Below are 72,089 nucleotides of genomic sequence, written 5' to 3'. Positions count from 1 at the left end.
AAAATTCTCACTGAGGATTTGTCCCCAAAGTAATCAAGAAAAATAATGTACAAAAACAAACAACTACAAACTGAATTCTAATTAAAATGTATATCTAGCACAGGGAGGATTTCTATGTGAAATAGTTTTCCTTTTGCAAATATGAGTAACTTGATTGTGTAGTACCTGGTGACTGGGTGGAGAAGGTGCGGTATGCACATGAATGTGCTTGACAAGGAGAAGGAGGGAGGGAGGGAGCAAAAGCAGAGAGAGCCCAAGAGATGCGATTTGAAGCCTGGTTCTGACACAAATACAATAGCTATTCCAGTGATGCACAAGTGAAACCTCAGCCTTGCTGCTTGATTTGTGTTTCTGATCATTCTGTTGATGGGCTGGCTTTACAGAGTGTGCCCTGGTTAATAATCATCATGACTGATTTTACAATCTGACCTCAGTCCCAGCACACTGATGGCAGTGAAAATGAACAGTATTTCGGAGACCAGCCAAAGTATCTACACTGCACCTATGAAAAATGGAACCCCAAATGCCCTGATATCCATTATAATTTGCCTGGTTTACCTGGTGTTAATTGTTTCCTGGCCTTATCCCTTCGATGGGACCTTGATATTTTATATCCTGCTCACTTGGAAGTTCAGTGTTTTAACCCTTTCCACAGTACGGAAGCGGATGCGTGCTCATTATCTTTTTTTTTGGCTTTCCTAAAGACAGTTCAATTAACCTTTGGCATCTAACCATTTTGTTGCATTTCCTCCTTTACTGGTCTTTTGGTGGTAAGATCAGGAAATTATCATGAATGATTCATTTATTTCCTAAACCACATGAAGCAATGGAAGTTTGTGCTGATTTTTAAAGGACAGATTAATTTTTTCCCTTGGTTAATGTACCTATCATCTTTTATTGCTATAGGTCAACCTTGCATATATTCCCCATGTATCTTCTTTCCCTATAGAAAACTCCTCTGTAGATGGAAAAAATAGAAAAGTAAAGCAAGCAAATTAGTCTAAGGGCCTTTGGACCACCCTTTTAAGGAGACGGTCTGTTCCCCCAGAGCATTTTGAAACAGCACTACTGGCCTTCCTTGTATTTAATGAGACCTGTGGGCAAACACATGATTCAGTGGAAACTAAGAGGCAGAGTTTAAATATGCTCTGATGACAGCTGGCTTACTTGTGCAAGCTGTTGCAAAAGAACTTTACTAATGGTTCAAGCAGATGGACAGAAGGAAGAAAGCTAAATGTTAGAATGTGTGAGAGGCCAAAGGTCAAGGTGAATGAGCCTGGTGATTTCCTGAGGTCTGTGGGTGTTTTGTGTTGCAGCCTAAATTGAGGGTTGTTTTTAATTTGATGCACTTTTCTAAACTTTAAGTAGGTTCATTAAACCAAAAAAGAAAAAAAAGTCTCAGCTCTTCATTTAGTTCCCAATTAAATTTGGGGTTTTAACTTTCAAGATAATATAGCATTTACTTGAAAAATGTAGGCATTTATAATACATTTTAAGGGTAAGCTCAAAATGGTTTATTGAACAGGTATTTTTTTTACAAATATGATCCCTTGAGTTTTTTAATATCAGCAATGCACATATACTATATTCTTTAGCTCCCTTTTCTAACTCAAAAATAATTTTTCTCCTGGGGTAGGGGAATTACAAAACAGTTTAAATATATTGCATAGAGAATAACTAACATTTGTGTATGTTTTTTTTTCTAGAAAATCCTACTTTCCAGATATTTGCTGAGATTTAGGTAAAAATCTGATGTCATTTTTCTATTTCTTGTGATTTTGTAACTATTGTATCTTTCAGTTTTAATCAAGTTTTATTGAAGCCAAGACATTAACTAACCGTTAGTTTGACAATCAAGCCCTTTAAAGGAGGTCATAAATTTAAAAGGAAGATTGTTTTTGTTCCAAAAAGGAGATTATTTTGAAAGCTAAAATATATGTGCCACTTATGGAAAGAAACAAAGTAAAGCTTTGTTGCCCAAGGTACGTCCTATATTTCTCTGCTTCAAGGAATGAAGCAGGCTCCGCAAGTGGAGAAAGGTCGGCAGGCACCACTCCAGCTGCCCAGGTTCCGTGCCTTTCCTCCAAGAGGGGTATCATTGGCACTAGCAGTTCCTTGGGGTCAATTATATATTTACTGAAAAATAAAATTTAAATTATATAAAACCAAAAATTTCAGGGTGTGTAAAGTATTAATGCAGCAATTAGACATACTGTTTATCATCTTGATTTCCAAACCCTTTAAGACCAAAATTCATTTGAGAGTCATAAAAAGTTGCCAGGACTGGCCATTAAAAAATAACTTCAAATCACAATTAGCAGCTCCTTACTTTTAGTTTTGACACATACATAAAGGTGCTGTTTGCATTGCCATGTTAGAAACAATTCACTATGATCAGCTACATTTTCAAAATAAGAGCACAAGTGGAGGCTGAGGTAATTTAAAAGCAAACATACTCAAAATCAAAGTACCATCCTCCTCGTAGGCGGTGTTTTATATATATATGTATGTATATTGGTTTCTGGATGAAGCCTTTGAAGGCTATAATTCATTATTAAGTGGGCTCATGAGATGATGGGAAAGTGCCTTCCCTACCTCCCTGCAAAATCCTAGAAAAACAAAATATAACACGGACAGAAGAAGGGAATACGAATAAAGGAGTTACTTCTTTGTATGTAATTGCTTCATGTTTCTAGCAAACTACTTTGACTAGAAAAATTTTAAAAGATTATATTTAATAAGTGATTAGGTAAAGAGAAAAATGTCAGTTCTGCTAATTTAATTAATTTCCCAAAATACCTTTCACCTAACCAACCACTTTTAGAAAAAAAGTTACAATTTTTGCTGATAGGAGACTTGATTGAGGAGTTAAGAAGTAAAAGGAAGAAGATACATCGGTAAACTTGATTTAATTATGCGAGCTTGATTTATTTTTTAATACAATTAAAATATATTTTAATACATAATATGTTTTAAATCACTGTCTAGTTATTATGAATAGATTTTTATAATTTTCAGTTGTTGCCTTTTAATGATTTTTAAAAATATGTGTCCAAAAGTTCTTCTTTTCAACTGATAATGTATGTAACTGTGAGGAAAGGCAGAGGTGTAGCAGAGAACAGTGGACTTGGCTCCTGACAGATGAGCCTCCATTCACAGTTCTACCAACTGACTGGTTTTGTGAGGTTGGGCAAATTCCTTAACCTCTTGGAGTCAGAGTCTTTGTTTCCTTATTTATAAAGTGGGATATTGTGAGTTTTAAATAAGATAATTCATGTAAAACACCAAGATTTATTTAGCACACATTAATTTCCCTCCTTTTTAAGTCACTTGGAGAAACATTTATACAGGCACTGTGCTGAGTGCTTTGCATGTATTTGTTTTGTTTATCTTAACACACAAACAAAATCTCATGAGGAAGTTTCTCCAATCATCATAGTTCCACACCGAGGAAACTGAAGCATGGAAACAGCTAATTTACCAGCTTTAATCTGGGTCTGCTTGATTCTACTCTTGGCCACTGAGTATGCTATGGAAAGACTGTTCCATGAACAGTGAGAAAAATAGAAGAGTAGCAATGTGGGGAGTCAAGGAGTAAGGAACCAGAAAATTTGACATTTTTGTAACTCTAATACATGTATATTGAACCTTGTTTGGAGAAGACAATGGAAAAAAAAAGTATATTGTAAATGTTTGGCCATAATACATGGATATAAAACAGAAAAAAATTATCCCAAAAAAGGTGGGGGATAGTGGGTAGGGCCAAAGTGGACAGAATGATTGTTGGTGAATTTTCTATATGATCTTAGCATGCTGGCATATTAAGCATATTTCTCTAGTCCATACTGTACTAGTCAGAGTAGGTTAGGTTACAGTGCAATACAAACAGCACATAATATAAATTGCTTAATACAACAGAAGTTTTATTTTTCACTTGTACAAAGTCTACTCTAAGCCTGATTGCCCTGTCAGAGCAATTGTCTTCCATGTAATCACCCAAGAATCCAGTTACTTCAATCTCAGGGCTTAGTCACCTCAATCTGCACTCTGATTGCTGCAGCAGGGGAAGAAGATGCTGAAGGATTTTCCTTGACAACTAAATTCTTTCACTCCCACCCACCAGCCAGAGTAGGCACATAGCCAGCCCTACCAGCAGGGAAAGGAGGACCTTGCACAGTAAGCACCACAGTCTGTGCCGTACGTACTTCAGACTGTTGGTAGGTTGCTGTTTAATTCCAGGCTGTGACTTTTATGACTATTTTACTGAAATAATTTCTATACTAAAATTCCTTCAATCAGTAGAAAAGTATCACTTTAATTCAACCACTTCTAATCGAGACATATTAAGATGCTTAAAATAATTTTAAGTCAAAGATGTTATCTGGAAGTGATTTAGAAAAATGAATATTTATTGATCTTCTATCATTGGGGACTATGTATTGTTTTCTCTGCTTTGCTTCAAGCAGTAGAATGTGATCTAACAATAACAAATCGATAAAACAAACAACCTCTCCCCTACAAAAAAACCAGAACAATTGCTCTTTATTCTGCCATAACAAATTGGTAGAACTTGGTCTATTTTAGAGGTTGTGCAGATTACTGGGCCACTGAGCAGTAAAATGGGTGGTGGGAGGGACATGAGGGTTATGACAGTGCCAGGGCACACACATCCTCTTCCACAATGGGAACCATCAGAGCTCTGGCCCTCAATGCGTATTTGAACAATGATGGCAGCTTACCTATGGCTCATGTGGCAGCATAAACAAATAATTCCCTGTGAAGCAAACAACATTGCAGTGATCTGGAAAGCAAAAGCCATCTTATGATCACTATAAACAACAAAACATTTTAGGTAAAAAATATCCAACATAGAGCTCGGCCGGTGTGGCTCAGTGGTTGAGCGTTGACCTATGAACCAGGAGGTCAGGGTTGGATTTCTGGTCAGGGCACATAGCCGGGTTGCAGGCTCAATCTCCAGTAGGGGGCATGCAGGAGGCAGCCAGTGGATGGATGATTCTCTCTCATTATTGATGTTTGCCTTTCTCTCCGTCTCCCTTCCTCTCTGAAATCAATTAAATATACAAGCAAAGAAAACAACATAGAAATGTCTGTTGGTCTGGATTTTTAAAACAATTGCTGATCATGGCGATCCTTGGGAGGTTATTCTTTTAATTATTCAAAAAGCAGAATTTACCTCTAAGTTATAAATATGGTGAAATTTCAGGCATCGAGGAAGGTAGTGAACACTTTCTAGTGCTTAAAACTAATTGTTTCCCTTGGCTCAGATTTTTGTTTTTAACAGGTAAAGTGTTGCCTTTATTAAAAGTAGTAAGTGGACCACAAAAATGGTTATTTCAAATAACCAAGCACATTTATTGAGTACTTAAGAGCTATGACCAAAATTGTGTAAAGAAATAAGTAGATAAAGAAATAAGTCAGTTAAGTGAACAACCAACCAAGCAACACTTATCTAAGTCCACACAGCACAAGGGGATTTTTACTTGTGGTTTCATTTCCAAAATGCCTTCTTCCTAATACTTAGATCTATGAGGTGTTCCAGGAGAAAATAGTTCTATCATCAGAAAGATTTGGGAACTGTAATTTCCTGGTTCAGTTGCTTGTTGTGGGGTTCTGGAATTTGTATTTCCAAAAAGTTCCTTAAGTGAGTCATGCACATTCACTGGCTTCACATTGGCCTCACTGTGTCCCTCAAACCCTCCTGGTATCCTCCCTGCACCTGCACCTGCCTCTGTCTGGAGAGTGCTCCCTGCAGGCTTCCTCCCTCATCTTTAAGTTGAAACTGTTTCTTTCCCACTCTGTTCCCCTTTCCTGCACTTACCGCCATCCGCATGCTATATATTTTACTGCTTTAGCTTGTTTATTGTTTCTCTTACCATGAGACTATAAGCCCAGGAGGGCAGAGGTTTCTGTTTGTTACTTCCTAATTTCTAACCATGCTAATAGTGCCTGGCAGACGGTAGGTGTTCAGTAAATGTTTATTGAAAGAATTATTGTGAACAGTGGTAGGTCCACTCTTGGGCTATACCATTAGAACAGTGAAACCCTGAGCCAGCCCTCAGTCTAGTTTTGCTTTCAGATGGTCCTGGGTTTCTGACTTGAGTATTCATGGGGTGGACAAAATCACCACAGTGTCCCCGGGAACACCCCAGCCTCCTAAGGGATATTTAGAGGTGGATGACTCAGTGCTGTTGGAGATACCACTTTCTTCCATGTGTCTCCACCTGGCATCACCCCTCAGGGCTAAGGTAGAACTTGGTCTAGATGAGGGAAGAACTGGGCAACGTTCATCAATGTAAATTCAGGGATGTCCGAGTACCTCTGTTTGATGATGTTTGATGATCAATGATATCTGATTGATAATCTTGCTGTACACCTCTCACTGGTAAATTTCAGATATTTTCCCTGAAATTCATCCTGGTGGATTTTCCCAGAGCCCAAGCCTACACACACACACACACACACACACACACACACACACACACACACACACACAAACTGCCTTGCCCTTTATTATGCCTGGAGAAGGAGTTCTCATTTCTTCCTCCCCAGAAAAGGATAGTTAAACAGACAGAGAACAACCCCTATCTTCTCACCCCCTCAAACCCTGCTTTTAAAAAATGTTTTCCAAATGTAGTTAAAAGAAAGCTGTGAATTATTGTTTATGACAGAAATGTCCGTTTTGTGAAAGAGGTGTCGGTTTAACCAGATGCTTCTGGTCTTGGCTGCCTAATCCATTTGCTCTCTCAACAGCTGCAAGCCCTTTGTCAGACCCCACACCTCCTCCCACGTGCTGTCTCTATCAGTTGGAACCCAATTGGTGCCTGCTGCAGGCACTAAACTTTAAGCAAATAAAATAGCAGGGGTGAGTCGTGAACAAGACCAGTAAAAATACCCTTCCTCTATGCCTCTAAATTATAGCATCACAACTTCTCTCCTCAACACTCAGAAAGCTGAACCAATGATTGGGAGGTAATCTGTTTTCAGATAGAGTCCAAGGATATTTTTGAAAAAGGCAGAAAACTCATACTTATGGGAGGTATTGTACCATGCAAAATTGGATTTTTAACTGTGAGTACTGGAATCCCTGTGTTACAGATGAGGAAACAGGCTCAGAGAAGTCAACCAAGTTGCCCACGTCTTATTTAATAAGTGGAAGATTCTAGATCTGTATGTAGGTGTCATTGACTGTGAAGTATGCACTCTCACTGGCATATCATACTGCTAGTATCTGCTCCTCGCCTGGTACAAAACCTGAGGCGCATAAAAAGCACACTTGCCCTGGCCCAGATCCCTCATTCTCTTGAATATTTTCAAACCCTGAACTTAAAATATCCAAATAAATTACGTCATTGAAAGAGCCATCGCAGGAGTTTGCGCGCTTATTGGAGAGTCTGACATTTGCAAATACTGTATTCCTTGAGAATTTTTACATTTCCAAATTCATAGTGCCTTGTGTTATACACTTTCCCCCACAGCTGCTGCAAAGCTGTACTGAAATGGTTTTCAAGAAGTCAGTGAGGCTCAATCACAGGCGATGTGATTGGCTCCTGCAAGCTAGCCAACAATTCAAATCCAAGCCTGAGGATAATTACACATTCTTACATTATGAATGTTTAGGGTTGATAATAAGCAACTGTTAAACCCAACAGCCTGGAACACTGGACCAGAACTGAATTAGATCTTCTCCTTAGAACCAGTCTTGGACTTAACACAGCGCAGTGTTTAAAAGCAAGGGCTTGGGCGACCAACTTCCCAGGCTCTGAATCCTGGCTCTGCCACATACTAGCTGCATGGTCTTGGGCTTTATTTTCCTCTCTGTGCCTCAGTTTCCTTTACTTTAAGATGGTGACGATTTCACCTGTACCATGGGATTGGTGTGGGCAATACATGAAATCATGGGTGTCAAATGCTTCGTAAGATCTCAAGAGTTAGCAATTTTTATTACGTATCACAATGCAAATTTTCTTAACAAGGTCCATTTGTTTATGGCCCCATCGAATCCTATTCCTCAGTCTCAGTTTTACTACTCACTCTAATCAACAGAACTGGGACTGCACAACTGTATCCATTTACAAATTTCAGATTTACTCTCCAAAGAGGAGGCATTTCCACTGGGGAGGAAAGACCATGCCTCAGCTCTGGCAGCGATAACTGGATGACTTTAGAGCCTCCAACATGATTGTTTTTAAAAGGACAAGACTCAACTTGCATGTGTAAATTCTGTAACGTTGGTTTCAAAAGCAGTTCTGTTACTTTATAGTCATACCTCATAAAGGATGATTTCTTTGACTTATTTCATGAGATTTCCAACTCTATTTGTAATTTCATGAGCATATCGGGATCTGTCCAAGATATCATGTGCTGCTCTGAATTAAACACAAGCTCCAAAGCGTTTGAAGTTTGCTCCATCTGCAATTGCTATCAGAGACTCCAGGAGTTGAATCTAGCTCTTACATTTGATACCAGCTGAAAGAGAACAATAATCTTTGACCAATCATCCTTCGCTAAGTGGCTTACACTCAACAGGATTTAAAGTTCTGAGAGACTGTTTTAAACTTCCTCTACCCTTAGTTTACTTTAGCACACAAGTGAAAGAATCAGGCAAAGACAAGGTGGTTAAATATTTATTTTCATAGAGGTATGTCTCGGTTTCATGTTTCCATAGCAATTAAATTAATAACTAACATTTCATAAAACCTATGCAAAAGCTTGCAATTCTCTACAATACTTAATAGTATTCCTTTACTCATAATTTCAGGTATTTCTGCAGTTAAAAAATATTCACTGGCATGACTGATTTTTCTTAATCCTCAAGGTTCTCTGGTCTCTAAAAAGGGAGCTAGAGGGAGGCAGACATGACAATTGCTGTTGCATTTTGGTTGGTTACACGATGTAAAACTGTGTAAAAGAAGAAATTTGCTTTTGACATTTTCTGGTTTCCGGTTTTAATTCCCTTCTCTACCTTTTGGCCTCTCCTCCTCTGGGGCTTTCACTGTAAGCTCCCTTTCTCCCACCTTGTCCTCGACATGCTCTGTCTCTTTTGTTTCTCATAAGGTAGGGTTCATGGACTCCACAAAGTTTTAGTGTAAGAATATTGTTTAAAAAAGAATATTTTCATTTGAACTGATAATTATTAAAAACAAAATATTTGCCTAACAAGGATAGATAGAATTTCATCATTAGAACATCAGGTCTAGTGGTGGGCCAGGAGGAGAAAACATTAAGGTCTGGATGAAGGAGTCCTTTTTTGAAATCTCTCAGTTATTCCATGAGTATATAGTAATATGTGTGTATGTGCATGTCAGAGAGAAATAGAGAGAGAGAGAGAGAGAGAGAGAGAGAGAGAGAGAGAGAGAGAGGAACAGAGAGAGGCGCTAATGGATCTTTTACTGACAAAAAAGTATTTCTATTTGGGGGTCTATTTTAGTTGCTGGAACAAAATCATTGAATCCAAATATCAGCTTTCTACATAGTTTAAATAAGAAAAAAATGTTGAAATAATCTGAATGTATGGAAGCTATGGAAGTTGAAACTCAATGAAGAATGCTGTTATGTAGCCTTTTAAACAATGTCTTATTTTGTTTGCCGACAGAATTATAACCATTAAAATATGAATTCCATTGAATTTTCCTTGATATTATCTTACATGAGGCATAAGACGTTGTCTTTCATGTATTATAGAAAAGAAACACAAATGTTTTCTAAAATGTTGATAAAATATGGTTGTTAAATTTCAGTGTACATCTTTTAACATGAATAAGAAAGATCAGCTCCAGAAAGAATAAGACCTTATTTCAAAATAGTATTTTAGCACATTATTTATACAGAAAGTTGTCCAAAGTAACTCTATTAAGAGAATGATTTCATTCTGTCTCACTTTCAATAACGAAACTACAAAAAAGTGTCCACATCATGGTAGATAATGTGCTTCCATTAGAGCCTTATTTTCTTGTCAATATTTTTACTTAAAGCCTAATCTTTTGATGCAACAGAGGCTTCAAATTAAATCAGAGACAGTGGCTTTCATTTTTTTACTTTAACATGACACATATTTCTAGCTCTAAAGTGATTGCCAAGAAAATGCTTAACTCCTGTAAATTGGCTGTTTAAAGTGCCAGAGCAGATTTGACTCCTAAATCCCATCCATGGTTAAAGTTCACCTTGCAGTGCATTTGAAGTAGGTGCTCTGCACTTAAAAATGAAAACTGTAAAAATGGTTAGTGTTTCTTGCTTTTTGAATCCAAGTTAGTTATTTTCCTTTAATAGTAGAAGAATTAAAGATATTAAAAATCTGCTGTTAGAGCATGTAATTGTGGCCTCCCATCTCTCCTTTTTCTGGAAATGAAAGGAATGTTGAAAGTGTTTCCATTTTATAATGTAAGAGGTGGCCAAGCATTTACAACTCTATATACTCCTCCAGTCAAATTCTTCTAAACCTCAGACCTGGCCGGCAGGTTTCTCCCAGACGATTTTCATTTTCATAACATTCACATCCAATAAACTGCACAAAACATACTGTGAGAGAAAAAAGGGGGACAGGAAATGGCTCTGTTGCATGGTTATTGCATCCTATTGCCTGTGGGTTGCTTGTTATGAGTTTTAACTATGTAAATATGACGTATATGACATCAGAATTTAATCTTAAAGCTTCTATGTGGGAGATAGAGTGTGACTTTATTGTGAGGGCTAAAATCAACTGGGTGTTGACAGGTCTCAAAAGTCACGGAGTAAAAGCTTAAAAAGAAAAGGCTCAGACTGATAAGCTGTTCTTTGATTGACAACTTCAGGCTTGACTGCCACTATTGAAAACAGTTGGGTAAAAGTTTTTTTGGGGGGCATGTTATTTCATAAGAAGCTATACTGGGAAATATAGGGAGATTTATAAGCTGATGTAGCACAAAACCCGAAGTAAAACAGGTGTGAGGTTTAGAAAATCTGGAATCTGAGCGAAAGGACACTAGCTATGAATGATTTAATTAATATTATAAAACAACTTTACGCAAAAGAATGCCGACAAAAGGAGAAAAATAAAACATTGCTGTCCACCAGCTTTGGCTTTTAACAAATCATCTGTCAACAGCTTGTGGTGACACAATTTGGGGTGGGGGAGATGGTGGTACATAAAATGCACAAGTAAAAGATTTCCATGGGAAGCTAATGCAGGAGGAAAATAATAGAGACCTCCTTTTCATCTTTCTAGGAGAGTAGAACCAATTCTGGCACAATAAAATCCATTATGGAAACAATAAAATAAAGTAGCCTTCAATGATCAATTGAATTGTTATGATTGTTACACATGCCATATCTTATCAAATATTATCCATAGGAAGTATTCAATTCCTGTTGTGCCAATTATCCTACTATGTGCATCATAAACTTTTATGGCTTGTTATAGAATGTTACTTGGCTAACGATTTTTCCTTCAAATATTGCATCATCACAGTCAGATGGAAAACATATTCTAATGTGGCAAAGTGTTAAGGAAATTTAATACTCTAGGGCTAAATGAAACTGCTATGGTTCATCTCCTGGATAAGAACAACAATTTATGAATGCAATATTCATTTCCTGAGGTGAGCACCAGCAAAAACTTCATCTGAAACCTAAAACCTAGATGTTTGGCCTCTCGTAGTTTCCTCATTTAACTCATTGATATCATATATTAAGGCCACTGTTAAGATCACATCTGGGGAGTGCTCACTTGTTCAACTTTCCTAATTACTTTCACAGGGAACTCCTGGCATAATTGCATCTGCCAAGACCAGACCACAGAGTCTATAAGATCATCTTTCACTTTTAATATATTGTTAAAAATGTCAAAATATTCCATTTGTTTTTCTTGATCATTAAAACTGATTAACAGTTTGGTATTTTGACTCACAGAGGTGTTCATTCAGAGCTAAGGTTTCTGAACAATGTATGTGTTATATGGAGAAATCATGAAATTATAAACTTAGCATATTATGTCTCTAAGACTAAAAAATCCAGAAAGTGTCATTTTTGCAGAAAAAAGAACAATTGCCAAGAGCCATATTTTTTTCTTCCAAAAGCTAAAGGCTGCACTATATATTTCAGTAAACTAAGGATAATAAATCTAACTTACAGGGAAACCTATTTGAGACTTATCTGTGAACTAGAGGCCCAGTGCACAACATTCATGCACTAGGGGGGTAGGGGTGGGGAGGAAGGGTCCCTCAGCCCAGCCTGCACCCTCTCACAGTCCAGGAGCCCTCGGGGGGTGGGGAGGATGGTGTCCAACTGCCGCAGAGATGGGAGAGGCTCCCGCCATCGCAGCTGCACTTGCCAGCCGTGAGCCCAGCTTCTGGCTGAGCGGCGCTCCCCCTGTGGGAGCGAACTAACCACCAGGGGGCAGCTCCTGCATTGAGCATCTGGCCCCTGGTGGTCAGTACGTGTCATAGTGACCAGTCATTCCACTGTTTGGTGAATTTGCATATTACCCTTTTATTATATAGGATAATAAAGGACACAACTACAGGACAATATTTTGAGCTTTCAATCAAATCCTTTCATTAAAAAAATACACTCCTATTTAAATACAGAATTCTAGGCCACAGGGTAAAATGTTCAGATAAATGTATAAAATGTATAAAACTTCCACAGAATTGGGAAAAAATTTTGCTCAAAGGGGAGAAATGAGAAAGCAGAGAGAAACACATTGCAAATTTTCATGCAAAAAGCTACCTTTCCTTCCATAAACTCATGTCCTCTGACAGGTAAGCCAAGCCAAGTACAGATATGAAAAATGCTTTGACTCTGCTAATATCCAGCATTTTGAGCATTCAGCTTTGGTGTGAAAGGTGCTACTTACTAAGAATAAAATGAGCCTTTGGGGGCGTGAAAAGAACGGATAATAATAATAAGCCACTTTTAGATGAAGATTGGAAAAAAACAAGATACGAGGAAGGCTCTATTAAGTAACATTAGAACCCAAGCCAGTCATATGCATTCATGAAATGAGGGCCATGTGGAGGCAGCACAGGAGAAAGATGAAAGTAAAAAAGAAAGAAACCCAGCCTGTGATGGACTGAATGTTTGTGTCCCCCCAAAATGTGTATGTTGATGCCTTAATCCCAACCCAGTGGTATTTGAAGGTGGGGACTTTGGGAGGTAATTAGGTCATGAGAGTGAGTGCCTCATGAATGGGATTAGTGCCCTAATAAGAGGTCGGGCAGCTAGCTCAATCTCTTTCCATCATGTGAAGACACAAGAAGCCATTAGTCTGACACCCTGATCTTAGACTTCCAGGCTCCAGATTGTAAGAAATAACTTTCTGTTGTTTATAAGCCAATCCAGTCTACAGTACTTTGTTATAGCTGCCCTTTTTGAGATAGAGTCCCTTTCAGAAGAAGCCATGTCTATGATTCTTGGATTGAAGTGTATCCCTCACTTATTTTCCCATCTTCTGACACTAATGCTATGCTTCAAATTCCTTGAAATTCCTCATAAGTCTTTTCAACTCACTGTAAAATTCTCAGAATTTACTCACTTATCAGACTTATAAAAAAGAGAGGAACACCTTTCTCCATAAGAAAGTCATGGAAAAATATTTCAGCTTTTCTGGAGAATGAAGCCCTTATTATCTTTATTCCCTTGATGCTGAAAGCATCCTCATTGCTGCATACTACAAGTAAACCTGATTTCTGGACCAAGAATGTGTATTCCAGGAAGATGCTCAGCATATATAACGGCCTTCTTATTTGCTGGACTCTCAGTAGAGAAATGCAGAGCAGACAGGGTAGAGGTGTGGAAAATGATTTGGGTCCTTACTAATGAGTCACATGCTGCACCAGGTATTTTACATACTTGCACTATCTCACTCCATGCACATAGCCACCTTGCACTATAGGCATGCAGTGAGGAAACAGATGCAGCTCTCAAGAGATTATAAGAAGAAGCATAAGCAAGTTTATGCTTCTTCCATTATTCCATTCTGCCAACAAGCTCCCATGAAATTTTTCTTCTCAACTATTCTCAAGAATCTTTCTTTGAAATGTTGAATGCTCAACTAATGAAGGTTATAAAAGTCAAAAGAGAGCCCCTTTTCTAGCAGGTGATCAAGTGGACAACTCTTCAGTTGGAATGCTACATTAAAAGTGACCCTCAATCTCTGGTCAAAATGGTGGAACAGCTAGAAGCTGCACTTATCTCCTCCCATGAGCACATCAAAATTACAACTAAATTTTAGAACAATTGACTTGGCTAACCACCTGAAGACTATGTGGACAGAAATTCTATAACTAAGGACATAAAGAAGAAGCCACATTGAGTCTAGTAGGAGGGACACAGATGTGAAACAGGAGGCATTTCTGAACCACCCAGTTTAGATGATTAGGAAGATTATATCACAAGGCCCCCAAGATATCTACTACATAAGGCCACCCTGCCAAGATTGGGAGACATAGCAGGTCTACCTAATAAAAACAAACACAGAGAGGCAGCCAAAGCAGGGAGGCAAAGAAACATGTCCCAAATGAGAGAAAAGGAGAAATTTCCAGAAAAAGAACTAAATAAAATGGATGCAAGCAATCTAAATGATATAGAGTTTAAAACACTGGTTATAAGGATGTTCAAGAAACTTGAGAAAAGAATATATGAACTTTGGGCAACTTCAACAAAGAGGTAGTGAGAATTTTTTAAAAAGGACATAGAAACATAAAAAGAACCAGTCAGAAGTGAAGAATACAATAGCTGAAGTGAAGAATACACTAGATACACTAGAATGAATCAAAAGCAGATTAGATGAAGTAGAGGATTGAATCAGCCATTTGGAAGACAAGGTAGGAAAAAACACCCATCAGAAGAGTAAAAAAAAAAGAATCCAATGGGGCCTGTAGGAGAACAAAAAACATACTAATGTTAGAATCATAGGGGTACCAGAAGAAGACGAGAAAGAGCAAGGGATTGAGAACTTATTTGAAGAAATAATGACTGAAAGTTTCCCTAACCTGGTAAGGAAAAAAGACATACAAGTCCAGGAAACACAGAGAGTGCCAAACGAGATGAACCCAAAGAGGCCCACATCAAGATACATCATTATTACAGTGGCAAAAGTTAAAGACAAAGAATCTTTAAAGCAGCAAGGGAAAGACAGTTAGTTAGTTATAAGAGAGCTCCCATAAGACTGTCAACTGATTTCTCAACAAAAACTTTGCAGGCCAGAAGAGATTGGCACAAAATATTCAAAGTGAAGAAAAGCAAGGACCTATAATCAAGACTAATCTACCCAGCAAGGCTAGCATTTGAAATTGAAGGAGAGATAAAGAGCTTTCAAGACAACAAAATTAATAAGGAAATAGTGGCCTCAAAGACACACTAGATAAGATGGATTTAATTGATATTTTCAGAGCATTTCACCCCACAGCAGTACAATATACATTCTTTTCAAGTGTACATGGGACATTTTCTAGGGTAAACCACATGTTAGGGCACAAAACAAGTCTCAATAAATTTAAGAAGACTGGCTCTGACTGGTTTGGCTCAGTGGATAGAGCGTCAGCCTACGGACTCAAGGGTCCCAGGTTCGATTCTGGTCAAGGGCATGTACCTTGGTTGCGGGCACATCCCCAGTGGGGAGTGTGCAGGAGGCAGCTGATCAATGTTTCTAACTCTCTATCCTTCTCCCTTCCTCTCTGTAAAAAATCAATAAAATATATAAAAAAAAATTTAAGAAGACTGAATTCATATCAAGCATCTTCTCTGACCCTTATGGCATAAGACTAATAATCAAACAAAATAAAATAACTGAAAAGTACATAAACATATGAGGGCTAAAATAACATGTTACTAAACAATGAATGGATCAACAACAAGATCAAGGAAGAAATCAAAAGATACTTGAAACAAATGAAAATGAACACAACAGCCCAAAATCTATGGGACACAGCAAAAGCAGTTTTAAGAGGGAAATTCAAAGCACTATAGGGCTATCTCAAGAAACAAGAAAAATCTCAAATAAACATTACACTTAAATGAACTAGGAAAAGAACAACAAACAAAGCCCAAAGTAGAGGGAGAGAAATAATAAAGATCAGAGTAGAAATAAATGAAATAGAGTTAAGAAAACAATTCAACAGGTCAATAAAACCAAGAGTTGGTTCTTTGAAAAGATAAACCAGATTGATAAACCTTTAACCATATTCAAGAAAAAAAGAGAACCCAAGTGAATAAAATAAAAATGAAAGAGGAGAAGTTACAACTGAAACCATAAAAATACAAAGGATTATTAGAAAATAATATGAACAATTATATGCTTACAAATTGCACAATCTGGAAGAAATATATAAATTCCTAGAAACATACAATCTTCTAAGACTGAATCAAGAAGAAACAGAAAATCTGAAAATACCTATTACTACCAAGTGAATTTTACCACTCAAAGAAGAATGAACACTTGTCCTTCTCAAACTATTCCAAATAATTTAAGAAGAGGGAAGGTTTCCAAGCTCATTTTTTTTTTTTTTACAAGGACAGCGTTATTCTGATTTCAAAACCAGACAAAGACATTACAAAAATAGAAAATTATAGGCCAAATCCCTGATGAACATAGATGCAAAAATTATCAACAAAATATTAGCAAACCAAATCAACAATATGTTAAGAAAATGATACACCATGATCAAGTGAGATTTATTCCTGGGATTCAATGTGATTTATTATCTGCAAATCAATTAACATGATATACCACAGAATATAGAAAAGCAAAATAAAGAAATAGGATCATATCAATAGACACAGAAAAGTATTTTACAAAATCCAACACACATTTATGACAAAAACTCTCAATAAAGTGGGAATAGAGGGAACAGAACTCAACATAATAAAGGCAATATATGACAAACTCACAGCTAACATTATTCTCAACAAGAAAAAGCTAAAAGCATTTTCCTTAAGATTAGGAATAAGACAGGGTTGTTCACTTTCACCACTTTTATTCAACATAGTATGGAAAGTCCTAGTCACAGCAATTAGACAAGAAAAAAAAAAGACATCCAAATTGGAAAGGAAGAAGTAAAATTGTTGTTATTTGCAGATGACATGATACTATAGATACAGAAACCTAAATATTCCACAAAAACTATTAGAATTAATAAGTGAATTTGTTACTGTAGGATACAATACTAATATTTAAACATAAATTGCATTTTATACACTAACAAACTATCAAAAAGAGAAATTAAGGAAATAATCCCATTTACTTTGCATCAAAAAGAATAAAATGCCTATGAATAAATTTAAACAAGGAGGTAAAAGACCTGTACTCAGACAATTATAACACATTGAAGAAAAAACAAAACAAAACTGAAGATACAAATCAACTGAAAAATATACTGTGCTCATGGATAGGAAGAATTAACATCATTAAAATGTCCACAATATTCAAAGCAACCTACAGATGCAATACAAACTCTATCAAAATACTGATGGCATTTTTCACAGAACTGGAACAAATAAATCCTAAAACTTATATCAAACCAGAAAAGACCTTTAATAGCCATAGCAATCTTAAAAAAGAACAAAGTTAAAGGTATCACACTACCTGATATCAAACTATACCATAAGTCTACAGTAATCAAACAGCATGATACTGGCATAAAAAACATAGACACAGATCAATGGAACATAATAGAAAATCCAGAAATAAACCCATGCCTATTTGGTCAATTAATCTATCACAAGAGAGGCAAGAATATACAATAGGGTAAAAATAGTCTTTTCAATAAATGGTGTTGGGAAAATTAGACAGATACATGCAAAAATAAAGAAACTAGAACAAACACTTAAATGTAAGACTTTAAACTACAAAACTTCTAGAAGAAAACATAGGCAGTAAACTCTTCAACAGTGCTCTAAGTAATATTTATATCTGATATATTTTCTCAGGCAAGGGAAACAAAGAAAAAATAAACAAATAGAACTACATTAAACTAAAAAGTTTTTGCACAGTCAAGGAAACTGTCAGTAAAAATAGAAGACAACCTACTGCATGAAATATTTACCAATGATACATCCAATAAGGGATTGATATTTAAAATTTTTAAACAACTCAGTCATCTCAATACCAAAAATAATCCAATTGAAAATGGCCAAAGGCCATGGCTGGATGGCTCAGTTGGTTGGAGCATCATCTGTACATCAAAAGGTTGCAGGGTTTGATTTCAGGTCAGGGAACATACTGAGGTTGTAGGTTTGAGTGCCAGTTGGGGCACATATGGGAGGCAACTGATTGAAGTTTCTCTCTCACATTGTCTGTCTCCCTTCCTCTTTCTCTCTAAAATCAACTTTAAGAAAACATGCTCAGGTGAGGATTTTTAAAAAATGGGCAGAGGACCTGAATGGACACTTCTCCAAGGAGAACATACAGATGGCAAATAGCCCATGAAAACATGCTCAATGTCAGTAACCATCAGAGAAATGCAAATTAAAACCACAATGACATGTCATTCACACTTTTTAGGATGGGTACACATCAACAAACAGCAAGCATTGTGGAGGATGTGAAGAAAAGGGAACCCCCATGCACTATTGGTGGGATTGAAAATTGGTGTAGCCACTATGGAAAACAGTAGGAAGGTTCCTCAAAACGTTAAAAATACAACTACCTGGTGACCCAGCAATGCCACTTCTGTGTACATATCCAAAGAAATCGAAAACACTAATTTGAAAATATACGTACACCCCTATGTTCACTGCAGCATTCCCTACAATAGCCAAGATCTGGAAGCAACCCAAGTGCCCATAAACAGACATATGGATAAAGAAGATATACTGTATATATACAATAGAATATTACTTGGCCATAAAAAAGAATGAAATCTTACCATTTGTAACAACATAGATGGACCTGGAGGATATTATGCTAAATGATATAAGTGAGACAGAGAACGACAAATACCATATAATTTCACTTATATGTGGAGTCTAAAGAACAAATGTACAAACAAAAACAGAAGAAGACTCAGATACAGAGAATATACTGAAGGTTATCAGATGGAAGGGGACTTGGGGGGTCAGATGAATAAAATGAAAGGATTAAGAAGTACAAATTGGTAGTTACAAATAGTCATGGAGATAGAGTTCAGCATAGGGAATATAGTCAACAATACTGCAATAACTATGTATGCTGTAGGGGGGTACTTGAATTATCAAGGGATCACTTCATCCTATATAATAAAGAGGTGATATGCAAATTGACCATCACTCCAACACACAAGATGGCCACCCCATGTGGACACAAGATGGCCTGCAGGGGAGGGCAGTTGTGGGCGATCAGGCCTGCAGGGGAGGGCAGTTAGGGGGGACCAGGCCAGCAGAGGAGGGCATTTGGGGGGGACGAGGTCTGCAGGGGAGGGCAGTTGGGAGGGACAAGGCCAGCAGGAGAGGGCAGTTGGTGGTGACCAGGCCTGCAGGAGAGGGCAGTTAGGGGCGATGAGGCTGGCAGGGGAGGGCAGTTATGGGCAATCGGGCCAGCAGGGGAGCAGTTAGGTGTTGATCAGGCTGGCAGGCAGAAGCGGTTACAGGCAATTAGGCAGGCAGGCAGGCGAGCGGTTGGGAGCCAGCATTCCTGGATTATGAGAGGGATGTCCAACTGCCCGTTTAGGCCCGATCCTACCGGGCAGTCAGACATCCCTCGAGGGGTCCCAGATTGGAGAGGGTGCAGGCTGGGCTGAGGGACACCCCCACCCCATGCATGAATTTTGTGCACCGGGCCTCTAGTTAATTATATAGCTGTCTAACCACTGTTACTTCCACCTGAAACTAATAATAATAAAAAAAGAGTTTCCAGTATATCATAAAGCAAGAACAAATGAAAAGATTCAGATGAACATAAAGTTTGTGTGGGATAAAAGACAGGTAGTGATATACTAGTAAACTCCACAAGCAGTTAGCACAGTGGGTTCTCAGTGGAGTGGAGCCCAGATTCTCAGTTTGTGAAGGCTTGCAGACCTTATCATGTCCCAAGGACATAACTGTCAATATGGCTGCAGGTAGGCAACCACATGGGCAAAATTCACAGTAATTTTCCTATTTGTGGGCAATTGCCATATATCTATGCTTTGTTCCACACCCTTGTTTCTTGTGTCCCAGGAACCCCTGTTCTCTTTGGCTGAAGGTGTCACTTCTGGAAAGGAGACCACCAGGCGATAACGTAAGGAGACACAGATGCAGACAACTAAGAAGCAAGCACATCCATCCTGGTGATGGACAAGGTAACAAATGTCAAAGCTAGTTCCCAGAACTTTTGAGAAAGAGAATGGTGTTATAAGTGAGAGAATGGGGTGAAATAAGAGAGGTGTAAAAGCACATTACGCTCCCTAGCTGAACTGTGTGGAAACTCAGGCTTGGAGAAGCAGGTAATCTCTCTGTGGTAAAAGCTAATGTTAAGAGCTAGAATTGGAACTCAGATCTATTGGACACCAGAGACTATGGTCCACACCAGTAGGTGGTGCTGCTACTCACTTGGTTATTCAGTGGATAGATGTATCTGGGCCTCACCTCAAAATGCTACACACACACTATACTAGTAGCTAACAGAGGCTATTAATTATTTTTAAATTAAGACTTTAATAGATAATTGAAAACCTCTATTTCCTGTGAATATTGAAATCATTATTCACTGAAAATTGAACATAAGCTTAGCACTGGGCTAGGTTGTTTGGTTTAATTAAAGATGTAGGCCTTAATCAAATGTTTCCATATGCGTGTGTTGGCTCTTTGGTGTCCTAGTGAAACAATGCAAAGTCTATGATATTTACACATAATTATAGAATAAAAAACACATGTGCATTATTATCATTATCTTATTTTTAAAGCAGAACCATTGGTTTTCAGAATTGAAGTTTACACGGAATATTATTTTGCTAACTTGATAATTAAGTTTCCTTGTTACAGTCAGAATTCTGATTTCAGTCATGGGTAGCTACTCAAATCAGATGCTTTTAGGTGTGTGTGTGGGTGTGTGTGTGCGTGCGTGTGTGTGTGTGTGTGTTGGTGATGGGGGTATCACATAATTGAGGAGAATATTGGAGAGACTGGCTCAGGTGGGGAAGCAGAATGAAACACCAAATCAAAGGCAAGACATCAATTGCATGCTGTATTGCATAAAACAAAGAGGTGCCGGGTGATATGGCTGTGATTTTAGTTGTGAAAATGAAGAGAAGAGGAAACATTTTAGGAATAATGGGGAAAATTGATTGGTTCATCAAGAAAGAAAAAGAAAGATAATTTTAGGGGTGAGTGTTTTAAATAGTTAGGAAGATAATTATAAAATGAAATATTCAATGAAACTATTAAGATAGGGTTATTTTTACAATACATATTGAATCACATAGGATTTACCAGAAGTTGAACAGTAATCTTTTCTTGAATACACCATACGTTAAACCTATCAAAAGTATTCTGTATTTATGTATATATTTTTGTCTCTGAGGCTCGCAACAAATTAAACCTTAAGCTTTAGTGAAGACAAATCAATTTGCATGTAGAATCTTTAAATAGTCTTAGTGTTTATTTTTTTTAGCTTAGAGTCCTGCCTGAAGAATATTCATTTTCCTTTTTGTTTGATTGAAAGATTGTAACAACCCCCCTCCTCAATTTACAATAAGATCAAAAATGGCCCATCTGGAGATCACCAAATGCGTAAAGCTTGACCGTGTGGAGGCCATCTGTTGTGAATGGAGACACACATGGAAACTTAATCCTTGAACTTCTTTTTCAACTTTCTCTTTTGCTTGCTGAATAGAAGGCAATTCAGAGCAGTCACAAACTGTAGGCCAGGACAGGTTGCTGCCTTTTAATGTCACAAACACTTTCATTCTCCCAAATGCAAAACTTCTCTCTGTAAAGATCTAAAGAGTGAAATATTCTTGGCACTGCCTTTCCCCAATATCATGATACAAATTGAAAGTCAGAGTCAGAACTCTCATTAATGGACTGTTGCTTGGGCTATACTTAGAAGAAAGGAAGAGCCTGGGGAATCATACGCAGTTCCTTTTCTTTGAAGGTATCCATGGTCTCACTAAACAATTCTGAATGTCCTAAACATGTAAATACTACCTGTTTTTTTGTTTTGCTTTATTTTTTACTGTACTTTGCATCCTCACATGTTCTTGTTTTAAGTTGGAGAAAGTCATTCTCTGGACTGAAAATCATTTCAAAATAATGTTATTTATGGAGTAGGACAAATGAGTCACAAAGAATAAGAATCTGGACTTCCCACAGGCATTTTGGATGTGGATAACATTTTACAGACTACCACTCTTCTTGTCCTATTTAGCTCTTCTGTAGGTATGATTTCACATCTGTAAATACCAAGTCAGCATGCGAACTGGATTGGTTTGATGCTAAGACCCTATGCATAGCTGTGAGCAAGGAGGCCAGAGTTCTTGTCTGTCTGCATCACACTGTCTTGTGGCCCTTCCATCAACTTTAGCACCTGACTTGTTTGTCATTAAGTCAACAAAATTGCTTCTTAAAAAAACATTTTAAAATCCTTGCTTTGCTTTTACAGTCTTCATCCTCCATCTTCCTACCACGTTTGTTTGTGATGCAACTTCTCTTAGCCCAAATGCTAGTTATCCCTCCCACTGGTGATTATAACTTTCTACCCAATGACATCTTGCTCTCAGTTTAAACAGGCTCTAAAAATTCTCAACACTGCAACCAAAGTAATACTTTCTTTCTGGTTGTTTCACTCCTCAGAATTGTAGGTGTGATTTCAGTTTGCATACTGTTCTGAAAAAATGCAGTGGTAAGGGCAATAGCAATTGCTTCTTCACTATTTTTAAAGTAAGTTGTACTCTTGATAACAGCAAAAAATTGAAAACAACATAAAGTGTTGAAACATAGGGAATTGGGTTCAGGGTTACAATGTATACACATAATTGAATCTGGAACAACCACTAAGAATTATTTCAGGTGATTCCAAAATGGTGGCAGAGTAAGTGGAAGCTACACTGACATGCTCCCAGGATCAAACTGGAATTATAACTAAAACATAGAAAAACCAACCTGAAAAATCAACTGAAGTCTGGCTGGTGAGATCCCTAAAATGAAGGATGGCAAGTGGAGACCGCATAGAGACTGGTAGGAAGTGTGGAGGTGTGAAAGGGCTGGCCAGCCCCCCTGAGAGATATCTCAGGTATGTATGTGTGTGTGTGTGTGTGTGTGTGTGTGTGTGTGTGTGTGTGTGTGTAGGGTTCTACTGAGAACTCTGGGGTCTAAACCCCAAGTTGGGCCCCCCAGCCCAGAGCACCAGAACTGAGAAAGATATCGCTACCTGGAAGAGACATTTGGAAATGCAGGAACCCTTTTAAAGGGCCAACATACAATATTTCGTGTGCAGCCACTCATCTTGGGATCTGGCAGAGGGAGGAAAGAGTGAACTAGAGCTGTGTGAGCAGAATCCAATGTTGGAAACTCTGGAGTTAGAGCTCAGAAGGGGTTAGAGCCACCCTAGTTTTCTGTGCTAAGTCATTCCCTCATACTGCAGAGGACATCTTTTTCCAGGAGACCTTTATCATCCAGGCAGCTTTTGCCTGGGGGGTGAGGAAGAAGCAATTGCCCCACCTGATTAAAACCTCACCCCACCCTGAGGTTGATAACCTGAGGCTAACCAAGACAGAATAACAATCAGACTGCAGGCTTTGAGACTTTGCCTAATCTAATTCTGGGTTCTGGGCTAGGAAAATCAGGCCATAGTGCACATATTGGTCCTTTCCAAAGGCATCCAGCCTCAGCAGAGGGAGCCATAAGCTATGGATTGCCGATGGCTCCAAACAGGATACTCAGGGCCAGTAACAAACAGCATCTGACATTGTCCTGCACTAGAGATTGGGAGTTGTAGCAGATCTACCTAATACATAGACACAAACCCAGGCTGCCAAAATGGGGATACAAAAAAACAAGCCCCAAATAAAAGAACAAAAGAATTTTCCAGAAGAAGAGCTAAATGAAACAGAGGTAAGAAATTTATCATATATAGAGTTCAGAATAATAATGGCAAGGATGCTCAATAGCATGAGAAAAGATATAGTAACTATAAAAAAAGACCAGTTGGAAATCAATAATGATATAGTACTAATAAAGAACACACTGGAAGGAATATACAGCAGATTAGGAGATGCTGAGGACTGGATCAATGAATTAGAAGAAAGGGTAGAAAAAAATCACCCAATTAGAGAACCAAAAAGAAAAGTCACAGAAGTTCAGGAGTCACAAAACATCCCAAGCAAGAAGAACCCAAACAGGCTCACATCCAGACACATCATAATTAAAATGCCAACAATTAGCCCGTCCAGCATGGCTCAGTGGTTGACTGTTGATCTATGAACCAGGAGGTCACAGTTTGATCCCTGGAAAAGGTACATGCCTGAGTTGCAGGCTCAATCCCTGGTGGGGGGTGTGCAGGAGGCAACAGATCATTGATTCTCTCTCATCATTGGTGTTTCTATCTTCCTCTCCCTCTCCCTTTCTATCTGAAATCAATAAAAAGATATTTTAAAAAATAAAATAGAAGAATAAAATAAAATGCCAAAAGTTAAAGACAAAGAAGGAAACATAGAGGCAGCAAGAGAAAAGCAATATGTTATCTCCCAAGGAGCTCCCAAAAGGCTATCAGCTGATTTGTCATAAAAAACCCCTCTATAGGCCAGAAGGGAATGGCATGAAATATTCAAGATAATGAAAAGCAAGGATATGAAACCAAGATTACTACATCCAGGAAGGCTATTATTCAAAATAGATGGTGAAATAAACAGCTTCCCATTAAAAAAAAAAAAAAGGCTAAAGGAGTTTATTATCATCAAACCAGCACTGTACGAAATGCTGAAGGGACTGCTGTAATGAGAAGAAATAGAGAAACATAGGCATAAATAATTAAAATGGTAATAAATAAGTACCTCTCAATAATAACCTTAAATGTAAATGGATTAAATGCTCCAATCAAAAGATATAGGGTACTATGTCTCTGGATCTATTTTGTTCATCAGTTTATTTTGTTCATTAGATTCCACATATGAGTGAGATCATGTGATACTTGCCTTTCTCTGACTGGCTTTTTTCGCTTAGCATAATATTCTCAAAGGGCCCTCCATGTTGTATCAAAAGGTAAAAGATCCTTCTTTTTTTACTGCTGCATAGTATTCCATGGTATAAATGTACCACAGCTTTTTTATTTCATCATCTACTAATGGGCACTGAGCTGTTTCCAAATCTTAGCTATTGTAAATTGTGCTGCAATGAACATAGAGGTGTATATATTCTTTCTGATTGGTATTTTAGGTTTCTAAGAATATATTCCTAGCAGTGCAATCACTAGGTCAAATGGTAGTTCCATATTTAATTTTTTGAGGAAACTCCATACTGTTTTTCATAATGGATGCACTCCACCAGCAGTGTACTAGGGTTCCCTTTTCTCCACTTCTTCACCAGCACTTGTTATTTGTTGATTTGTGTGGAGTATCTAAAAGGAGCCCTGGAAAACTGGTGTAAAATAAAACCTGAAGCATATGTAGCAATTACCCAGGTGAAGATGCTAGGAAAAAGATTTTTGGAAGAGGAAAGAAGTATATATGTAGGCCAAAGTCAAGTGGGAGTGTGGAGTCAAGAAAAAGGTTAGGAGGATGTGAACAAATTCAGATAGGTAAGCCAGGGACAATATATGTAACATAGGATCCTGCTCAACTGCATAAAATAAAAATATTGATACATTAAGAATGACCTCCTTCCCAAATCCTTTCCTTCTATCCCCATCCCTCAATCTTGCAATTACAGTTCTCTTTTGAGAACACTCGTCTTACCTTTTATCTCCCTATTTGTGAAAGGTACACTTTTTTCTCAACTACTTATGATGTGGGCTCTAACATAACAGCTTTTAAACACCTCACCTAAATCAGTTAAATATTTTAAAAATTCATTTGTTTTAAAGCTGCTTAGCAGAAAAGTTCAAGTTATGTTTAAGTTTTCCCACAGACTTTGGCCTCATTAACTACACGGGCCCTGCACATGTAAACCAATATCACCTTCACTTCCCTTTTGTGTGCTTTCTCCTTCCCAGTTACCACAGCTAATGTGTAAGCTCAACATCAAGTCAGTCCTTTAAGAGTCTGTGGTGAAACGACTTTAAATCTATATTGGTTTTCTGTTTAAATGTTAACCTAGACATGTAAAGTGATGACAGTAATGTGATGGGATCTATTTGGGAAAGCAATTGAATTGATTTTTCAAAAATTGATTGACTACTTAGCAACTATTTCTGTGAGAGATCCAATGACAATGGGACCAACCTGAAAAACGGTGGATTTTTAAACCTTATAACCAAGACCAAAGCCACCCTATAAAACACTAATACTATAATTGCTCCCTTCTCTCTCTATCCATTACTGTCCTACTTAATCTTTAAGACTTGAATCTAAATCCAGTGTCACTAAGTCTTCTCTCAAGACTTCAAATGCTAGTACTCTGGTGTCTCCTCTGGTGCAATCATTCTTTCAAAAATACTTATTGAGCACATATTTATTAATATGTGTGTTTGTTATAAAGCAGTGAGAAAACAGATCAACATTCTTGCTTTCTTGGAACATGTAGTCAACTGAGGTATGTTATGTGAGGGGAAAGCAGAAGGTACAATGAGAAAGGATAACGTGGGACCATTTGAGAATGAAAAGTCATAGAAGGCCACCTTGGGACAGTGATAGTGAATTTATGTACTGGTTAATAGGTAGGATAAAGTGCGAGAGGATAAGAGCAGTGGGTTCCACTCATAGGGAACAGTGCAGTCCCGCAGACCCTGAAACTGGTAAGAACTCACAGCATTCCAGAAATGGAGTGAAGCCTCGTACATCTGGAGTGGGGTGAGTGAGGGAGAGAGATCTGGAAGATGGGTTGAGAGGAAGAGTGGGGCCAGATTGCACAGGGACAAGTAGGCCATGTTTAAGGATGTTGAACTTTATCTTGAAAGCAATGAGAGGCCTTTAGTGGACTTCAAGTAGCTTCAAGTATCTGATGGAGTTCTATTTGGATTTTGTAAAGGATCTCTTTGACTCCTGTGAGAAGAATAGACTCTTTCCCACTTCCACCTTCCTTCCTTGAAGGTAGCGGTTATGGGTCAAGATTAAAAATGGCGGCAGAGTAAGTGGATGCTGCATGGACATGTTCCCAAGAACAAACTGGAATTACAACTAAAATACAGAAAAACTTCCTGAATAATCAATGGAAAACTCGCAGGATACCTGAGGACCTAAAGTAGAGACTGCATAGAGACTGTTAGGGGGGTGGAGGCACGAAAGGGCTGGCTTAGTGCCCACAGAGAGCAATTGAAGTCCTAGATATCTCAGCTGTGGGGGGTTGTCACTGAGAACTCTGGGACCTAATCCCCAAGCTGGGCCCCCCAGCAGAGAGCACCAAAACTGAGAAGGGCACCCACATAACATCTGGCTGTGAAAAGCAGCAGAGTATTGTCTGCCAGGGAGTGACAGCTGAAAATTCAGGCGCCCTCTTAAAGGGCCAATGCACAAAATTTCCTGTGGAGCCACCCACCATGTGCTCCAGCAGAGGAAGGATTAAGTGGACTGGATCTGTGAGAGCAGAAACCAGGACTGGGGACTCAGGGGATAGAGCTCAGAAGGCAGACACCCCAAGTTTCCTAAACTGAGTCATTCCCTCACACAGTGGAGGACGTCTTTCCCACATAGACAATTGCCTTGCCTGGGGAAGAGACAGTTGACACACCCTATTGGAAAACACCTTGCCCTAAGGCCACTTAAGAGATTAAAAATAACAATTAGCCTCCAGGGAGAAGCAACTGCCCCAACCTGTTGAAAAAAAAACTCTCACCACACCTGAGGACAATTGCCTGGGGGGCAATTCAAGTTGTAATCCTATCAGTCTATAGGCAGAGGCAGTCTCTGGAGGCTGTGAGTCTATGCCTGATCTAATTAGTCAGAAACAGCCTTTAACACTGCCCTGCACTAGAGATAGAGAGGTATAGAGGATCTACCTAATACATAGTCAAAAGGTAGCAGTTATGATTACATCTTTTACACCCATGGTAACTTGAACATACTAGAACATTATAGAAAATACTCTATAAAGATATGTGGGTTGATTAAAAATGTGCTAGTAGAGGAGATTTTATATTTCTGTTATTACAGCTGCCTAATTTCTTTTAAACCTGGGCTGGATTTCTTTTAGGATCCTATAGTCTTCACTTTATCATGGCCCCATTCTCACTTGTACTTCCCTTCCTTGGCAAAACTTAAAAAAAATGTGGCTTGAAAGAAACAGAAATCAATTTGAACATGGCAGCCACTAAAGGTGTTAAATTTCTATACATTTTAATATATTAATTTAAACTCTGGAATAAAAGAATGCCTTCTTTTTGAGAATTCTCCTAGAAAACCCCAAAGAGAACAGCACATCAAAAGCAGAGCACAGACCATCCATTTGTTTCATTTTTTTTTCTGTAGAAAGAGTGTGCAAGTTATGCCCCAGGGATCATTAATTTTGTGTCACTTTGATTGGATTACAGGATATCCAGATATGTTGTTACAATGTGAATGGCATCATTCAATCCACAAAGGCTTGCATGTAACAAGAAGGTGGAGGAAGGGAGGATGCACTGCTCTAGGACTGACTGCATGAGATGGGACATTGATCTCCTTCTGCCTCCAATGATCCTCCTTCTCGGGCCTTCAGACCCAAGGAGTCTATACCATCAGCTCTCCAGCACCCAGGCCTTCAAACTACACCAGCAGCTTTCCTGGGTCTCCAGTTTGCAGATCATTGAATAGCTTAGCCGCCATAATTTCCTGAATTAACACCAACCAACAAATCAATCAACCAATGAATCAATCCTATTGGTTTCTACTTATCATGAGAATCCTAACAAATACAGCCACAGAATTTGCTCCAGAAAGGGCACCTTCTGGGAAAGATTTCTGGAATGGGAAACATCTCTTGGGTGCAATCCCAAGAGCCTCCAAATATTCTGGTCTACTAAGGATCTTCCTGACCATCCTGCCAAGCTCCTGGAGTCCTCTAGTCACCTCTCCTTTGGATTAGGCCCTGATCAAATGATTAGAACACTAATACTATCCAGTATCCTAAAGTTTTGCTGCAGTCTATGTTTTTTCATTTCTATAAAAAGAAGTGTGTGCTAGATCAAGTCTAAGAACCCCCACTTTTAAAATTTTTCTGTATTTTTTTTTCAATTACACTTTACATTCAATATTATTTTGTGTTAGTTTCAGGTATACAGCATAGTGCTTAGACAATTATATACTTTACAACGTGTAAAGCCCCTTTAAAAGTAACCTTTTATGATTAAATTTTACTATTATCTTCCATGTATTAATCTTTTGAGGTGACTTCAGATACCTAAATAGATTTCTGAGAGAAAGCCGTAGGGTACAGGGCATTGCAGGGAGCACAGCTGCCCTCCTCTGTCACTACCGTGCTTCCATACTCTTGGCCTCATCACCTTTCAGGGAACAAACTCCTGCTTTATCTACTAGCTTGAATGATGCTTAGCATCCATGAGTTTTTAGTCATGAAGATAGGGATATTCAGATCTAATAAAGCCTCCGGAAAGGGACAGCAACGTCTAAATGTAGGCATACACGGGCAAAATGATGTAGAAGTTCTTATTCCAGCCCTAGCTGGTTTGGCTCAGTGGATTGAGTGTCGACCTGCAGACCAAAGAGTCTCAGGTTCGATTCCAGTCAAGGGCACGTACTTTGGTTGCAGGCTCCTCCTTGGCCCAGGCCCTGGTCAGAGTGCATGCAGGTGGCAACCAATTGATGTGTTTCTCTCACATTGATGTTTCTTTCCGTCTTTCCCTCTCTCTTCCACTCTCTCCAAAAGATCAATCGGAAAATATACTCCGGTGAGGATTAACAACAACAAAAATAGTTCTTATTCCAAGGCTCCAAACTGAAATAAATGAACAAATAAAACCCAGAGTGGCAAATGAGCTGTTATACGTGCAGCAGGCAGAGCTCCGGGTGGGCATGGACTTTCTGACCTTGCTCTTAATCCCTGGCACCTGGCACAGTCTGGCATATCATAAGCACACTGTAAATGTTTATGGAATGAAGGAAAGGTGCGTTCCAGTGCCAGCAGGGTGGGAGTTCCTCACTGTGCACACTCAGCCTCGCCTGGGTTAGGAATAGACCCAGCTAGGCTTTCCATGTAACACCTTCTTAAGGTGTCTTGGCAAACAGTGGAGAGTGAGCATGCAGAGAGGGAGGGATGTCACCATGGGTTTCCCAAAGGTTCTGTCCCGTATTTGACCCTAGGAGTACTGCTCACTGAGGGGGTGGGGAGCAAGCTGATTTAACCTTTAGGGAAATGCACCCTTTTCCATGGGAGTTGTCAAAAACAAGGCTCCAAAACACAAGAAAATAGAATCTGTCCTTTTTCTTCTGTGTGTCTGGCCTTCTTCAGAGTCTCAATGCCTGTACTTTGAGCATTAGCTGCGTCCAGGTGCAGCTTCGTCTTTCATCCCCATTAAAACCACAAAGAGGACTCGTAATGTGCCGCAGAAAGAATATCCTCATAAGGTGGAATTCACACATCTGGAGGGTTTTTAATGAATGGGCAAAAGGGGGATGGTTACCTGGCAACCCTGAGTAAGTGCAAATTAATCCATTTTTTATTTGATGTCAGCAGGGTGGCTCAAGTCTTCCGCTTGGTTGGGACAGAATTAAAGCTGATGATGCTCTAGCGAAGTTTTGGGAGTTTGTTTTAATTTCACCCTCATCTCTGTACTTGGCATTTAATCTGCCCCCCCCCCCACCACCACAAAATTGCACTGCACTGACTCCTTTATTTGAAGCAGTTATTCTAACTCATGAATCCTTACAAAATTGTTAGTGAGGTAGGCCAGCCGAGTTCTCTTTCTTAATTTGAAGCTTGTGAAGATTAAGGAGTTCAGTGTTAGGTTACCCTTCTGGCGTAGCCCCAAAGGAAAGCAGAATTGTCAGGCTGATAACTTTGTTTATGGCTCCCTTTCATTGTGCCCTGTCTACACAGGCTGCAGCAGCCTCCTGGCATCTGGGCTTTGATCTAAAGATAATTTATATGAAAGTGTTAACAAGACAGTGGTACTTGTTTTAATTCAATTTAAAAAATCAGTTTTTGGTAAATGCCATTGCATTTTTTTGTTACACTGAATTTTTGTTACAATGGGAAAAAAATGGTAGTTCCACTTGATTTGTAAGGATGAAATGATAGTTACAGGCAGAGCTAACATCTCTATACTGGATACATTGATCTTTACTGAGAAAGGATTTTGTTAGCACAATCATGCTAACGTACCTTAGTTGAGATTTTAAAGGCAGCATTGGTGACCACAGCTAATTCTGGGGAGTCGTCATATTCTGTAGCACAGGGCAGAGCACTGACGTGGGGCTGGCAGAGCCCTGGTTCTCATCCCAGCTGCTATTCCTTCACCAATTTGAGTCTCAATGTAAAATGAGATGGTTATCCTTGATAAGCACAAAAGTCCTACCCAAGTTTAAACTCTATAACTCCATGATTGTGCTCAAACTGAGATGAGGGAATAACTATGTCTCTGAGTGAACAGGACTAAGTACATGCATATGTGCTCCAATAGTCTCTATTTGTTTAAATGTTCTCTTTCGGTACTTTTTATTCCTTTGGTGTTTTCTATTTATTGGAGGCAGCCTGGAGGTCCTTAACCCCTGACTGAATTCTTTTTTCGAAGGCAGAACACTGCTTGGTTGTTTTGATTCCAATAGCCACCTGACCAGTCCTGCCTCTTTGCAGCACCACCGGCCCACACACACACATTTCCTCATATGTTTGCCAATCAAACCTGCAAATTGGGACAGGATATGTAGTAGAACAACACTTTCCAATATCGAACTTAACATAGTTTTCCTGGCTAGAGATTTTCCCCATCAGAATAATGAAGTATTTAACATATTTTTTTTCTAATTTCTCTTTTGTTATCATGGTTTAAAAACAAAAATGCATGTTTCCAGATGTCTTGTTCGACAGTACCCAAGAACACATGGGAATATTTTGTAGTGGCTGACAGAGTGGGTTGGAGAAAAATAAAAAGCAGATGGACATAGATTAACTCTATCTGTTCCTGGTCTAGGCTTCTCTGAAGATCCTGGTATGTGATCTTTCTCTCCTAATTTCACATCACTAGGCCAATCACAAGCTTGGCAATGAAACAGAAGAACACATTCTGAGTTGGTCCAAACGTTCTGTGTGTAAAGTCATGTTATACTGAATATTGCCTGGTATGGGGCAGTATTTCATATTAGTTGATCTCTAGATGGCAAGAGGGAGATCTGGCTAGAAATCTGGATAACAGTCTCACTGAGCAGTCACTCCTCTGTTCAGTACTTACAGGGAGAAATCGTATTCAAAGGTCCTCTGGGTAAATTCACATTACTTCCTATTAGCTAGAATTTGACCTCCAAATCTGGAGTGGTCTCCTTCTTCTCTTGTACTGAACTAAGGGGTGGGGCCATATAAAAGCCTCTTTTTGGGAATAATATCTGAAGATAGATCAACTCTTATACTCACACCCATGTTTATTGCAGCATTATTTGCAACAGTCAGGATACGAAAACAACCCAAATGCCCATCAGTGGATGAATGGATAAAAAAGATGTGATACATTTACACCAGGAATATGATTCAGCCATGAAAAAGGAGGATATCCTGCCATTTGCAACAACATGGATGGACCTTGAGCACATTATGGCAAGCAAGATAAGTCAGAAAGAGAAAGACAAGAACTGTGTAGTATCACTTCTATGTGGAATCTAAGAGAGTCAAATGTAAAAAAAACCCCAAACAAACAGAGTAAAATCATGGTTACCAGGAGATGGGGGGGGGGGGGGGATGAGATTGATTATATTTAAGGGTATAAATTTACAATGAGTAGTAAATAAGCCATAGAGATCTAATGCACAGTATAATAAATACAGAAAACAGTGTTGAACTATAATAATGTAATGTGATAAGATAAATATTCATTCAATGATAATCACATTACAATATATAAATGTATCAAAGGAATATGCTGTATACCTTAAATTTAAAAAACATGTAACATGTCAAACTTATAAAATAAAAATATTACATGAGGAGTGTTAAAATAAAAATGAATCAATAAATATTTATAGATCAAGTGGCCTTCTTAGTTCTATTACTTGGGGTTCATATCCTGATCTCAGTCTTCTGGACCTTTACTCTGATTATGAGAAGAAGCCTGAGAAGTAAATAGAAATAGATCCATCCCCACAGAGAGACAGAGCCTCAGTCATCCTTTCCTTGGACATCACTGGTCCTCTGACATTTGAGGTAAATAGGCTCCCACTCTTCACTTGGAGATGGTTCCAAGCCTGTCTTTCCTCACCAGGCTCATAGGCGTGTCTTAGATTGGGTGCACTACACAGAGTCTGAAATGAGGGTTCTTTTCTAGTGATTTATTGAGAGGGTTCTCTCTGAAGTAGAAGGAGAGTAGGGCAAGGAAGAAGCCTCAGCAAGGAAGCTGTTTAATCTAACACTAGCTTTAACCTGGTTTCATGGGAATCCCTGGGACACAAAGTACCCTGAATAGTTGTTTATAGGATAGGCAGAGGGCAGATCTGGTCTTTTATACCCCAGGGCAGTCAGTCATTGGCCACGGCTGGGTATGATCATCTACTTCTGCTTGGCTGAGGAAAATCCTCTTCAGAAGGGGGCAGCCATGAACCCTTTGCAATCAGTAGTCACAGCAGCCAGGGCATAGCTGCACCAGTATTAAGGGGACCTTGGTAGGACACCAGGAGCACCCACAATGGGTGGGAAGAAAGAGGAACAAGTATTTCCAAAGTTACTACAAGGTAGAAAAAGGATTTAATTTTTTCACATCATTTACCCAAAGCTCTTCTCTTTACAATGGAATGTTCTTAACAGATGTGTATCAGTGTTTCTTCTTCTCGGGGGTAGAGCAGTGAGAGAAAGGGAAGTTTGAACTGTGCCCTGGGATTAGAGAGTATGTTCAGCATTTAGATCCAAAGGGTTCTGCATAGGATCTCTCTGGCAATATAGAATAACAATATGCTTTGCTAGTTGTCAAGTTAGTTTTTAACATTAAGAATTGTGATGAATCTGGGGCTTTGTCTATTTACATTTGCTTACATCACTTTTGTTTGTACATTTTGGGAGATTGTTTCCATTTGTCTTAACTTGTATCCAATAACTACTTCCTAAAATGAGGCATTAGGCTTCTGCTTATTGCGTTGGTTTCTTCAGGGTCTCTAGATTTCATAGGTTGTCAAGGCATTATGCTATATAATAAAAGCCCAGGGACCGAACAGCAGAATGACCAGAATGACCAGTCGACTAGTCGTTATGATGCATACTGACCAACAGGGGGCAGATGCTCAATGCAGGAGCTGCCTCCTGGTGGTCAGTGAGCTCCCACAGTGGAAACGCTGCTCAGAGGGCGGGTCCACAGCCACTTGGCTGACCAGGATGAGTGGTGCTCCCACAGTGAGTCGTTCCCTGCAGGCCATGCCCCCTACCAGTGCATGAATCTGTGCACCGGGCCTCTAGTCTTAATTATAATAGAAAAATCATAATCCCTTAGAGCTGAATTACTAGTTTAAAAAAGTCTTTCATGTAAAAAATGATATTCTAAAGCACAAAAGTTGAATAATTTGCTCAGGTCATAGAACTAATTTGTCCCAGAGGTATAGGAAACTGGATTCCATGCTATTGATTTTAATTTGCCACACTGCTGCCCACTGTGTTTTTGTTACTCAAGTATTCTTTTCTTATCAGTGATGACTATGAAGACATATTTTTTTGTTAATATTACTCATAGGCTTTTTAGGAAGAGGAGGATTTTCAATGTGCTCCTCTAACAAGGGAACATTCCTCCTCCAATTGTTCAGAGAACACAAAACCTATTAAGCTGTGTTTGCATGAATGGGAGTCATTGTGTTTTAAGTGGTCGTGTATGCCATGCCTCAATATCTTTTTATTTCTTTTCTCCTCATGAATGATCATTAAGTAGATTTTTGCTTAGGGCAGCCATACATCTTCCTCCCTTTCCATGCATGTTAGATCCTTGCTTTAAATTTTATATCACATGGCTGACCAGAGTCCTGAGAACCCAAGACTGGGGTTCTGGCATAAAGGAGACAGAGGATTTGCTTAGGATTAAAATTTAAACAGCATATTTCAGCCCAAATTTATCAGAATTCAGCACTGTAGGATTTGGGACATGAGCACATCAAATAAGAAAGTAATTAACTTTCTTGTATGTATAACTCCTTTGGGAACCTAGTGGAAGAAGGGGGTGGTTTTCTGGGTATGATTCAGAAATTCCCATGTCCTCTAGTCAAGTATTATGAAATAATATAAAAACCAGCTAGGCTGGAGTGGCTCAGTTAGCTGAGCATCATCCTGTGCACTGAAAGGTTGCTGATTTGATTCCCAGTCAGGTTACAAACCTGAGTTGTGGTTTAATTTTAGAAGGCAACTGATCAACGTTTCTCTCTCTTTGCTTTCCTCTCTCTAAGCATGTCCTTGGGTGAGGATTTTTTTTTAAAATATATTTTTACTGATTTTTTACAGAGAGGAAAGGAGAAGAATAGAGAGTTGGAAACATCGATGATAGAGAAACATCGATCAGCTGCCTCCTGCACACCCCCCACTGGGGATGTGCCCGCAACCAAGGTACATGCCCTTGACCGGAATCGAACCTGGACCCTTCAGTCCACAGGCTGGCACTCTATCCACTGAGCCAAACCGGTTATGGCAGGATTTTTTTTTTTAAATCACACCTAATATTACTATAATAGTGATGTAGTTGATGCACATTATGTATTAAAGTTTAGAATTTCATAACAGATAACATGTCTCTCTGATCCAGCACATTATTACAATAACTAATACAGTAAATATTTGTTAATTCATTGAATTAATGGGTGTGTGAAAGGTACTAAAACATAGTACATTAAGCCTCATCCTCTTGAGTTAGGTAATGGATTTAAATCTAATTTACTAGTTGTAAAATCTTGGGCAATTAACTTACCTTTTGTTTGACTCAGGACCCTTATTTATGAAATTGTAGTATTTATGCTGGAGGGCAGTTGTGAAAATTAAATGATATGCACACATGTAAGCATTTAGCATAAATGGCTCTATCATTATTATGATTCTAAGGGTTGTACACTTCTCTCAGGCTGGTCTCTATATCATGAGATATATCATGATATATATATCTATCTATATATATCTATAACTGAATGTATATATATATATATAATTTTTTTTTTCCAATTTGAGTGGGACTTCTGGATTAAAGGATAAACAGGGCATCATGACCTTAACCACTATCTGCTATTGTGGCTCTGCAGACTGCACAGTGGAGCAAGTGTTACTCTTTTTTATTTTTTAATCTGTCAAAATAATTACTCCTCAGGCAGACCCAGAGTTAGGCAACTGTTTTCTGAGTATGTCTGACCTTGGAAGTTCATAGGTTCCTGGGCCTATCCCTTTATGGTAATTGTTGGTCCTCTCTCGCCATCATTTGTGAGATAAGAAGAGTTTCAAATTGCATAATAAGTCCATGTTGATTGAATCTGTGTGACAATGTTTGATCTATTAATGAGCAACCCAGAAACGGGGAACAGTCTATACTTTAAAGACGTCAAAATACGTCAGAACTGGTTTGGCTCAGTGGATAGAGCGTCGGGCTGCAGACTCAAGGGTCCCGGGTTCAATTCCAGTCAAGGGCATGTACCTTGGTTGCGGGCACATCCTCAGTGCGGGGCGTGCAGGAGGCAGCTGATCGGTGTTTCTCTCTCATCGATGTTTCTAGCTCTCTATCCCTCTCCTTTTCTCTCTGTAGAAAATCAATAAAACATATTTAAAAAAAAAAGACGTCAAAATACTATATTAAGTTTGACTGGGGAAAAATCATTATTTAAAGTTCTATTTAAAGCTTGGGAGAAAAGGGAACTCTAACCAATTCTTTATATAGACAAGTGGCTATTAAATTAATAAACACCCCATGAGGCCTACTAAATTAATAAGAAGAATGTTTGCTGAATGAAGTCTGTCACTATTTTGAAAAGTTTGAGTCATTTAATTACATAAATTAATATATTCAAGTCACTGAAAATGTCTTGAGCAAAGGATTTCCCCAAAAGCAATATAAACAAACCTAAAATAATGATGAAATTGTTAAATGTCATTTTTTCTAGTCTTATAAATGATTTAAATAGCATTTAAAAAAAATCTCCAAAGCCTTAATCTACAAAAACATTGATACTAGACTTTAAAAGTGGGGTTTAACACAGTGGTCACTACCTAAAAAATACAAGTGAAATCATACTTCTTTTTATTGTTTAGAATGTTAATGTTCTAAAATTACCTACATTTTTAAAGAGGTCATCAAGAACATTAGATGCCATGTTTTCAAGTCAGACAAACCTGGCTTCAGATTCAGTGAAGAAAAAGACTCATTTGCTTCCTTCTCAGTTCTTCAGATTAAATAAAATATCCCTCGGGTATTCAATAATTGCAATACTGTATTATTTTTATATATGTAAAATTTTAGATGTAATTAATCAGTAAAAGTTTATGGTCCATTGCACCTATAATATTTGTGGACTACATCCAAGTTTTTGGCCTTTTCATTTTCAGATTCAGTCCTCACCCATTCTTTGCTCTGGATGGGGACTGATTATATCATATTTGACAGGAGGACTGGTCCTCATCCTCGCAGGCTGCCTTTGCTAGTCTCCCATATCCTCTGTGTTTGCAAGTGGGAAAAATTGGCTAGAAATTAGAGTGTATTCATTTATGCTTTTTACAGTGTTGAAGAAAAACAATCTTTGAGAGGGAGAGAATGAAATAAATGAAAACAAAACCTAATTGTGTTTCTAAGTGACACTGTATTCATAGGTAACGTTAGTTTACTTAGTTAATACTCATCTCCCTGCCTGTTTGTGACCATCATGAGGATAAGGGTCATGTCTGTGCTGATGCTAACTATGTACCTAGCACAATCTAGCATATGGTAGATGTTTAATACATATTGTTGAATGAGTAACTGAGTAATGACTAAATATTTATTCAAAGTCATTTAACTAGTTACTATAGTGCTGGAATTCAAAGCCCAAGTTTGTCAAACTTCAGTATTGTGAAATTTCCACTAACTTATACAGTATCTGATGACCTCATGACAATTTTGAAGGGATATATTGCAAAGTAAGAAATTAATTTCATATTAAAAAATAAAGTAATGCATCTTTACTACTCAACTTAAATAGCAAATTAATTGTCAGAAGTATGACTACCATGTTTGATTGTTCACATTGTTTATATTTATTGTCCCACACTCCAACCTAGGGAGAACATGCTGCCTGCCTCAACAATACATTTTTTAAGAACTATTTATTAGCCACCATTTACATACAATATCTTATGCTAAACCCTTCAGAGGCTATAAAGAATCTAAAACATGAGCCATTCCATCTTTCAAACAATTTATAATTGAGAATAAAGTTGTGTAAAAATCTACCCATACCTATAGGCTAACAGTATAATCAGGTATTTTTTATTTAGTAAGACAAATGGACTAGATAGAAGAGAAACAGGAAGACTGAATGACTTTTGACTTCTATTTTTAATAGTATGGCAGAAGAGAGATCTCAAAGGATACTACTCTAAGAAACAAAGACAATTCTGGCTAAAGTATTAACAATCATCTTTTAAAATATATCACTCAGTTGGTACAAAACGGAGAAAAGAGCAGAGCCTCAAAATAAAGAGAAAGTAGAAGGAAATGCAAAGACAATGAAAATATCTTGAAAGCAGCCAGGGAAAAATATGACATATTATACAGGGTGGGGCAAAAGTAGGTTTATAGTTGTGAGTACATAAAACACAGAGTTTATAATTATATTATTATTTATTAATTATTGTATTATTTTTCATATGAACAACTGTAAATCAACTTTTGCCCCACCCTGCATATAGAGGAACAAATATGATAATTTTTGAAGACTATGCAAGCTGGAAAAAAATGGAGAATTCTCTTTAAAGTGGTGAAAGAAAGAAAAAGTTGTTAACTGAGAATTCTATACCCAGCAAATATATCTTTCAAAGAATAAAAGGATAAATGAAGACTTTGTCAGACAAACAAAAACATAATTCATTTCTAGCCAATTTGCACTACAAGAAAAAGGAAAACATGTAGCAGAAGGAATCTAATATCAAACAATAACTTAGATCTACAAAAAGAAATAAAGTATGATAAAATTAGAATAGATAAAAGTAAAAATATATTTATCCTTTCTAACTTTTACTTGCTGTAAAGGATAGCTGTCTAGAGCAAAAATGATGGCATGTATATAATAGTAAAATGAAGACAACAATTCACAAAAGAAGGAGAAAGAAATGTTATAAAATTATATTTCTAACACTACATATGAAGTAGTATATTATTTGAAGGTATACTCTGACTAAAACTGTGTATCAACCCAGATATAAAGTAGGTTGGTTTACAAGTATAGCTATATCACCTGAACCTCTAATGTGTCTTTCTTGCCCCCTCCCAAGCCCTCCTGAGTGAGTATCCATCTAGTTTCTTTCCAATATTTGACTGATATTTCCTCTTGATTTGTGGAATGATGTAGTTCTGTTTGCCCAAATTTCAACTGATCATAGACATTAAAACCTTGCAGCTTCTTAAAGACCCCCAAAATGTGAGATGTTAGGAAGCAATTTCAACTTACTAAAATAAGGCGACACCCTCAGGGGGAGAATTATAGCCTTTGAGAGAGCCAAACATGGGCCTTCTGGGACGCCTGTGGTGAGGTTTTAAGAGCCAGCATTCAGTGGGCTGCAGAATTGTCGGGGTTTGGGAGAAGGGAGGTTTTAGGGGAAGTTGGTGTGTGGTAAGGAGTGAGAAAGATTGGAAGTGAACTTCAACCACTTCTGTATAAAAGATATGGGCTCTTTCGCTACTTTCTTTGTGGCCCACATACTTGGCAGCCATTAGAAAAATAACTAAAAATAAATACACTGTAATATATAAGGAAGGTTTTGAGTTGACTGTGTGTTAAAATAACAAAATGAGCACAGAATGTTGGGTTGGATTAAAATTAGAGTAAGATAAAATGAGAAGTAGCATAAAGTAGGAATTTTAAAATATCTTAAGAAAAGATTCAATAAAGACAATAATAATGATATAAAATACATATTTTTAAAAGGATAAAAATTTAATTTAAGAATTAAGCAGTATAAATTTAATTTTATGAAGCATAAAAATAAAATGAATGGGAGATTAAGATAAAAGTCTAAAACCAGTAAATAGTAAAAAGTGTAAAAGATATTAAGAAAAGAAAAACAAAAGTAATATGACTAAAAAATTGGTGAAACTATCTTTAAAAGAAGAGAAAAAGTAATCAAGAAAAGGATATGACAAAAATGTGTAATATGAAATACAAAAGATACATAATCACAGACACAGAGGAGAGCAGACAAATTGTAGACTATTATGTAAAAGTCTATAAAATTATTGACTATATCATAATCCATATTACTATTTGCACGTCACATACTTTATGCCTGTAATATTTATTCTCTTCTATAATCTCTTTGCCTTCATCTTCCCTTTACCATGTTTTAGTCACATTTCATATCTGGGCTTACATGCTGCTTCCTCCCCAGTTCATACATGGGGTCCTACCAGCATTGAGTTTGCCAACCTTAAATGTGGCATACAATAATATTAGATGCAGATGTAATTCAATAATATTAGAAATCCAACTCTCATTGAATATGTTTAATCATTAGCTTACAGCATGACATGCAATCTGCATGTATTCCTTACATTAGTATTTCTATTGCAAAGTGTAGTAGCTATTTGCACTGGCTCTGGAGCCCAATTACCTCGTTAGAATTCTAGCTCCACCATTTACTGTCTTAGCACCATGAGTAAATATTAAATAAGATGATACATGTAAGATACATATCTGAGTCCCTAAAACAAAGTGAACTCTCAATAAACAGAGCTATTAAAATTACTCAGTGTGTCTGAATCATTTTAGGGCTTTTATAGTAGCTGTAGTTTTAAGTTTCTAAGAGGATATCATATATTCAAATATTTATGATTAGATTTATAAATGCTATAAAATATGAGCTTTCTTTCATAATATTTGCATATTAGCACTAACTAAGCAATCATGATGTAATTCTGGCAAACCACTTGGGTTTGCCAAAAAGAATAATCAAGCGAGCTGGATCATATGGTTCTATTGAGCTCTAACTTTAGTAGAAAGCCAATAGAAATTTCTGAGTATTTTTCCAGGTGTCTGATATGTTTCAACTCAATGTCAGCTGCTCCAAGTATATTTGAATCAATTCTATGCAGGAACCACTTTGACCTGAGAGAATGGTGGGTAGCAATCTCAGCCAGTAGAATGCTTGTATATTTGTCCTACCTGGCTTTCACCCCTTTTTCCCTACCAGGTACAGGCTAAGGTAGAGGTCTGCAATGGACTCAAGATGCCAGTCTTGCTGGCCCCTCTGTACAGGGTCAGGAGAGGCCCCTGAATCTGGAGCTGGAATAGGTTTGTGAGTTGGGAGAATATGGCCTAAGGGAGCTGAAACTCAGCATCCTCAACCCTCCCGTGAATCTGAGAGTGTCCATCCCCTATCAGACCCATGTCACAGATCCTTTGATTTTCCCTTTAATTTACATATACTGATTCAATTTTTAAAAAGTTATACTTGAATTAGTTTAGGGGTCTGAAGGTAGACACAAGAGATCTTAAATTCTCAGTCCAATATTAGCAAAATATAATATTTAATATTTTAAATTTTTTCTTATCAATGATAGATGCTTATATTTATTGTAATCAAAATATTTCTGTGAGATAGAGGAAATATTTGACTATGTTTTATAGAGGAGCCATAAAGAGGTTCAGTGACTTATATACACCCAGGCCCCTGAGTATAACTGTAACATTAAATTCAAGAGAATTCAAACATTGTGTTGTTGTTTTCCTCACATTCTTCTTAAGGTTACTACAAAAGTTTAAAAGGATGTTATTTTTATATCTTCATTATATGAAGGTGAATACTCTCTCTCTGGTTCTGTCTCTCTCTTATTAATAAAATTCCTTCTAGAGGAGTCCATATTCAAGACTAGACAGTGACCTGTTTTGACATCTGATTGTATTTTGAGAGCATTTGCTTCCTAGAGTACAATGTTATGAAATATACTTATGCCATTATTATTTAAATAACCACTTACAAATATAAAACCTGGTCAAGTTATTCAAGTAACAAGACAGGGGGAAAATCCAATCATTATAAGCTCTCCTATTTTCAAGTGTTAAATGGCTATTTATAACCTTTGTTACAATCACTACCATTATATTACCAGCACTTTTTTATAACACCTTAAAAGCTTGCCTGTTCCCAAGAATGGTATTATAAGTATAATTCTTTATTCTACTCTCATTATAACAAGAGGAGGTCAATGGTCTAAAGGGTGGTTTCCTATTATGAGAGGATAAAACCTAAATCAATAAATCTCCAGATCATAAATGTTGCTACAGTCTGGCAAGGTTGAGAAAATTATGAGCCGAGCCTCATGATGTCTGGATATTGTAGCTTGTAAATTTCTACATACATATGTATGTGGTTATGTATATACTTGCTGCTGGGCCCTTTCTAGAGTTTGCTGAGAAATGTGGTGGAATTTTGTTCAGTATTGGTTCTGGGATTATTGTGAAAATGTTGATAGAATATACCAGTATACAAAAATGAAGATACACCATTAATTTATCTGGGAAAATGTTCCTAAGATTATAAAGTCACATTTTCCCCTTTTCAGTTCATTACTTTGACCAGGAAACTGAAATAGGGTATCACTTGCATCCATTGTTCAGTAAATTATGAATGTTGAAATTAATTGGCAAAGCTTTTGCCTCTGTTACAAATGTTCACATTGAGTGGTGATAATTCTAGTAGTTCCACAAAAACAAGAGTAATAACCAGAAATATAATATATCAGCTCAATTGAAGAAAATATATTTAAATTATTACACAGTTCAGCATGCTCTTTTAGGCCATGTTGCTTAGTGATTAAGTGCAAGGACACTGTAGCCTGACCTATCTGTGCCTCATTTTCTTTATCTATATACTGGGTTAATAGAAGCTCCTATTCAGAGAGCTGTTATGAAGATTAAATGGTTAAATAATTACAAAGAGCTTCATGCACAGTAAGTACTGTATATGTGTTGGCTATCTTATTTATGTAGAAATCTTACAGTACCCCAAAGACCAATAAAGAATGGATATTAAATGCATAATATGAATTTCTCTAAAGCAGAACAGGACAGCTCATTCTAGAAGTGGCTTCAGCAATCTGAGGAGGTCACTATTAAAAAGATGAAGCACTATGTGCTAGATGTTTTCCTAGCTGTTGAGTTTATATCAATAAACAAAACAAATACATACATAATATGTCAGGTGGTATGTGCCACAAAGAAAAACCAAGCAGATCAGAGGACAAAGCATGACAAGGAGGTATGAACTGAAATCAGGAGAAAACATACAAGATGATTCCTACCTAAAAACATACCAACCTCCACTGAACCTCCTATGTCCCCTTAAGTGAGTCTCCTGATACTCCAACAAAAGAAAACTCAGATTGACATGAGTGAAAGGAATATAACTAAACTAGAAAATATTTAAAGTCTCCCTCACTGAGCATTTTATATCATAGGTCTATGGAAGAGAGAAATATTAGAATTGCAGAGTTTTATGGAACATATTAGGGCTATGGTAGATGAATCCTTTACCTATTCGGAACTCAGGTATATCATAAATTCACCTGTCTAGAATTTAGCTGAGCTCTAGGAACTCCACTCCCTGCTGAAAAGCTGCTGAAAAGCAGTGATGGGAATCCCAGAATCCATACATTATAGTTCATGCTTATTCATAAGTGAGTCCAGTGACTTAACCTTTCAGAAAACTCTGACAAAACAGAGAGGTTTCTCAACCCAAAATGTATTAGGTATAGCAATTAAGGATAGATTTGAGGAGGGCATTAAAATCTAAACTGACAACATGATAAAAGACTAATGACAGCAAGAGTTGACAAAGCAAAATAATAAAAAGCAAAAACAGGTGCTCTAAAAACACAATTGGGCAGGTAAGAACACTTGGCCCTGAATACTGTCTTACTCTGTAGCACATTAACTGATAATCAAATAGCTAAGCCTAAATCCCCCCAAAAAATAAAAATAAAAATAAAAAAGAAGAAGAAAAAGAAATGGTGTGGTTAAAATTCTTTGTCAAAATAGGCGGGCAATTGAGTGCATTAAGCAGTAAAGGACAGACTCTTCTATCTTGCTATAAATCATGCCACAAGCATTCTGAGGCTTTCATGTACCTATCAATATAGACATTGGAAACACCTCCCACAATTTCTTTGGGACCTTTGCCAAATTGTGCTTACTAATAATACAAAATGAGAAAACGTAGAGAGATCTTTTATAACATCCTCAAGAAAGCCTACTGTTTTAATGGAAGGACATTTTGCACATTGTGGGAAGTTCAACATGGCTTCTTTGGTTTGGAAACTACTGAAGTCAACGATCAACAAGTTTCCACTCCATACCCTATTTCTACCTTAACCTCACTCACCCACTTGGATTTCCACCAGACCATTTGCAGAAGGTGGGATAAGGTAGTGGGGACTAAAATGGGAATATTGCATCCAGAAATAGCCACCTGTTCCCAGGAATTTGCCACCATTATCTATCTACTATATGGTCAGCCCCATAATTACTATTTGCAAGGTGCCCTTCCTCCTGTGACACTAAATGTGATAATTTTGGCAAGTTTGCTGAAGACATTGGGTGCTCATTTCTCTTACCACTAGAATAATCATGTACAAGACCCCCAAAATCAAAGTTTCACAGGAACCTCCTTCATATTCATTACAAAGAACTTTTATTATTGCAGTGTTATTACAACTCTCTTCCTTTATCCCAGAAGTACATTAAGAACATGACTTCCTATGTTTAGCCGCTTGCCTCTGATGCACGGAGTAAAGCTCAGAATTTATTTTTATAAGTTGGAGCATGCCCTGCCAGAATATGCCTGACATATGTAACTATCTGGTAGCAAGGAGTTAGAGTGGAATCCAGTATCAGAAGGTAGTCAAGTGGTCCAAAAACTGCACATGCAGGTTTTGGGGGTCTGGAAACAGATGGGGAGCCTAATTTGTGGGGTATTCAGGTACTAGTTAGAAAAGTTGAGGCGTGGATCAAAATTAGATAACAGCCAAGGGACAGAGAGAAGTTAGAGGTCAAAACAATATAGCAGGTCTTCTTTCAACCAGCCAAATACCTAATTTCAATGACTGACAGATACATTTCTGTGCTTCGGTTCTTTCCTCTATTAACTCCCCCTTTTTTGGCATGAAAAAATAAGTCTTCTGTGAGACAATATAGTTGGCAAGTGGGAGTGGGCAGACATCTCATGGGGACTTTTCAGATTATCCATTTTCATAAATTATTCTCAAATTGCTCTATCCATTTTAAGGAGTGAAGAGTCATTTGGGAATGTATTTGATCATCAGAATTATTTTTCTGGTGCTTTGTGTTTAGAACGAATAAAAGTTAATGGGAAATTTATTAAGGTTGACAGTCTGCTATGAACTTCAATGTACTGCAAGCTGAGCTGGTAAAATACTCTTTCACAGGAAACAGAAATGGGACAATTGAACTAACCTATCATATCACTTCTCAATGGTGGCTCTCCTGGGAGAGGCTTCGTTAAAGCCTGTTTGTCACGTGCTCTGGACTCTTTGATGGTTTTCTTCCTTAGCTTTGGACTCCAGGAACATAGTCAAGATATATCTTAACTCAACTACATCACATCTGCTCTGGGGTTTCAAAAACCACAAAGCAAACACATTTAATGATTCAAAGTTCACAGCTTTATCAACAGCAACAACTGTTCACAATCAGAGTCAACATGCCATCACCACATGTTATTGACGTGACTGTAAATGGTGCTGATGATTACCACATTCACGTGGTACCTTCCCCAATGATCTGTTTTTCAAACACTAATTAATGAATCCTCTCTGGACCAGTGTGAAGAAATACTATAGCACTTTAGTTGGTTGGTTTTACAGGCCAGCGTGTTAAATGACTCTGCTAACTTTCTCCACTCACCACTCTTGTTATCTTTCAACTCTCCATTGCACCCAGCTCATGTGCTTCCTGAGGCTAAGAGTATTTAATGTCAAAAGAAAAAAAGCACATGCAGTATGACATTCCCATGCAGCATTTCTGAAATGTGTATTCAACAGTATAATGAGATGCTCCGCTCCTTGCAAAGATTTGTCAAACAAGCTTGGAGTTCATTCATCCTATATCCTCCTTGGAGAGTCACAACTAACATTAGCATATTAAAGGCTCTGTTTTCACAGCATGGGACTCTTTTCAGTTGAAGTTGAGATTTCAGGAGAAGGATAATAGGATTTACAATACTCAAGAAGTGAGAAGGAATATGGAAGGGTGGGTAAACGATAATTGTGTTTGGATAATTGTGTTTGAAATAGCAGGTAATTCAAGGGAAATGCAGAGTCAAATGAAATCCCCAGTCTTTCAAAATTGTTAAAGCACCCCGGCCAGTTCTAAGTGGTTAGAGCTTCAGCCCATGGACTGAAAGATCAGGTCTGATTCCTGGCCAAGGGCATGTACCTCAGTTGCAAGTTTGATCCCTGGCCCTCCAATTGGTATGTCTCTCTCACGTCAATGTTTCCCTCTCACTCTCTCTCCTCCCTCCCTTCTACTCTCTCAAAAAAAAAAAAAAAATGGAAAAAATATCCTTGGGTGAGGATTAAAAAAAGATGCTTAAAGCAAGCAGTATTTCCTTGGACAATATAAGTGCCTTGCATAGAGAAGAAGTTTGATGTCTGCTACTGACTCTGATATTAATTAACTGAATGACATTAAGTCATTTAATCTCGCTGGGATTCCTTTTCCTCATTTTTTAAATAAAATAAGGTTTTAACCTCATTTTTGTAATTTTTTTTCAAAAAGATACTTGAAAGCACCTTAAATTTTTGGTAATGGCCCAGTATAACCTTTAGTTTTATATGGAAGAAGGTAATGCTCTCATGGACACCCCCGCCCCGCACCTCCCCCCCAAAAAAACACCACAAAACAAAAAAACCCAAACATTTTTATCATATTGAAGTAAAAAGAAACAAAAAGGACTTTGGGAGAGCAGAGTGTTGTCATTTCCCTTGGTGACTTTATCACAGTCTAGATTGTCGTCCTCAAGTCTGCAGCCCTAGACCATGGCTAGTGGGTTTGCTTTCAGGAGCGTACTCAGATTCCCATGACTTAGAGATGGATGTAGAAACAAGGCACAACGTATTATTTTACAACCACATCCATAAGCAACCACAGCAACTTTGTGAGTGAGTTCTCTCCTGCAGCATCTGGGAGAGAAGCCGCTGCATCAGAAGAGGTCTTGGGGCCCGTGGAATCAGAAGGCATGGGGTTTGCTTTGTAATTCGTGTTTGGTAGCAAGGAACCATGATTACCCCCAAAAGAGTAAACTTAGTCTTGGGACTGGCTAAGTCACATCCCAAAGCCAGCAGCCCTTTCCCCTGAATATGCACCTCTGTAAGTCTCCTCTGCTTCGGATCTATGGCTGACCAATCTCTTTGTTGACTTCCATGTTTAAAATGTTTGCATATGAATCCCTGCAATGAGCTCTTGCTCTGGCTCTGGTGTGGGAGTCAGTCTATCTTCCTTTAAGTCTTTCTTTTTAATATCTCTAAGCTCTTCCATTATTTTTCAGTTTTATAGTTTAACTCTCAAAAGGCAATACAACCTCCTTCCATTAAAGCCAAGATCTGGGGTGAGGTGGGGGAGGGGGCATTTGTCACTCTCATATCATTTGTACAGAACAGAATCCCCATTTACTATATTCTGGAGGAAAATAACTAAAGGACTTCTATAAATCCCAATCACATTCATCACTTGCCTGATGGTTAACTGTGATGATATTTGTGAAGGGCTTTGCTTCAAGCCTGGCACATAGTATTTAATAAATGTCAAACTGAAAAAAAAAATACAAATAAGTAAATAAGAACCACTAGCAGGGTTTTGTAGGTTAAAGGAATAAATTCTTTGCCCAGCTATGCTATACTATTATTAAAGAGAACAGAAGCAAATAAGATTTTTTTTGATCATCAGTTACCTGATCATTAACCTAAGAATAATAAACTCTAAGGAAGAAATAAAATAATGTACAGCATTATAATGTGTACTTATAACTTGTAAAATGCTTTTCAAATATAAGCTAAATTAGTTATTCAATTTGTTGTTTTATGCAAGAACATCTAAACTGTAAATGGTATTGGGAAGCTGCAAGTGATCAGAGAACTTAATTTATGTTAGACCAGTCTAGTGCATTGAATGTTCAGGACCATTTTGGCCCAATGCACAGTTAATTGGAATATCAAATCAACATTTAGACTCAAGTTGGTCTTTCTGGTAAACTCTTAACAGGAGGGTGGAAACAAGTGAACTATGTTGTCTGTGGGAGGCCTCGCTATTAGATTGTGATGAATGTGGCTGTTAAACATTTAAGCAAAAAGATTTGCAGCTTGCAGTGCCACAGGGAACAGCTTTCTCTGTGTCCTTACCCAGTCAAGTGATACAAAGCAAACTTGGCTGCTGAATAATTTCATGTAATTGTACCCTGGAGAGCTGAAATATACAGGAAGGAGGTCTTTTGTGTACAAGTAGCCATTTAAGGAACTACAATGGAAAATGAACACATCTGCTGGTGAACGCTTACCTGCAATTATCTTTAGCTGAAATTTCCAAATGTTGAACATAATGAAAATTCCCTGGGTGGAAAAATGTCCCTGGTTAGCTTCAGTAGCTACTCGTTACCCTCTAAATGTTCTTAGCAGGCAAACTGAGCAAAAAGAAACCTCTTTTATGAAAATATTATATGCAAAGCATAGGGGCAGGAACCTGGCTGGTCTGTTGCAGGCAGTAATTCCTCCAAAGAGTCTTGTCATTTTGTTGGGGGCAAGAAGGGGTTTCCCTCCCTCTCTCACCTGTCTGAGCCTTCATAGGCATGTGCTTGATTTGGGAGAACCCGCCTGTCAATCTCCTACACTGGTATTAATTGGTATGAGAGACAGTTTCAGGTGAACAATTAGGATTTTCTTTCTCCGTAGAGGTGTTAAACATTTTACACATATATCATGCTTTAAAACCGCTCATTAGCCCACACAATAGACCAAGGGAGTGCCCCAAGCTATTGCCTTCCTGTGATAGAGAGGGAACTAAATAGGAAAGGGGGTGCCTTTGGCCACACTCTATGTCAAAGGTAGAAGTGGAACTAATAATTAGCTGTTACTTATTCATGAACTGAGACCAAAGGCTTTAGACAACTAAATAAATACTAAAATGCACAGAGAGAGAGCTAACCTTCAGTTCCCTCTCTCGTCCAACTCCTTCCCTCAAAGCCTTGTTGGAGCCTCTCCCAGTCATTGCATAGAGCTGGTCCCCTTGTGAAATTTCCAGGGCACGCCTCATCTCTTACTGCTGTATCTGGCTCTGTTTCCCAAGTTGGATGCCAAGATTCTTCGCTTATCCTACTTTTGTTGTTGTTGCTGGTTTCTCTTCCTTCCTCCCCCTCGATTCTACCTTGGGGTGACTGTGGGAATTTCCTCATGTTTTATCCTCTATGCTCCCTTTTTTGCCATATTGCCTCATCACTTATAACTATATTCTTTCTTAATTATTATAGCTGACAATCTGCCTCCCTGACCTTTCTCCTCAGAACTCTTCAGTGATCTGGAGGAACAACTACCACTCCCCTCACTTATACAAATGCATTCATTTATCTCAACCTCTTATCATTGACCATCTGAGAAACTGACTTTAGAATAGGTACTCAAATAAATTATCCCCAAAGCTGACAAATAACCTCAATGTACAACAACCAGAGAATGGCTTAATTTAGGATTTGACAACTCACTGGAATATTTTAAGTGATTATAATAAAGATGATACTAGTAGAGAAATATAAAAAATAATTTTGATAAAATGTTAAGTAAAAAATATAGTGCAAATTACATTTATTATGATTCATTTAACTCCTATGGCTATAGACAAAGACTGAAATGGATATAGGAAACAATAATATAGATGGTTTTGTTGGTGAGATGATCAGAACTTGTAAATCTAAAATAATTCTATAAAGTTGTCATATTTGTTTGACAATAATCGTCATTTTGACCCAATCTCTGATTTTCTTCCTACTCAAATTATTAGTGCCTTTACTTCCATGGTTTTCTCAACTTTAGACAGATATCTTTCTTTCAGTTCACAATTTGGAAAATCTATAAATTCCATCTATGAATAAAAATAATGATCAGGATATAAGATGATTACCATAAGGAAGGTTATTAGGTTAATTTTATGAATAGAATTTCTAATGTTTTCATTCTTTTAATAATTCAGACTTAAAATGTTTTAGTTCACTTTTCAAATTTAAAAGTTACCTGAAATAGAAAGAAAATGTATTTCTCTTATGGCCTTTTTCTCTAGAAGAAAACGATATACTCTGTAAATAGAAAAGTGCCCAGAAACAGCAGAAAGGCAGGTAGTACTGCTCTCTGATGTCAGAAGACTTTTCACTCTTACAGTTTATTTGTTCTACAGCCATGGGATTAGGTGTCTTTCAAAGTAGCTGTTTAAAAAAGCAATGCTGTAGTTCAAGACACTTGCGGGGGGGGGGGGGGGGGACTTCCTTAAACAAAAGAACCAGTGCCTTGTTTCTCTTGTGGAGAAACATGGCATAAAATGCTTTGGAACTAATTTCAGCTAATTGTAATTTTGCTGCTGTCCTCTATGACCCAGTATTAGCCAGTAACTTTTGCTGGCACGTGAAACCCTCTCTTATAATCTTCCATTTACAATTTTTTTCTTAATATCAACTTTTTTATTTTCAGATAAATTCAGTGTAGGTGCATCTTAGATAAATAAATAATTTTACATAACAAGTTATCTTAAAGACCATAGACATGGATTGACGAGAGAGGGGAAGAGCAATTTCTATGCCTCTGCCTTAACTCTCCCTGCCTACCTAGATCCAACCAGTGTTTTGGTTTCATCCACATACGCTTGTGAATCTTTGTTCTCAGTGATGAATTTTGTTAAGTCTCGTAATAGGAGTAGCCTGACAGATGAAAGTAGTAGCTCGTGCATATCTCTGAAGGTCACGGAATATAAACCTGATGTAAAATCTCTGTCATCAGTGATGCAGCAGCAAAAGTCCCACTGATAATATCAAACGGAGTCATAAAGTTTTTTGTCAGACTATCAGTGTACATGTATACATTAAAAAATAAATGTATTTTTCATTATCATATAATGTGTTTTTGTCGCTCAAATGAATTTTATTATTTCTTCAAGTTTCTTCACATATGTACACCTTAAGAGATATCAAGCAGGCGTAACATGTTCTCAAAAAATTAGGGTTGGCATGCAGAAGAATTTTGAGTCAGAGATTTTGCGGGTTTTGGCACGCACTCACAAAAAGGTTGACCACCCCTGCCCTAGGGCTTGGTCCAGTTCCTCTAGAGCACAGCAGCTGGCCCTAGTTAACAGGTCTCACGTCCTTCACTTCTGTGTCTGCCTCTGGGCTGGAGGCTTAGGATCCAGGCATTAGAGATGCTGGGTTTGATGCTAAGCATCAAACTGTTTGACAGTCTATACGTTCAAGGTAGGAGTAAGGCAAAACACTCTGGGTTTTAAACCTTCTCAAAAGTCTGGGATTTTCGTTCTGGATCCAGCCTTGTTGGATTATTAATTCTGAGAATGCAAGAGTGGCTCATACCACGCATGTGGTGCCTCAGTGCCAGAGCTAAGCCTGCCCTGAGCTGAAAATGGAATGGTTCAACATTGCATGCAGGTTATTAAAGATTCTGCTTACTTTACAATGGTCTGTTAACAGCTCTAATGTCTTTAACATGTGCAGCCTATTGACTTTTAAGTAACATTTTATTGAAGTAACTGCCGCGCTTATTAGCCCGTAAGATTTACGCTTCATTTTCAGTCCTGAATCTGGGGGAGGGGGCAGCCTACCCTTAAATGGTGAGGCAGGAGTATTGTGAGATAAGAGATGTGCAGTGTGAATGGGAACATCTGTGGTGCAGTAGGGTTAGGAGAAGCAGCGTGTCTCCTAGGATTTGGAGTGTGCTCAAAGGTCACAGAGAAACAATCACATCTTCATTAATGGGACTAAAACTGGGGAAAAAATATTTGCAGATGTGGCCAGTGTGAACGGCTTATATCGTGGTTGTACTGTTTTATGGTTTCAGGTGGATAGTTAATTTCAATGAGTGCGAAATTTCACATAAGTGAACATACAGAGAACTGTCAGGACTGACACCTAAATGTTCCATGCTGCTTTTACTTAGGCATTTTGGAAAAATAAAGGATGTGCCCATGTGAAATCTTTTCATTGCTGCTGTTACCTCTTCAAACACAAAAAAATAATGCCCCTACATGTGTAGATTATTGTGCACAGGAAAATTCAAAACACCAATCTACAAAAAACTAGAAAAAATATCATGAGAACTAGTTGACATTCACTTGAACCAGGATTTTGGGGGTTTATCAAATAATTAACTGTAGAACATACATGTTGTGGGTGGAAGTGGGGTTCTTGCTGTGTCACAAGGAAAAGCATTTCTGGTGACCCACCAGAGCAGATGAGGTCTGGTGATGATAGTTGTGATGCCAAATAAAAAAGATGCCCCTTTAATGTCTGTTCTGCCATGAAAAAATGAGGGCCAGAAATAGAGATTCTGTGTCATATTAAAGCTTAGTCTCAGTCCAGCATTTGGAGAGCTTAGCCTGTGTTGCTGACTGGAATCCGTTGCTTTGCTCCTGTACCCAGGCTCTCACCTGGAGCCTGTGTGTATGCTCCTCCAGGCTGTGGGCCATATGGAGAGAGAGAGAGAGAGAGAGAGAGAGAGAGAGAGAGAGAGAGAGAGAGAGAGAGAGAGAAGAACAGGCCAGTGCAAGGGGCAAGCGCGGTCATGAGCAAGAGAGAGAGGGCTTCTTGGTTCACCTGGAATTATGTATTCTCAGGCTTAGGAGAAACCAGAAACTTTTTCAACATAACCAACCAGCTTCCCAAAGTTTTATGGGCTTGCATTGGCTCCAGATCCTAGCCAATGATCTTTTCCCCAGGTTTGTCTGATAGTCCTCTATGATTAAGCACCTCCCCCTGTGCCATTTCGACTTTATTGTGCATGTGTTTACTTCCCCCTTTGTTCTATCCCTTCTCCCAGTGATCTGAGGGGATCAGACTGGTGGTTCCCTGAGAGGGCGGTGGGGGTAAGGGTGGAGTGTGAAGCTGTAGCTTCTGGTGAAGCAAGCAGGCCTCTGCTTCCCAGCTGATTACGCTCAATAATTTCTGACTCCCCTGCTTTCTTCTTCTTATTTATTTGTTTATGTTAAATAATCATTTATCAATTTTCAGAAAGAGAGGAAGGGAGGAGAGAGGAACATTGATGTGAAAGGGTAACATTGGTCAGCTGCCTCCTGTATGTCCCCGACTAAGGATTGAGCCCGCAACCCAAGCATGTGCGGTGATTGGGAATTGAACCAGCAACCTCTTGGTGCACAGGACAACACCCAGCCAACTGAGCCACACCACACAGTACTCTTCCTTTTACTAACGAGCTAATGGCATTAATAAAAGGAAATGTTAGTGCATATAAACTAAAATTTGATTTTATATTAAGTGTGTTAGAAATATGTTTGTAAACAGCTAGATATCTGTATAGTGTTTTTTTTCCCCTTTTTCCTTATTGCTGAGGAAAAGATATCTTATGTGAGTTTATTTAATAAAAGAGAATCTTTCCACATAACTACATATTAGTTATAGGGTGGAAATGAAACCTTTAATTGACTCTGCCAAACAGCACAGAATGCAGAGAGGAAAAACCCAGGTCACAAAGGTAGATGAGAATAGGACTCTCTCAACGATCTGACGTTTTATGGCTTATGGACAATTCTGTATTTCTCATTTTTCAAATTTACAGCTCAGAAATCAGCTGAAGGACGGAGCAAAAGGCAGACTTTCCCCATAACTTTCCAGACCAGAGATAAACTTTTCATGAACATGTATGGTAAAAGCTAAAAGCCAGACAAGAACCCACAGCTAACTCTGAGTGAGTACTACTTCTTCTGCTTCGAGGCACATCTCTTCCTTTCTCAGAAATCCTATCACCCATTCTTGAACTGGTGGAAAACTGTCCGTCATAGCCCTGGGGTTTAAATTACCAGCTTTTCAGGTCTGCAGAGACTGAGAAATGTACTAATATATTCACAACAGGAGGAAAGTGCCAACAGAAACAGATTCTGAACTGGTTCCCAAAAAGAATGACAAAGAATGTCTACCAGACCACACACAACTAGTCCCCTGCAATATATACTTGTTTTGTTTCACCCACCTATCAGCAACCTGGGGATGTTTCTTCAGGAGACTAGATGGCTCCTGCCACTTAATTAAATTTTGCACTTAGCTCAGTGACTCAGAATCTGTGTTGTTAAAAAGTATTTCTTCCAAGTAGTTCAGTTTCTACCTAGTAAGTGATGTTTCCTATAAGAAAAATTAATAGGGGGGGTGGGAGTAGGAACAGTGTGCAAATAAGAGGTAAGTTTATCTCCTGAAATTGCACACTGGTGTACACAATCATCTGTGCATAAAATGCATATACATCTCTCTCTCTCTCTCTCTCTCTCTCTCTCTCTCTCTCTCTTTTTTTTTTTACCTTAGAGCAGTTTTTTTTAAAACTGTGTGAATATTGCTTAAGATAACAATGCATTACAATAAGACTAAGATAACCTCTCTATTGCAAAAGCCTGGAAAGTAAATGCAAAGTTTCTAGGCTGCTGTTTTCTGGAAATAGAATCTTTTACAAAGATTGCGAAATCACTGTGCTGGCATCAACTGGGAGGACGTTTTGTATTCACATTATATATCCTGAAAACTCTTGATCCTGAGCAGAGTGAGGGAGGCAAAGCTCCACCAAAAATAACAAAAAAAGTCCCGACCCGAAGCTAGCTGCCTTGCCTAAAATCTGCGCACTACAAGGCACAAAAATGAAATACTATGTCCCGGAAGACATCTGTGATGTCTTATTTAACTTCTGCTTAATTGTAGGTAAGCTGCATGTGAAAATAATTGATATAAGGCTGAAAAAGTTGGGTGATTATAAATTCCAAACATTTCAGAAACTTGATGTGAGTTTTTTCAACCTTGGTTAATGCGTTAGTCCTAACACCTTTAATAAAATCAAGGTGACAGACCATGAAAACATTTACTTCAGAACTACAAGCAAATCTGATACTATTGTTGAAAGATGCCTGGGGGCACGTGGACTAGTGATCAGCAGAAGAGAAGGCCAGAGAGGTGGTGGAGGTGTGCAGTAGCTCTGCCTGGACCCCGGGAATCTTCAGAACGACTGCAGGGCTTTGAAATATTAAACCGCTAATAGGGAAGACGCTGGAGAGCAAATCCTAACCTGATCACAGGAAAAAAGAGTGCTACCCAACTGCAAACTTATTTTCTCAAACAAATTACATTATTTTTCTGATATTAAGTAAAATGGGGTTTCATAAATCAATGCCAATGCAACATGAAGGAAGCCACAATGTGACCGTGAAATTTTTTCACACTGTGGTTCACAATTCACGCTTCATCCCCTGCAAACAGGCAATTTCACAGTGAACTAGAATGTTGATCGTTAAATAGTATAACCTTTTCCGACTTCTAAATAGTGTATTTCACAAAACAACAAGAAGTTGTTTTGTAACAACTTACAAAACAACTCACAAAACAACTCCCTAGATGGGAGTCAGGGAGTAATAAAACTTAGATCATCTCAGGGACCTGAGAGATTTCTGTGAAGCAATTCTCATGTTATCTAAGAAAAGAATAGGTTCTGATCCACATCCATGGTCAGGTCTCCTTTGTTTTTATTGGCTAGGTCTAGGTATAAGAATCACAGCATATTTATTTCATAATGTTGGGATCAGTGTTCATCGCTGAACTTATTCTTTTCTATATTGTTCTGGGTTGTGACAGCTTTCTGAAAAACTCCCTATATGCAATGAAGATTGAAGATACTGCACTCCAGGGATTTCAGAATGCCAAATATTTGGCTATTTCCCAAAGAATGGTTACTCTGGAGAGAGAATTGAGGTCTGATGCTGCACAAGTAAAAGTAAAGTGATTGCACTGGAGGGGGTCGGGGGTGGGGGGATACTATGATCCTTGAGAAAGTGACCAGTTTCCTATTTTGCTGCATTAAATTTAGTCTCGCATATCAAGAAAAATAAATTTTCTTATCAAATTCTGTGAAAGTTGTGTCAAAATTGTACTAAAATATTTAGTTTCTATAAAATCATGTTTTCTATTTATGTTGCTATTTATAATTACAACAGGTACTATTGATTAAAGAAAATCTGTTCTTTAATCATTATCCTTTAATTTGAAGATTATTTTTTAAATCCATCTCTGTGTGTATGTATGAAATCATACCATTTTCTGTATATAAGAAAAAAGTATTCTATTTAATTTATCTATGAATTTAACATATCTGTTGGCTTTAAGTTCAAAATAGATGAGAAGAAAGAATGATTTGGGGTATTGGAAGAAAAAAAAAACTAACAAAAATAAATTTCTTATACAAACTACCAGAATCATGGCAATTAAGGCAATTATATGACTCTCTCTGGAGACTGGAGCCCTATAAAGACTTACTGACTCTGCAGCAGCAATGTATTTTTTTGTTTTGCTCTATTTTGTTTTTTACCCTTTCAATACCCAGTTCTTAATTAAAAAAAAGAAAGACATTTGATTGCTCTACCCTCCATAGTTACTGCAATCACAGAGCCTGTATGGCTTTCAGCCGTGTCCATGGCAAACACAGTCACTACATAAATCTGTAGAGAGCTTCATCATTTTCAAGGCATTTTCACACACATATCCTTGAGAGGTGGGCAGGGTTTCTCTGCTGTTCCATAGATGAGAACACTGAAACATAGAAGAGTCGAGTGGTCTCTTCTAGGTCCCAGATCTTATTAACTGAATTGAAAATACAATTCAAGTTTTAAGACACCTAGCTTAGATTTAGTGATTTCAAAGATTAGTAAGTGTACATAGGTGTGTCAGCTCCCCAAAGCTTGGAAAATCTTATAGCAAATATAAATGAATTTTAACATCCTTCTTCCCAGATATCTAATTCCAAGTGTGTAGTTTAATGTGTACGAACAGAGAAGAATCATTTGCACAAACTGTGTCTAAAACTTTTTAAAGACAGAGCATATTGACCTTGGGGAGAAGGTGGGGCTGGACTCAGGAAATGTTTGCACCTAATGACTCCAAAGTGGCCATCATTATTCTGGAAGACCCATGCTCTGAGTGCTGTCCCACCGGGTATGGCTCTGACCAAGTTTAAATGCTGGTTGTAGCACTGCTGGCTCTGCACCTACAGCAAGCTATCAGCCTTAGTCTCTTCATCTCTAAAATGCGGGATAATAATACCTCACTTGTAAGGATTTTTGTGAGCATTAAATGAGCTAATGTGAATAGAGCAGTTGAACAATATATTAATCCCAAGGCTGCCATACATATTATCTCAAACTGGGTGATTTAAAACAATGTAAATTTATTCTCTCACAGCTCTGAAGGCCAGAAGTCTGAAATTAAAGTACTGTCAGGGCTGGACATCCTCTAAAGACTCCAGGGGATAGTCCTTCCTGGTCTCTTCCAGCTGCTGGTGGCCTCAATAGTTCTTGGCTGTGTCAACATAGCTCCAATCTCTGCCTCTTTTTTTTCAGATGGCTTTCTCCTGTCTCCATTTCAAATATCCCTCTCCTTTTACTTATAAACCTACTTGTCATTGAATTTAGGGCCCACACAGATAATCCAGGATACTCTCAATTTTGAGATCCGTAATTTAATGACATCTGCACAAACCCTTTTCACGGTAGTAGGGATTAAACCTGGATATATATTTTTGGGTGGCCACCATTCATTACATTGTAGTGCCTGGGAACAAATCCTTGTGCTCCCTACCTCTTATTATCTTTGATTTAGATTATAACAATTCTAGAGTGATTAGCCCAGTGGTTCTCAGTCTTGACTATACATTAGAATAACCGGGGGCATCTTTTAAAACCCCAATATCTGGGCTGCATTGTAGACCGATTAAATCAGAATCTCTGGGTGTAGAACACAAGCTTCTGCATTTTTTAAAGCTCTCTGGGTAACTGCAATGTACAAAGTTAGAAAATATTAGACAAGGGCATAATTAGAGTCTGATCATAGATACCTTGGGTTTTTGGACTGTATCAGAATTTTTGGGCTTTATCTGTTCAACAAATTTAATATTCTGGGTGTAGGAACGTAACATAATTCATTGTTCCATCAGCTCAACCATGCAAATCATGTTGCTTGACTTCTACATACCACTTCTGCCTGTGCTTTGTGCCAACTCCCATCTGTAGGAACACAGTTTAACAGAGTGGTATAAAGAGGGACTTGATGGATACTCATGACTTTTGTAATGCGGCTGGATCTAGACATACCCTCTGGTTTCCAAATCTAAATTAAGTGAATGTTTTGGGCAATGTTGGGGACACTGTATTGCTGGAAGAATACTTTTCAAAAGTTCCTAAGTATATCTTCCTAGTGAAAACACCATACTGTTTTGTGCAAAAACCCTTGAGGTGTTAATCGTGTAGGAGCTAGATGCTGTGTTGGGCTGTCCAAAGTGTTTAGTAAACTCTTCCTTCAGTTTTCTTTCAATTCTGTTTCACATGCTGACCTTCTCCATGGATTACAGATTCCCCTTTACAGCAAAACACCAGAAGAAACTTGGGAAGAAATACCTCAGGAAGCCAGCATTTATCCCAATCAACCACCACCACCATCTGAAGCTTAAACTCAATGGGCCCCTGCTGACACCCATGTTATATTCAAAGCACTTCTCTTTTCTACCTGGCTTGGCTATTCAGTCATCAAATGCAAGTCTTCAAGAAGTTCCATCAATGAGCTCTTCTGTCCCTTTAACCTTACCATGTCCTGTTTGAAAACATGACCCCAGAAGCCAGCCTAAGAACTTCTTATCCTATAAAGAATATATACTTGCCAAAGCAGTGAGTTATTTGCTTTCAGAACACACACTTAAGTCAAAGCCCCAAAGCCCCAAATTGTAGTTTTCTAGCATATATTGAGACATATTTTGAGATGCCAGAATGATGGGTCTGAAACCTGGAAAACATAGCTGTCCACTTACTCTTCCGACATGTTAGCCTACACCCTGGCCTGACAATTTTGGAGCATCATAGAATGCACTGGTTATAAGCTACTCACATGCACCCTGTCATCTACAGCATAAGAATCTCATAGAGTAAACTGGAATTGAGACTGAAGTCCACTGGGAAGGGGATGTGGATCCTGGGAAACTTGAATCTTTTGGCCAGGAAAAGAGGTGGGAGTTTATGAACTCTAAAATTCCCATCCTCAGGGACATGGATGAAAACATGCAAAATCATTCAGTTTACACTCATGTAGACAGTAAAAAACAAGAGAATGAGTATCACGGAAGTCAGAATAAAGGTTATCTCTGTGGGAAGGCAGTTACTATAATGAAGAAGAGGCAGACCAGAGCTTCTACAGTAGAGTAGCGCTCTATTTCTTAACTGATAGGTGGTTACACATGTGTTTATTTTATTATTCTTACGCAATAAATGTTTTCTATATTCACCTCTGTGTAAGCTATATTCCACAATTTAAAAATATAGCAGGGTTAACCTGAACTATGAAATATTAAAAAAAAACACAATTTTTTTCTTCCATTTACTTCATGTCATCTTTCATTTTGACCGTATGCTTGATTTATATATTTATATCACTCATTAAACAACAGTTTCATTAACATGTACTATCTGTAAGTTGAAAAGTTTTCATACTCCATCTTTAAAACACAAGGGAAATCCCCTTCACGAGTGAGGACAGAACAAGGCAAACAATGGCTTTGCTCATTTAAAAATGCTTTATTATCAACACCAATTTCTGAAGAAGAGAAAGCCTAAGAGACAAGTAAAGTGGTAGTTCTGTTGACACAAAAGAAGTCATTGGAAGAGAGGGTTGGGGCACGGGCAGAAAAATGCCATTCAACTAGTCTTGCTGTCCAATTTTCCAAGTGCCTTTTCTGGGAAGTTTTCCATTATTTAACTTTTTCTTTTCTTTACAGAGTTTATATCTTTCTCCCTAACTACTGCTGGTTTTCTCCCCAATTATGCCTGCAAAAGCCATTTGTGAAGTCGACTGGGAAGGTTTTTTTTGGAAAAAGGGGGTGTGTGGATCCAGAAATGCTGGACTAGACCCCTGAATCTGGCCTCTTATCCCAGCTCCCTTCCTTGGGAATGGCCTGAAGAAATGCCTCTGCCAGGGTTTGTTACATTTGCAAATGGATTTTTTCCATTATATGTGGGAGTCTTGAGGATTTACTAATCTTGAAAAATGTAACAATGGTAACAAAATTTTAAATAATTAACACAAACAAATAGGCTTCAAGTCAGGGTTAGTAAAACATTTTTATTCTGCTAATGTGGACACAAAAATGGCAAGTAGAATTTCAATCATATTCTTCCCTTTTACTCCAAAAAAGGGATGAACACAGGAAAGGCAATGTTCTTACTTTACATAAAAGAGATCACTGGGGTGAGAATGGAGGGGATGCATAGCTGTAAAAAGTTTAATTTAATCTACGCAAGAATTTATTTGTCATTTCACAGCAGCCTGCTTTTGTTCCTAATTTTCTTATCCATGAATCTAATGTTTTAACACCCCAGAAGGACTAACTGTATGTATTATTTATTGGTTTTAGCAATTTTAGCAAAACTTATGATTCCTTTAAAAATCACAATATTAAAACATTATGAATACTTAGTTTAGGTATTGAAATTGATCATTAAACTAGAATTTTTGTGAGGTGAATTTGGTAACAGAGACTCACAAGGCATTCTTTGTTGTGCCTGTATTGATTTAGATCCACACACATTTCTATTCTAACTTAAAAAAAAGAGAGGCTCTTCTTTAAGTTACAGTACAAAGAATTTGAAGAGAGTTCTAAATTAAGCAATTACTCAAGCACCAGTGCTGGGAAAGTAAGTTTGGGGTTGCTGACGTTTTGAATAAACTGAGTGAACAAACATTCTTTTACCTTTATCGTGACTAAGTAGAGAATACTGAGTGAAAGAACAGGGCACATCCTGGCGGTGCCTTCGCTCATTTGACCATGGGGTGGCGCTCTAAGGCCCAGATTTGCCCACCCTTGTCTTCATTGCGCTATTGTAGGCAGCAGAGAATGAACCTTCTCAAGCTCTAACTTGTGTAGCTCTTTGTCACTGTGCATGTAAAATATTTACAGTAAAACACCCATGGGCCGTCCAGCACTGATGAAAATAAAGTAATTAGAAATCGGTTGGAAAATTGTATACATAGCAATCCCAAGTATGTTTGAACAGGTGATAGAAATGAAGGTTTTGAATAAAAGAAATAGTAGCACATAATTTCAAAGTTTGAGTTAAACTTTGTTTCTAAAAATATTTTAATAGATTGAAGAGAAAAACCTTAATATCTAACTGGCCATTTTTAACTTTTTAATAAATTATGCCATACAACACAGTTTTAAAATCCAATGTCTCAAAGTGATTTAAAGTTATTATTAAAGTCAGAGTTAGTGTGTGCATTTTTTTCATGACAACAGAAGATTTCAAGCTAACATCTTTGTTTTAGTTTAGCACCTTGGACTATGCCCTATGAGAAGTATTAAAGAAATATGCAAAGTTTTGGAATAAACTGCAAATGAGACTCTGTTCCCCTAATAATCTCAATCATTTTTATTGTTTAACGAGGCAGATATATAGCTCTGTGCGAAGGGAAAAAAGAGAACACTCCACTTTCAAAGGAAGAGAAACACAGAGGATAAGGTTCACAGCTATAGAAATACATATGATTCATTTTAAAACGGACCCTTCTTTTTTTTTTTAATTGAATTTAGTGGGGTGACATTAGTTAATAAAATTATATAGGTTTCAGGTGTACAATTACATAATACATCATCTGTATATTGTGTTGTGGGTTCACCACCCAAAGTTAGGTCTCCTTCATGAAGACTACTGCTCAACCATCAACATCTCCCACTGCCAAGAAGATGATATTCTCCCATATGCAGTTTGGATTGTGCCCTATCTACCATTTTTTATCTTACTCATTTACTTAATGGGCACTTTCCCAAATTATAAAACGCTCTGAAAAACAGGATTGCTGATGGCTGTAGCGCAATTGTTTTTACCATGCTAATCATTGTGCAAGCTATATTTTTATTTTTCAAAATAATGGTTTAATAATTATTGTAAATTAAAGTATCATGGATCTATCTATCCTTACACACACACACACACACACACATTCTTGTCAAGTAATTGTCTTTACATTTTTAAAGAAAGTTTTTTTGGTATAAAAATAATATATCTGGTTTTAAGTTTTAAAATGTTTTTTTTTTTTTAAAAAAAGAAGTCATTCATTATGCAAAATTAGATCAATATAAGCTTATATGATATAAAATTATCATAGATGTGGGCTTCTTTTTGTCTGGATGCTTAACTCTCTGGTAAGAGATCTGATACCAAAAGTGTTTGGATCAATTCTGAGATGCTCCGCTTCTAGAGAAGTATAAAAGCCACCTCGGGAACTATTTGCTATCTCAATGCCAGTTTTACATACTCAACAGATCCTAACCATTAAACCTAATATTTCAATGTTGATGTTTGATGTTATTTTCTACAGAAGTATTTGGATTTGAAAGAAAACTAAGGGTTATGCTGTAAAAAATTTTTATGCCCTGACCCTAACAAAGTGTCTTTTTTTTAAGAGGCTCATGTATTTAACTTTGTGCGTTAAAACGAGTTCCCCCACATGAAGGGTGCTGAAAATACCAAGACATTTTTCATGATCTAAAAATAAGGGGTGAAAACCTGCGTATATGAAAGGTTATGCTTGAATACAGAGTTAAGCATATGGTGTCTCCTTTGAAATTCTCTGTTTGGGCATGAACTTTTTCACAGGTTTTCCAACAGTCTCTTTTCTTTGACGTTCTGCTTACACACATCATAACTTCCTCCTGAAGAATAACTTTTCCTTTTTAAAAAATTTGCCAGTGAAAGAAATAAAAATTTCATAACATAAAACTAAGTTTTCACACTCAGGCTGTCAAAACTAACAAATACAGTTTAAAGCAGATGTTTCAAAATCCTATAACTATTTTCATCGAACCAAATTTCATCTTTAGCTCCCCCCCCTGCCCCCCCGCAACAGTTACTTAGACAACTTTTACATCCAGTCAGATAACAGCTAGGGAAACTGAAGTATTGTATTCCCACATCAAAAAGGCATTTCTTCAACGGGGCAATTTCTAAGGGTTCCACAGTAAAACGAACGAACGAGGCCCTTTGAACTGAGAACTCTCCTGATGGGAAGAAAAGTTACATACTGTGGGCGCTTTCCTTTCACTATCATAGCCAAAGGCAGACAGGCAACGAGAAATGATTGAGGCTTCCAGAGGGCAGTGACCGCCAAGGAGAACTTGTTTTTTTGGAGTACACAGGCCACTGCCTGGTGCAGGTGGCCGTTTCCCTAACAGGATCTGTCTGATGGAATGACAGCGAGGTGGAAGTCAAATCCTCCCGCTCTCCATCTGTGGATGTCTGTCATTTGGGGACAATGACCAGCGCTATGTTTTCTTAACCCAATATGGACAGAGAACGTGTTTGGATTGGATTGTGTGACATCCCCTTCTCTATCGAAAAGGCCTGAGAGGGGAAGGGGGTGGGGTCTGGCTTTTTAAGGATGGGTCTAATGCGTTCAGCTGTTATCACACTTTGTTGATTGTAATCATGCGTTTTATGGTTTCTTTTCCAGCTGCTCCAAAAATTCACTGCGATGTCTTCTAGGTTTATTTTTAATATCCTGTAATTCAAAGATCTAAGAAAGAAAGGTTGAAATAGAAATCCATGTTCCGATTCTCTCTCCGTTTTATTTTTTTTCTCATGGGGAAGGAGGGATTTAGGATTTGGCCACATTCCTCTCAATCCTTTCTGGAGAAATGTGCTCTTTTCTGCAGGGACGGAGCCAGCACGCAGCACATGCACAGGAGTATTCGATTGATGGGGGAGCTGGGAAAAGATCCTATGTAAACATGCGAAAATATCATAAAAATTATTCCTTTCTTCAGAGTATTTCTAATTACAATGTTTCCTTTTTGATGGTGGTTGCAAAATAGTGGTACTATGTTGGCATCTTAGGGTTTCTAGATTCCCCAAATAAAGTATTTTCTCTGAACCCCATTGCTCTAAAACGTATCTGGGACAGGCTACAGGGGAGAGCTCCGTAAGCCGCACAGCCTTTCATAGTTGGGAAATGGAAAAGCCGGGGCGGGAGAGTGTCCCACACGTGCTGTCTCCGAAGATATCTTGATTTACATTTTTAAGTCGACTTCCTTCAGGGAAAGTATAAGGTGTCAGCTGTCTCTGTGTTCACCCGCCAGAGCAATGCTCTGAGAAGCTGGAGCTGAGAAATGATTCAGCTAGAATTATAGGCTGCCATTTCTACAGTTTCTACTATGTAGCAGGCATTGCTACTAGGTGGCAATCCTTTCAGGCATTTTTAAGTCCTTTACAAAAGAAGCCACAGCATAAACACAAAACATGCCTGTAAATCAGAAAGACCGGTTTCTTAATTTCAGGGAGGGGTAGTTTTCCTGTCCGTCCACTGTCACCACAGCTGTCAGCAAGATGTCTTAAACTCCTAATTGTCACCAGGGATCAGATTGTTCCTTAACTAATTGTTTAGATCAGCTAATCTATATCCATCATCTGCAAAGGGCGGGCAGTCCCAAGCATCCTGTAATTTAGATAAAACTCCTATCCTGGGTGCAAACACAATTGTTTGGGTGACCATGGGTCAGTGGACCAAAAAGCCTACCTATGGGTGGAACAAGAGTATGAATTGTAAACCGAGGACGGGGTGAGCCTCCAAGCTTACAAGCCCAGACCACCTGCATGTGTGCCACTAAGGAGAAGATTCTGTTCATGGACTTCAATATACAGAGAACCCAAGAAGAGGAGCCAGCCAACTCCACTGCTCAAATCAGCTCTCGAGTCCGCACTTGCACGGGCTTTGAAAGGGTGCTCTATGGCACAATGTGCTGCTGTGTTTCCGAGTTATTTGCAAGCTTTTCTTGGGCTACATTTCTAAAAACATGAAACAGTGTAGTGTAAATTACATATGTAATATGCACATTTCACATTAGCACACAGCCTCCCTTCCCAGAACCAGTGCTGTAGTCAGCTCTCCAAAACAGTTAGTTTACTCATTATTTTACACCGTGGAATGGTTTTTCTTGCTATCTGTTCATTGTTCCATTCAACAAAAATGTATTTCAAATCCATAGGAGGCAGGCAAGAAAGTTTTCATGCCTCAGAAAAGCAAATCATTTAGAAAGGAGCCATCATGTCACACTTATACAGTTCTTATTTAAAACTGTTAAAAAAACACACAACAAAACACCACAAAAACCAAAACAACAACCACCAACCAAACAAAAAACCCACAACTAATGAATCTATTTAAAGTTTTTTTTAAAAAAAGAAAGCATCCAGATCTTTGTCGTCATTTTATTGAGCAGAAGTGAATAGGGGTAGAACAACAAAACTATGTATGATAAATAAACAAACACATTAGCTTGCCTAGAAGAAACATTCATTAAGATGTTTTGATAAAAGGGGTCCAGGGTGGGTGGGTGAAAGGACTGAGAAAAAGAAAAAGGAAAAAAAAAGAAAAAAAAAACCATGGACATGAACAATAGTGTGGGGATTGCTGGTGTGTTTGTGGGTTGTGTGAGGGGGAGTAAGGGGAGATGGAGGAGAGTAAAGGAGGGATAAATGGTGATGGACGGAGACTTGACTTGGGGTGTTGAACTCACAATACAGTGTACAGATGATGTATACCTGAAACCTATATAATTTTGTTAATTGGTGTCATCCCAATAAATTCAATACAAAGGAAAAAGAAAAGGGATCCAAGGGTTTTTTAAAAATTGAATTTTGGGAACCCACTACACTCTATCTTCCCCATTCAGACTTAGTGCAGATCCTATAATTTTTGCAGTAAAGAACATTACTCATTTATTTACCTTGTGATTCCCTCACTTACTTAAATTTATTTTTATAACCTGATACCTATTCATACCTTATAGAACCAGGGTGCTATGGAACAGGCTCTGAAAAAATCTATATATATATAAAAGGCTAAGCGACCGTCTGACCATCCAACTGGTAGCTATGACGCGCACTGACTACCCGGGGGCAGATGCTCAACTCAGGAGCATCTGTGGTGACTTGGCAGCGGTGGTTCTCAGTGATGCACCCGTAACCAGAGAGGAGGGAGCCTGATTCTGGGGTGCATCACCCGAGAACCGCCCTCTCACAATCCAGGACCCCTTAGGGGATGTCAGAGAGCCGGTTTCTGCCTGATCCCCACAGGCCAGGCCGAGAGACCCCACCTTCTGGAGGGACCCAGCTCACTCTGCAGATGACCTTTGAGCCATGATGCTGCCTCAGGTGTGGCCGGCTGGGGAGGGACCACGGGAGGTTGGCTCCAGGGCGTGTGTGGCCCCTCTCACCTATTCCCACCCTGCCGGCCACCTTCTAATTAATTTCCTTTCAATGTGCATGAATCTGTGCACTGGGGCACTAGTAATAAAATAAAAACAATTGCTACATAATAGGAACCATCAGCATTGATTGTGGCTCAGCTATTTACCAGGCATTATTTTAAGCATTTTACATGTATTAACTCATTTAATCACCACAACAACCCTAATATATAGGTACTATTATTATTCCCATTTTTTAGGAAAACTGATTCACAGAGAAGTTAATCAATTTAGTTAAGATCACAGATTGTTCTAGAGGGAAATCTTACCACAGAATATTTAGGCAAACTTGGGATAACCTTTCAGAGGAAACAGGCTTTGAAATGGGAATTAAAAACAAGCTGGAGAGTAGAAAGAGCTTGTTGTTCTGTAGAGGCAGATGGACAAGGAGCATAGACCCTGGAGATTTCTATAAATCAAACTGGAGGCCCAGCCTGGGGCAGAGGAGAAAGGAAAGAAATAGGGCAGAGTGGGACTCCAGGGCAGCTGTAGGCAGTGACCAGTGGCACGGTGGAGCATCTAGCTTTTATCAACTTGATTTTGTCACTTCCACCTACTGCAATGATTCCAAGAACTTGGCAAATATGTGCCCCCCCCCCCCCCGACCGTTTCTCAAGAATTGTCCTTTCTGATTACAAAAGTAGTATGTATTTAGTGTAGAAAGTAGGAGACACATTAATACACACAGGAAAAATGAAAACATTTATAATTCTACCTCCCACAGACAACCACTTTTAGCATTTGGCATGTATAATTCCAAATTTAAATAAGAAAGTAGACTCATTATGTACATAGGGCTTGGTCATTTTCTTTCCATCACCATAGCTTAGGTTAGTGTCATGAATAGTTTTCATTTTTTTATGCATTAACTTTAGTGAATGCATCAAATTGGATTTATTTATTTAACAGATTTGTTATTGATAGCAAATAGATCTATTTCCTTTTTTTTTTCTACTCATCCAATGCTTTCATGGACCTACTTTCAGATTAATATTTTCCCCTATTTGAGATAATTTCTTTATCATAAACAGACTCATTAAATCAAAGTGTGTGTGTATACTTAAAATATATGTACATATATATATAGTTTTAAATTATTATCATATGTATTCCCTCCATAGACTGTACCATTTTATCCCCTTTACAGCCTAGAATGAGAAAGTCATTTCCTCCCCCAAACAGCAAACTGCACAGGTACAGGCATCCTTGTTCTTCCAAACTTGATTTACAAGCTTTCACAGAGGAACAACATTAGGCTTCAGAGCAAAGACGGGTTACCTCTGCTTGCCACCAACAGATGGCGATGGCAGCCACTTGGATGGTGTCACTTGCATTTAGGGATGAATTTAAAGCAGTCTTTTTGAAGTTAAAATTTAAAAATCATTATCAATTTGATTTTTAAAAGTGATATGTACTTGTAATTTATATTTATCTTTCTTCAGTTACTAAGAAAACTTAACAGTTTTTCGTATGTCCATCTGTATTTCTTTTGTAAGTTGTCTCATCATTTCTTTTGCTCATTTGTTTTTTTATTGTGTGTGTATGTTTGTTTGTTTGTTTTTTATTGATTTTGGAGAGGAAGGGAGAGGGAGAGATAAACATCAAATAGCTGCATATTATTTAACAGTATAGCATAACATAATTTAATAAGTCATTCTTCTTCTGATAAACATTTAGCTTGTCATTTCCTGGCCACTACCCAAAAATGCTGCTATGAGCATTTCTGTACACAAATTCTTTCATACTGATAATTTGATTTCTGGAAAATAGTTTCTCAAAAGTGATACTGCTGTATCTAAGAGCATATGTGATTTTATTTTAATAGGCACCATCAGGTAATTGTTCACAATAGGCATACTAATGCCCAGATGCGCAGCTTTCCCACAAGCCCTCCTTTCACTCCTTCTTCCTATGGAAACCCCACCATATGCCCAGCACTGTGACAGTGGACACAGCAGACACGGTTCCTGCTCTCAAGTGGGGACAGCTTTGGCTCACACTGCTCACCACTCCCTTCTCCATTCCCCAAAAGCACCACAGCATAACACAACAGAGAGCATTCCATGGAAAACAATCTACGGTTGAATATAAGAATCTTACTTCTTACCCAGCCCTGGCTTTCCATGCCACTGCCTACACAATGCTCCCTCCACATGGCTCTGAGATGGGAAGACTCCCAGGAGGCTCCCAGGAACGACTCTCCAAATGAGGGACCATCTACCTTTCCCTGTGTGGATGGCTTTCCTTTCAGACCCCACACAGGGGACTTCCTTTCAATAGTAAGAACAACAGCCAACAACTATGGCCCATGGTTCCCTTCCTCCCTCCCTCCCACCCGTCTGCTTGCCTCCTTTCCTTTTAAATAAAGGAGCACTTTCTGAAGGGTCATTATTAATACATCCCAGGAGTTCAGCTCAAACTGCAATTTAAAAAAAAAAAAAAAGGTGTTTTTTCTTTTCATTGTATCAGTTTGTGCTGCCCAAGATTTCACCATGAGCTGGTACAGACTGGGTTTTGGAATGGGGTCTTCCATGCCTGGTCTTTCTTCATTATCTCCGTGTCATATTTACCCAGACTTGGGCTAATGGTATGATTAACTAATGATAAGCAATCTAAGCTGCTCTTTTAGGATCTTAGAAAGTAAACAGGTTTCACCTGTCCTTTAAAAGCAGCTGCCGATAAGGCCATTTTGCTTTACTGAATTTGGTGGGGCATTGATGGGACGAAGGGGCTTCCTCCCCATGAAGAACGGGCTATCTAAATAGACTTACACATCCTTTCAGAGCCAGGCCAAAGGTCCTTGTTTCTATGGAGCCTTTTATGCTTCCACTAGATCAAGCTGTTTGGTCCTCATCTCACAGGAGTCCTTAATTTTGCTCTTGCCACAGTTTTAATTACTTTTTGATTTGTCTCCTCTCTCATCAGATTATAGCTGCCTGAGGGAAGGGATATTTCTCAATCATCTCTGAACCCTGAACCTAGAATATGCTTGGTGTACAGTAAATACAATTAAGTGTTTGTTTTGTTGTTCAGGCCTTGTAGTTTTCAATAAGATCTTACAATGTTCTTCATACAGTTTCTTTTATCTCATTGCTATTTTGAATAGAGATTTCCCCCATTTCTAATCAGCAAACCATGTACTTCATTGCTTGAATAAAGAAAAAATCATTGATATTTGACCATTTCTCACATCTAGATTCCCATGATAATCTCTTACTAATAACAGTAAAATTTTTAAACCTCTGGAACTTATTTAAGTGTTACTGTCACTCCGTGGTTTCAATAAGTTTCTCCAGATAATTCTTACATATTTGGCTAAAGAAACGCATCAACAAATGTTTTTTGAGTGAATAGTAGATGGATGGAAAGATCGATGAGGATCCATTATTTTCTTTGAGCACCCCATGAAGTTGACTGAGATTGTTAAAATGAACACATCTGTGACTGGATTCTCTTTCTATGTTACTTATTACATCACATCAAAGAATCAAGGGGGATATTAACAAATGAATGCACTTACAGTTCAGAGAATGGCCCAGTCAAAGGCAGTTTATCCTTTCACTGTCCTGTGGACAGGGAAGCCCATTATGTCCATCCCACCCGAGATATAATATCCCAGCATCACTGAGTCCATACTGTAATGTTCACTTGAGAACTTTCAATACTTTTGTTAGTGAGGTTTCTCCAAGCACTGCTGAAGGGACTAAGGAACTAAGCCTTAAGATAAATTGTACTAAGGCTTGCAAAAAAAACATTGGGAGTCTTAAAATTTTTACACAGGATGGTTTTTTCTGCCATGCAACGCTAGAAACTAGAAACGAAGTGGGCTTTAATCTCAACACATTTAGCATTTTCAGCTCTTGCAACATTTTTATTAGCATCATCTCCTCTCTAGCCTCAGAGAGGCAGTGTTTCTTAGTGGTTATGACCATAAATCCTCAAGTGAGAATGCTGGGTTTGCATCCCAGTCTACTGCCTGGGGAAATGCATTTCGGCCAGTGTGCTAACTCACACAGCTTCAGAGGAAGCCACTCACTGAACACAATATCAGATCATGCATGGAGAGCATTTTAGATCATTTAAACCTAGCAAGTAAAATTCATTAAATAATCAAATATTATTATTTATGTCTTCCTGGCACCCTATTCAATATTACTTATCCATCTCAAAGATGGAGAAATCATGGCCTGAGGAGGTTAAATGACTAGTTTAAACAGGAAGTCAACAGCAGATTGCTGATTTCTCTTTCTTCAGACTTCCAAGCGGGCACATTCGTTTCCTCCTACACCATTTATGAGTGCCCATCAGCAAAGATTTGTGGCCTGTTTTAGTTTATTGTTGTTATTTTTTCTTTCCTGGAAATGGCTTTTTATCCTGAGCATGGTACAGGAATTTACAATGACTCATACCAAAACAAAACTAACCAGTGCCACAGCACAATACCAAGTTGAGATCTGGGGGCTGGTTATTACCATATTCACCACTAAACACTTCTAGCTTCTAGTTTCCACCCTTACCCCCTTTCACATACCTTGTTCAATCCTTGAGTTATTACTAATTTTAAGTCCCTCGAGGACAGAGATTGTGCCTTATTCATCTTTGAATTCTACCCGGGGCTTACAATAGTGTTTTGCATATAGCAGATAATAAATGTTTTATAGAAAAAATAGGAGCTTACTATCTAAGAAAGAATTTACAATTCCCTTATTTTCTGCTCCAGTTTGTAAGGACAGAATCTGGTTGACCCTATAAAGTGGGCATTTTTATAATATAGTAGCATTTAAAGGGCTAGGATAGAGATTTATATTCAGATAGTTCATGACTTATACTTTTGAATAAGAAAAAAAAATTAGTTGAGTTTCCTAAAAAAATGAACTGATTTTAAGGCTAATGCAAAATCCAGTGATCATCTTGAATGATGAGCAGATTTACATGCTTAAGTGTTCATATTGGCCTAAAGGAGGGAAACCCAGTAATTTGGGCAAAGGAGGTGTGAACCCTTGGTGAAAAATAAAAATATCTCATAATTGTTGATGAACAAGGCTTTGAATTCCAGCTCTTAACAGAGCCAAATGTATTAAGTTATCAAGGTAGGGGAAAATCTATTTCATGTCACAGAATAATA

The sequence above is a fragment of the Myotis myotis genome, unplaced genomic scaffold (genome assembly GCF_014108235.1).
Source record: "Myotis myotis isolate mMyoMyo1 unplaced genomic scaffold, mMyoMyo1.p scaffold_m19_p_7, whole genome shotgun sequence".
Taxonomy (NCBI): Eukaryota; Metazoa; Chordata; class Mammalia; order Chiroptera; family Vespertilionidae; genus Myotis; species Myotis myotis.
This window is presented reverse-complemented; position numbering follows the sequence as displayed.